The sequence below is a fragment of the Eulemur rufifrons genome, chromosome 7, assembly GCF_041146395.1.
Source record: "Eulemur rufifrons isolate Redbay chromosome 7, OSU_ERuf_1, whole genome shotgun sequence".
NCBI classification, from domain to species: Eukaryota; Metazoa; Chordata; class Mammalia; order Primates; family Lemuridae; genus Eulemur; species Eulemur rufifrons.
In genome coordinates, this window is record NC_090989.1 from 64,623,758 (window position 1) to 64,693,699 (window position 69,942).

At 42.9% G+C, this 69,942-nt stretch overlaps 1 protein-coding gene across 1 annotated transcript; it reads left to right on the top strand.

The window, feature by feature from the left end:
* The first annotated feature begins 33,053 nt into the window (after positions 1-33,053).
* CASR (calcium sensing receptor) lies at positions 33,054-59,028 on the top strand. Its single transcript, XM_069471979.1, has 6 exons — positions 33,054-33,238; positions 35,569-35,875; positions 40,136-41,020; positions 51,245-51,475; positions 55,840-55,963; positions 57,524-59,028. Exons 1-6 carry the CDS (start codon positions 33,054-33,056, stop codon positions 59,026-59,028), a joined length of 3,237 nt encoding a protein of 1,078 aa, XP_069328080.1.
* The last annotated feature ends 10,914 nt before the right edge of the window (positions 59,029-69,942 follow it).

A 69,942-nucleotide genomic window follows, 5' to 3' on the forward strand; every position in this document is an offset into this window, starting at 1 on the left:
TCAACACAAAGAAATGATAAATGATTGAGGTGATGGATATGCTAATTACCCTGATTTGATCACTACACATTGTTTAAATGTATTGAAATACATTGTACCTCATAAATATGTATTATGTATCAATTAGAAATGATAGGCTGGGCACAGTGGCTCACACCTATAATCCCAGCACTTTGGAAGGCTGAGGCAGGAGGATTGCTTGAAGTCAGGAGTTCAAGACCAGCTGGGTAACATAGCAAGATCCCATCTCTACAAAAAATTTTTTAAAAATTTTTTGCGGTGGCACAGTCCTCTCATCTCAGCTACTCAGGAGGCTGAGGGAGGAGAATCACTTGAAACCAGGAGTTCAAGGTTGCAGTGAGCTATGATCATGCCACTGCACTTCAGCCTGGATGACAAAGTGAGACCTTTTCTCAAAAATAAATAAATAAATAAATAAACATATATTATACCAGAAACACTTGTATCCCTAAACAATACATTATTTAATGTTGCAAAGTTTTCAATTTTGTACAAATGGAGTCATACTCTTTGCATTACTGTCAATGTGCTTTTTTAAAAAAATATTCTATTTCTGAGAATAATTCATGTCAATGACTATAGCTGTGGTTTATTCATTTTTTTACTGCTGTATAGAATTTCATTGTATTAGTGTGCCAAGTTTATTTATCTATTCTTCTGTAACTGGAGCAATTGGTATTTGTAGTTTCCTGCTGTTATAAAAAATGTTATGAACATGATTCCTTGGCACATATGAAAGAATCTCTAGGAAATTATACCTAGGGGTAAAAGGAGAAAAATGGATTTCCAAAGTGATTTTGCCAATGTAAACTTCCTCCATTAATATGAGAGAGTGCTCTGTTAAGCACATCCTTGCCAATAGTTGAATTGTTGCCAAATTGCTGTGGTTTTGATTACCAATGAGTATGCGCTTCTTTTCTTTCTTCATTTTTTTGCCTCTATGAAATGCCTGTTGATGTCTTTTGCCCATTGTTTTTCCAGAGAGAGGTTTCTATTTTTCTTTCAATCAGAATGCTATATATTCTGGATATTAATCTTCTTTATTTACATTGCTGCAACTATCCCCTTCCAGTTTGTGGCTTGTCTTTTCACTTTTAGGATCTTTTTATGAACACTAGTTCTTAATTTAATGTAAACAAATTTGTCATTTTTCCCTTTTATTATTTGTGGATTTTTTAACTTAAGAAATTTTTCCATACCAGAGGTTATAAAGACATTCTCATATTATTTTCTTTTAAAGTTTTTAAAATTTTTACCTATTTCAATCTTTAAGCCATTTGCAATTGATTTTTGTGTATGATCTGAGTACAGTTCCAAATTCATTTTTTCCACATGGATAACCAATTGTCCCAATGCTGTTACTGAATAGTCTACCCTCTCTTTCTTCCCCCAGTGCACAGTACCATCTGTCAATTACCAAGGTCCTGTGTACACCTGAGTCTGTTTCTGGGCTCTCTCTTCTATACTGCTTGTCTTCCCTGCCACTATCAACTGTCGTAATTATTACAGGGGAATATTAAGGTCTGGCAACAAGTAGGGTGGGCCTACTTTCTGTGTTCATTTTCTTTAGCAGCATCAGCTATTCTCAGGCCTTTACTTACCCATCTAACTTGGTAAGAATCAGGCCTTTACTTACCCATCTAACTAGTTAGAATCAACTAGTCAAGTTGTGCAACACGCACACACATATACATACACACTTGCTGAGATTCTCTACTACAATTGCAGTGAATCATTGATGAATTTGGGGAGAACTGACATCCCATTGGTGTTGAGTCTTCCTATCTATGAACACAGGAGAGCTCTCCATTTATAGTCATGTTTCACTTAATGCTGGGGATGCATTCTGAGAAATGCATCATTAGGTGATTTTGCAATTGTGCAAACATCATAGAGTGTATTTACGCAAACCTACATGGTACGGCCTAATACACACCTCGGCTAGATGGTACAGCCTGTTGCTCCAGGGCTACAAACGTGTACACCATGTTACTCTACTGAATACTGTAGGCAGTTATAGCACAATAATAAGTATTTGTGTATCTAAACATAGAAAAGGGACAGTAAAACTATGGTATAAAAGATAAAAAATTATACACCTATACAGGGCACTTACCATGAATGGAGCTTGCAGGACTGGAAGTTGCTCTGGGTGAGTGAGTGAGTGAAGGCCTAGGACGTTACTGTACGCTGCTGCAGACTTTATAAACACTGTACACTCAGACCACACTAAATTTATTAAAAATAAAGTAATTGCACTACAATGTTATGATGGCTGTGGCATCACCAGGTTTTAGAAATTTTTCAGCCCCGTCATAATGTTAAGGGACCACCATCGAGCACGCAGTCCATTATTAACTGAAACATTGTTATGTGGTACATGACTGTTTTTAGATTTTCTTTAATGCTTTTCAACAACATTGGAATTTTTCTCCATAAAGTTCTTGCATAGCTTTACTTCATTTTATTCTTGAAAAACTTACTTTTTGTAACTATTATAAGTAGTAGTTATTTACAAAGTACTTATTTCTGTTATTGGTGATTAATAGAAATGCAAATGACTTTTCCATACTTTTTATTAGGCAACTTTGCTAAATTCTCTTATTAATTCTAATTATTTGTAAGTAGATTCTAAAATTATGTCTGTAATTAATGATCTTTCTCTTTTTCTAAACCTTACACATTTGATGTCTTTTTGTTACGTTACTAAGCTGGCTAAAACCTCTGGGAGAATGTTAAAGAGAAGTGATTATGGGGCATCTTTGTCTTGTTCTTGATTTTAAAGGGAAGGCTTTCAACATTTCATCATTAAGTGTGGTGTTTGGCATAGGTTTTTTTTATAGTCACTCTTTATTATTAATACATTAATGATATTCCCTTCAACTCCTGAGGTCTTCCCATGAAAGGATATTGAATTTATCAAATACCTTTCTCCCTTGTGGCAGCAGCCTTCTGAAACTACTGAGTTGGCCTCTGGAGGCCTGGAGTGTGCCGGAAGCATGTTTGGCTTCTTTATTTCCAGCACTGAGTGCCCATGTGTTTTGGAGCACATCTTTCTCAGATTTGATTGGAAAGAGCAAACCTCAAGTTTAGCCTTGGAGAAAGAGGCAGGATTTCATGCCTTATCTGTAGATTACTTAGGCTACCATAGTAGAGAAAAAGGATGCCCCCTGTGGTCCCCCCTCAGTCACTGGAGTTTGACATTGGGGTTCAGGGTCTCAGCTAATATTCCTCTGAACCTGCATTTTCCTATGAACCCTTGAGGGCAAGATTTGGGAAGTTCTGAGGCCCCAGCCAAAAACCACCTCCTAAGGCAGCAGTTCTCACACTCGGGTGTGTATCAGAATCACACATTGTTGGGCCCCGCTCCAGAGTTTATATGACTCAACACTTCTGAAAATTTGTATTTCTAAGAAGTTTCCAGGTGACACTGATGCTGCTGGAGTCTGAGTCACACTTTGAAAAACTCTGTTCTACTGCTGTCTCCTTAAAACAGTGGCTCCTAATAGTGGACAGTTCAGAGATAAGGAAATAAAATGATTAAAGTGTCTGAAAAGGAAGGAGGCAGACTGCAAAGAGTGACCATAAGTACTGCCCCTGGAGGATGACAGATGGCCACCCCAAACATGGGATATTGAAAGGAGAGGGAAACACAAGGGAAAATGGGAGATTTGGGATAGAACAATGGAGGGAACACATGGAAAAGTATGAAGGGGGCCATAAATAAGCAAACACATCAGGTGGGGCTGACTATTCAGTTTGCATCCCACAAGATCATAGAGGGGAAAAATGACAGGGAGACCTGTGCCACTTGTGAGAGGGAAGACAGGCTGCCCATTCAAAGATAAGTTCTTTGTAAAGATTTGTTCCACATAGAGATGGGTCTCTGAGTAAGACAGTAAGTGCTAGACATACAGAAGCCCCAGGAAGTAAGAGGCAATGCAAGTTTCCCATTAAACAGAGAAACTGGAGATATGCTTTAAGTGGAAAAGGGAAGGTACTGTAAGTAGACAAGGCTGAAGGTCATTCACTCACCTCAGTAGCTGTGGTCCCTGCCAGAGATGATTTGATGGGCTCAGGGCCAGCGAGGTGGCAGGGGTGGGGCAGGGAGAGTCATCCAAGGAAGAGGAAGTTGGGGCCATCACCCTGATGGATGGGAATCAATACCAATGAGCCAGGGAGACCCAAAGGCCAGCTCTGCACATGGGACTGGAATCACGTGATGCTTTCTTGGGTTTCCTCTCATCAACAGGGTGACTAACCAACTAATTAACACATTGACTGCCACACACACACACACACACACACACACATGCAGATTTCCTTGGGGCCACAGTGTTTTATTACAAAAATAGAATAAATACTTTGAGTGTAATTTAAAGGTAAATATAAATAGAAAAATGAAATTTATTGACTTCTATTCATTTAATCCATGTTTTTAGAATTAAACTGTCAATATTAATTGTAAACAATAAGAACATCAACAAGTAAGATTTTATATATGCTTCACGAAGCCCCAGGGTCAAAACTAGAGTGAGTTAAATACAATTCTCATGGCAGTTAATGTGTTAAAAAGAGGAAGGTATACGTTCTGCTTTCTGCTCCCTGCCAGGGCTAGCTTGCTCTCTGGGACATCGTGTCCTAAAGCTGCCTCTGGCTTTGGTAGCGAGTGCAGAGCACAGCCGTGCTGGAAGGAACCTCTCAGGTCCAGCTGAGCCCATCCAGTGGGAGGGACTTGGCAGAGGTCAACCAGGGTAACTGCCTTCGTTGACTTGATTTTACATAGTTGTCATTAGGACCACTTGATTCAATTTATTGACTTACATGAAAACATAAATCTGTAACTTCATATTTACTCTATAAAACCTGAAAAGCTTACCTTGGATTTATGTAATATCTTGCCTCTGGATAAACTCAAGTAGGTTCATATGTATAAGTGTATAGAAACCAGTGAAAGTTATATACCTGGGAGGAGTTTTGATCCCAGATTTTCTACAAACAATTTTTGAGTAAGTTAATTCATTGTTCTGTGATTCATTGACTCATGGGAGATTCAGGGTAAAATTACTTTAAGCTCCAAGAAAGAAGGGTGCATTGGGATTTCAAGATAGTTCTTAGAATTGCAGATTCTTCTAGTGGGACATGCATATCTCGTGCCCACAAGTACCCAGGGCCAGATGCACTCTCAGCCTCCCTTACACCTGATCACCCACCCTCTTTTTGAATATGTTTACACCTTTACCTGTATATTTATTGTTGCATAGTCCTAATTTTTAAAACAGGGAAATTTTTCCTGTGCTGTGTTGGAAACCTAATGCATTGTTGTACAGCTCTGATGGTTAGAAAATTCTTCCTTACATCACTCCAAAATCTGTCTCCCTGGAATATGTCTGTCTGCCCAGTGTATGCCTGCCTAGAAAAAAACTGGGACCTCTTTCACCATCCTGAAAACCCCAATCATTTTCTAACTAGAGCTCTTTTCTCCAGGCAAACTCACAGGGAAGGTCAGTTCCCATAGTTGTTTCCTCATCATGGCTTCATTACCAAACCTTCATTGTTCTGTTTTGCCTTCTCTGGACATAGGCCAGCTCGTCTGGGTTCCCTCTCTAAGACTGAAATATACATGCTTGGCACCATACCGCATATAAAGTCTGGGCCAAGGCTGAGTATGATATGGGTCTTAGTCCTCCTGGTCCTTGTTAACAGCCCACTTCTTTAGCAGTCACTTGACCCCGTGGCTCATATATTGCGTATAGACAATCCCGATCCTTCTATGTTTTTTCTTACTATTTGGGTACAGTTGCTAAAACAAGGTCAAAAATACTTATCTGAATTGCCGAAATCAACACTCATTTTTATCTGCCATTCCAGCAACCATACCAAAGAGAAGTCAAGGGTAATCTGGGACGACTTGTGCAAGCTGGCTCCTGACTATTTCAGCTGTGCTTACTGAGAGATACAAGCCCACTGCCTGAGAATATCTTTCTCATTTCTTCTACATGGTTATCCCCTGACCAGGATCTACCCTTTGTTCTGGACCCATATCATACTCAGCCTTGGTGCCCACGCTTGGCTCCTTGACACTTGACCCTGTGTCATGCCCTCTTCTTAAAAACTCCAAGGTGACTTTTGGAAATGCCTGGGATGTGTTGCTGTTGTTGCTATTTCCCTATCCCTTTGTCTCTCTGCTCTCTACCAGATCCTGCCATTTGCTCTTTTAGGTTTGTTGATTCTACTTTATGCCCCTGTTTTCTTTTTTCTAACTGTAGTGTCCATTTGAAGATTCTTTAATGGAGGATATCTATTTTTTCTCATTAAAGCCTTTGATTTGTGCTGTCTTCTAAAAGGAAAAAAAGCCTTCTTCATAACTTCTTTAAAAACATGCCACAGTGACTTTATAGTATCTTAAAGGTTGGGGGGCGGTATGGGGGTGCAGTATGGACAAACAATTGCAGAGCTGGAAGAGAACCCAATTCTTCTAACCCCCAGTCTAGAACCATCATGCTAACTGTGCAGTCTTTCACGTACATGGCTCAGACAGGAGGATGAAGACACAACATTGCTGTTCTCTCTTACTTCACAATGTTCATAAACCTCAGGGAGTGGGTGAGGCAGGTGTGGGTGGGCAGATCATCAAGATTATCTAACACCCCACACCAAACACACCTGAGTCCTAGTTCTGCTCTAACAGGGAGAGGTGTGCTACTATTCAGGTAAACTCAGTTGTCATTCACTTTGTACCTGAACCAGATAGGAACACTTTGCAGTCTACACTCTGATGGCTAGAGTTTAGGCAAATAAAATCTCTCTTGGTTGCCACGGAGTCCTTGGAATGCAAATGACTAAGAAAAGACCATGTCCCATAAATGCACATGTGGCAACAGGGTAGCAAGGCACATTCCTTGTTTGAAAGCACCCACGGCACAATATTTTTTCATTGACTGGACTAAGGGTCACACAAAAGCCCATGATAAATGAATTGCTTTTCTCCAGAGTCATTTATTAACCTCAACAGTGTGGAATGCATCACTGAGGGACTAATCTTTGCCACACACTCAAAGGCATAAACTGGAGTTTTCAGGGTGCTAAGGGGGAAGGTGGAAGAAAGAAAGAAGTGGGTTTATTCTTGCCCTTGCTGCTTTCCCAAACATGCAGCACCTTGAAGGACAGACAGGTAAAGCATCTTCACTGACACATTTGATGAAGCTGGGCCTGCTGTGATTACAGCCCTCTGCCTCCACGAGTGAGCCAAGGGCACAACTCATCAGTTGGACTGTGCACGAGGCATAAAATAATCTGATCTATTTTAAATCAACACGCCGGTGTGTGCACAGCCAAATGAGCGTGGTCACCTTTTAAGCAAAGCCCCTTGAAAAGCTTTCCATGTATCCTTAATGTTTCCATGTTGCTCAAAAGATTCTTAGGGAATTGAGTGAAGGAAAGCACAAAAAAGAAAATGACAGCCATCCATGTCCACAACTCCGAATTAGCTACTGTTAATATTTTAACATACTTGTTTCTAGCATTTTTCTATATTTAAGAAATTTCTTTCTGTTGTTTCTCATTAAAATGAAGCATGGCTAATTATAGAGATTTCAAATATTGCAAAAAAGAACAAAAATTAAAAGGTTTTTAAAATTATTTTTGTTTATTTTTAAGTTGTTTAAATTTTTTTTTATTTCAGTAGATTTAGGGATACAAGTGGTTTTTGGTTACATGGATGAATTGTGTAATAGCGACGTCTGGGCTTTTAGTGTATAAAAGGGTTTTTTTAAGCACATAAAAATCTATCATTAATATTTGGTGAACATTATTGAGGATGTTTCTCTATACATCCCATTGTTTTGAATATCATCAGTTTTGGCAAAGTTTCCACCTTTGAGAAAGGATTTGATTTTTCAAAATAGGTCAACGTTCCCAGGAGCCATTTAAGTAGAGTGAATAAAGTAATAATTAAGCTAGGTAACAAGATTTTAGTGCCAAGTCAGGTATAATTGGTTTTCTTGGACAGCTCAGAAATTGCCATGGGGGGCACCCATGTCAGAAGTGGTCAACAAGAGCTGCCCGGAGAGAGGCTGTCTCTGAAGGACAGGTGAGGGGTTGCAGAAGCACTGGAGAACATAACCTCTGGCCTGAGCCAGGGCTGTGCCCTTTGAGGGCTGTGGACCTCGGTCAAGTCCTTAGCCTCATTGAGCCTCTGTTTGCTCATCTTTAATGGGACGTTCATAATGTCCACTTTTTACTAGCTGTTATGAGAATCAAATTAGTTCAGGGACATGAAAGCTCTTTTGCAAACTATCAAGCTCTATACAAATGTTAGGCACTATTTATTTAAGTATATTTGTCAGATTAATCTTGTTTCTTGATGGGCACATCTCCTATAGATACAGTCAGTCCACAGGCAGCTACATCATCAAAGCCTAACTGGGTGGGGCTGCTCTCCCCACTTCTGCTCTCCTCGGGCTGCAGGTTTGTCCCTTCAAGCCTTCCTTGCCCTTGACTTGATGGTCATTTTACCTATTTTTTCTGATACCTGAGTGTGGGCAAGGGGGACAGAGGAGGCTGGCGGGACACGGTTTCAATCACCACCATCATGGTTTCTAGCTTTCTGTAGCCTGTGCAGTGAATGATTTCAGTCCGGGGTGTCTATTTTGGAATTTTAAAAGGATATAGTAAGTTCCCTAGCTACCTCGAAGTTCTTCTGACTTTCAAAACTCATCAACTCATCTTCACTGAACAGGGGAATCTGAGATCTGGAAGGTTTTTCAGAAGTTCCCATATGCATAATAAAGGGAAGAAACATTAAAAACTACAGTTCCCTCATCTGTAAAAATGAGAGTAAGAACTATGTCATTCTAATAGTGGTTGGAAGGACTAAATTTCAGGCACTTAGTACAGCCTGGCGTAAAAAGTGATTAATAAATGTTACTTATTTTTCATGGTTGTTATTATTAATACTCTATAAGTGCAATTGTCCATTTGCATTACTATAAAGAAAATACCTGAGGCTGGGTAATTTATAAAGAAAGGAGGTTTATTTGGCTCACAGTTCTGCACACTATACAAGAAGCGTGGCTCCAGCATCTGCTTCTGGTGAGGATTTTAGGGAGCCTCCAATCAAGGGGGAAGGTGAAGGGAGAGCAGACCTATCACATGGCAAGAGAGGGAGGAGGTGGTTCCAGGCTCTTTGTTTTTGTTTTTTTGTTGTTGTTGTTGTTGTTGTTGTTGGAATAGATATTTTTTTTTCCAGCATATTATGGGGCTAAAAAGTTTAGGTTACGTATATTGGCCTTGCCCCCCCGCCCCCCGAATCAGAGCTTCAAGCGTGTCTGTTCCCTAGACGGTGCGAATCGCACTCATTATATATGTATACACCCATCCCCTCCCCGCTCCACATCTGCCCGACACCCGATTAATGTTATTCCTAAATGTGCTCTTAGGTGATGATCAGTGGAACCAATTTGATGGTGAGTACATGTGGTGCTTATTTTTCCATTCTTGGGATACTTCACTTAGTAGAATGGGTTCCAGCTCTATCCAGGAAAATACAAGAGGTGCTATATCACCATTGTTTCTTATAGCTGAGTAGTACTCCATGGTATGCATATACCAAATTTATTAATCCACTCATGTATTGATGGGCACTTGGATTGTTTCCACATCTTTGCAATTGTGAATTGTGCTGCTATAAACATTTGGGTGCAGATGTCTTTGTTATAGGTTCCAGTCTCTTTCAAACAACCAGCTCTCACGTGAACTAATAAAGTGAGAATACACTCATTATCTTGGAGAGGACACCAAGCCTTTCATGAGGGATCCACCTCCATGACCCAAACACCTCCCACCAGGCCCTACATTCAACACTGGGGATCAAATTTCAACATGAGATTTGGAGGGACCAAACATGCAAACTATATCAGTAAGTTAAAAAGATGTCAGTGTATATGGCAATAGTGACTTTGGACACATGAAATAGTAGTCATCACCAGGGAGCTGCTGTTACTCATGCATAATTTGCAGGTGTAATTTTGCTATTTGGAATGTCTACTTTTTTATTTGTATTCATTCATTTGACATATATTTATTGAGTGCTTACTATATGCCAGACATTGTGCCGTGCATGGGAAATACAACCTTGAGCCAAACAGACCTCATCCCCGTGGAGCTGACTGTCTAATGAAGGAGACAAGCAGTAAACAAATAATTACAGGAATGAATATTCCATTGGAACTTGTTTTGAGTACAGTGAAGAGAAAGTACAATTCTAGGAGGTCATTAGCTGAGGAGACCCAGGCTCAGGTGGAGGGATGGCAAAGGGGCAAGGAGGATGCAAGGAAAGTTTCTGAAGCTAATTGACATATGACTTAAGATCCAAAGAATGAGTCAGACCAATGTAGCAAAGAGTGAGTAGAAGCAGATCCCCAGTAGAAGGAACAACATGTGCAAAGGCCTTGAGGCTGGGAGGAACAAGACATAGTCACATCTGAAGCAGAGGGAGGGGCTGTGGAGCAGAAAATGAGATTGCGGGCTGCAGAGGTCTAAACCTGGAAGAGCCTCGAAGACCATGATAAGAATTATGGTCTTGACCCTCACAGCACATGGAAGTCATTGAAGTGATTTAAACAAGATGACCAGATTTCTGTATTCAAAGATCATTCCACTGCAAGGGGAAGCATGGATCAGCGGGGGTCCAAGAGGATGCAGTAGTAGTGGGCCTGGAAAGAAGTAGAAAGAACCAAGAGTTAATTAAGAGGCAAAATCTACAGGATCTGCTGATGAACTGGATGTAGGAGGTAAGAGAGGAAGGTGGGAGAATCTATTCATTCATTCAGCAAATATTTATTGAGCCCCTCCTGAATTCCAGACACTCTGTTAAGTATGTACTGAGGATTCAACTGTGATCAAGACAGATGAGTCCCTGCCCTCAAATCAGGGAGCAGTAAACAGACATCAGATGCATTTTGTAGGAAAAACCAACAGGCCTCATGGAAGATCCAAATGACCCCCAAAGAAGTGGTGGCATGATTCAGTTGCAGAAGTTGACAGCCTGGTGTAGCCTCCTAACCACAGCAACAGAATCTATGATTCATCTCATGAGTCATAGGCCAGGCCAGGAATTAGGTGCTGTAGCTGCCCACAGTAAAGGGAGGGGTCTGTTGAGCTGGGTTTCTACAAGTGCTGCCTGCCTGGGGCCCACAAGTGGGAGCCAATTCAAAACCTGGGTCAAGGGAGGGCAGGGCCAACAGTGGAGGTTAAAGTGGCAAAGCTGCCAGTTCAAAGTTAGAGGGGCAGAGATGTGCCACCTGTGACACAGTTGGGTGAGACATGTGGTGAATGATTCAGACATTTGAGATTCATTTGTAGAATAGCAAGCAGTGCAATCCCAGTGTTCTTTAGCTCTTTGTGATTTAGACAAGGGGGATCCCTGTCTTGAAGACTTGGTTTGACCCAGAGCATGAGGCCTTGTGTTAGCCTCACCAGTAAAATACTTGCCTTCTTGATCTCATTCTCCTGTTTCTCTACCATCTTGACATCATTTTGCACAGAAGGTGAAATATTCAGGATTATGTGGTAAGTTTCAGCTCAGTTGCTGCTTTGTGGATATGCCTGCATGCACATACATGTATACAAATGTTGTGTCTACCCTGGTGAGCATGTGTGACAGCTGCATGTGAGTAATGGCTATGTCAGGGCATGTTACCCTGCAGGGCAACAAGCATCTCCACGCTATGAGTAACAGATGTAGTTAAAGAATAAGCAAAATGAATCAAAAGTGATAGAAATCAGAATAGCAGTCGGGGGATGTAATTGACATGGGGTAGCATGAGGGAGTATTCTTGGGTGCTAGAAAAGTTGTATGTCTTGATCTGGATAGTGGTTCCATGGATGTTGTACACATGTAAAAATTCATTGAGGTGTACTCTTAAAAATTGTGAACTTCATCTTACATAAGTTCTGCCTCAAAAATGTTTTTTAAAAAGAGAGAGAAGAGCCACCTGCTCCCAAGACACAGAAGACGAAGAAGGATGATCATTCTGGTGTCAATCACAAAAAGCAGAAGCATGCCCCCTCCTGGAATTGTTTGTGCCTGACCACTCCTTCCTACCCGTCCTCCAATCTCAGTCCCCAGCCAATGCTAATTCCTACCCAGCAACATGTAGTAGTTGGCAACTCATCCTGACAATAAGCCAAAAGCCAGTGGAGAGTCTGGTAGTATTAATTATTTCCAAATATAGGGAATCCAGTGTGACACAGACTGAAAATTTCTAGAGAAATACAAGATAGCATCCCTGTTAGGCATCATCAGCTTCCCCGATGATAACAGTTAACTGCAAATGAATTAAATTAAGTAAATCATAGAACACCAAGGATTTACAGCACTTTGAGCTTGAGATCCAGAAGAAAAGAAAGAAGAACAAGAAAATTAAGAGAATGATATTACTTTTGTTTTCTTGTTAACCTTTGTTGGCAGGATCACTGTTTCTGGAGATTCTACAATGCACATTAGACATTAAAGGCTCTGATAAATCCTGCAGTAAAGAGACATGTTTAGTTTTTTTTAGCCCAACATTTCCATATATATTGGATCAAGAACACTTTGGGAAATGCTACAATAAAGCTGCCATTCATTTTCTTTTCCCCTCACTCCCTTCCTTGAAGAATCATCAATCCTCACTGTTCCAGTTGCCATCTTGATGCTAAAGTCTCTCTTGTCTCAGCCCCAGCCCTCCCTAGGGCTGTAGGGCATCCCTGCCCATAGCAAACCTTCACCCAGATGGTTCACAATGGAGCAGAGTGGGGATGTACAGAAGTTCAGAGGAAATTCTGAATTCATGAATTCTTCATTCAACAAATATGAAGAATGAACCTGAGAGAATGAAAGAGGCTCTATCTCTGTAGTTTTCATTAAGCTACATTGAGAACTGAACCCTAAAGTCAATGAATCTTTGGTTATTAAAGATCTAGAACCTTTCGTGATCTATGGCCACTAGAAAGACAATAAAAATAAAAATTAACAACACAAATCTCTAGGATGACACAATGCAATCCCAAGGAACAATGCAATCTAGTTTTAAATTCTTTCTTCATTGTTTACTACAGCATGATTTGGCCAAGTCACTTCACTTCCCCTAGTCTCACACAGTTCATCCTATGAATAAGGATAATATCTATGTTGGAATGATTTAATGAAGAACTATGGCAAATATAAAATACCTTTTACCTACTGCTAACCTCCCTCTTATTTGTCCATTTAACTCTCATCTTCTCCCATTTCCTTTTTTTTTTCCATTAAGCTAGTGCAGTCTCCACACTAACACCTGAATCCACATCTATGCAAACCCCTTCTTCCTACCCCAGCCAGCACATTAAAAATTCTACCAGAAGGGGATATCTAGCTGGCAGCTTTCTTCCAGGATTGCAGCAGATTTATCCTTTCTAGAATAGCCTCTAAAAAACAAAAATAATAGTATTATTTTAGAGTAGATTCTGCAAAATTAGGTAATGGAGACTGGAAGAGGCCCTATGCCCTTGGGAGGGTCCATTCCTAGCTGGGGGTAAAAACAATTGTCTCTGACCCTTGGTTTTCTCATCTGCCAAATAATTCCTCAGGTACCCACCTGAGGTACACAGGTTGTCTGCATAAAGTGCTTGCCTGTACCACTTTTCCCATGAAATATTCAAGAAGGGGGGAGGATGTCTGCTGAGCACACTACTGCATCATTTCTTAAAGAAAAAAAAAAACTGTTTTTCTGGAGATATCTGAATGACTCTGTTGTCATATCAATGTGGCTGCCTCAAAAAAAGTATATTTTGCCCAGTGCAGTGGCTCACACCTGTTATCCCAGCACTTTGGGAGGCCAAGGCAAGGGAATCACTTGAGGCCAGGAGTTTGAGACCACCCTGGGGAAATAAGTGAGACTTCATCTCTATAAAAAATAAGCCAGTGTGGTGATCAGGCCGCTGCACTCCAGCCTGGGTGACAGAGCAAGACCCAGTCTCTTAAAAAAAAGAAAGAAAAAAAAAAAGCACATCATTCCTGAGATGCATATGCCTGTGAGGGACACTAGCAGTCTGAGAGGAAAGTGAATTAGATTGTCCAGTAGAAGAACATTGAACTGGGAACCTGAGAACTGATTCCAGTTCAGGTTTTGCTAGTTACTGGCTGTATAATATTGGACAAGTCACTTAATTCTCCTGATTCTCAGATAATTTTGTTGTTGCTATTGTTGTCTAAGTATTATGGGATTGACACTAGTAATCTTTTCTTGGTCTGTCTCATAGGAGTGTTAATAATGCTCCATCTTTTCTTCCTATGTCTAGTCATATTTTGAAAACAAATTGGTTTCACTATAAATGCTGTTTTGTAAGTTTGTTTTTTATTTATTTAACAGCGTATCATGAGCATTGTCTCATGTACTTAGGTGGTTTTATGACATATTCTTAAAGACTGCATGGTATTCTGAGACTATACCATCTCTGCCTACCAATCCTCACCTGTTGGACATGGAGTTCCATTATTTTCTGTTAGAAATAGTGTGGCCAGATGCAAAGAAAAGGAAGGAATCTGGGTTCCTCAAATTAAGATCACACCGCTTGTGTTCCGTTTACATAGATCCATCTGTCTCTGGCTGGAATTGGGACCCTAAAAAGAAGAGGGACTGAAACACTGGTCACTTAGAAGAGCAGAAGGGGCCGAGTAGAACAGGGAAGGGTGTGCATCTGTTTATTGGGGACTGAAGTGGCAGACACCCGCATGTGCTTTTACAACAGCCCTGTGAGAAAAGGCTTAACCCTGTCACATTTGTTGCAAGAGCTGACTGAATCCATGCTCACAGCTACCATGTTGAAAGGGGAAACTGACTGAAAAGGGCCCAGAGCCACCACTGTGTCACCTCTCCTAAGCCTTCACCATCCTCTCCTCCCCACCATGACACCTGACCCTGACCTTTGCCTGTTTGCACCTTTCATGCCCAATGCCCCACTCCTCTCAAATACATCCTTCAAATAAACCACTGATTACTCCTTTCTGGACTGCTCAATCATATATTTAGCATCTTATAAATGATCTAATTTTCAGATTCTTAGGGTTAAAACAGTTGATTTACATAGCCTTGCCTGTGTATAGTTAAGTCCCTTCAAGATTAAAAATTCCGTGTTTGAGCTTAAAATTTAATAATCTCACAACATGGACATTCTACACTAAATGTATATTTTATTGCAAACAGTCTGAAATTTAAAAAATATATTTTTTAAGTCTGCTAAAACACTTTTTGCTATCCTCTGTACTCTTCCTGCCCTGCCCACCTCTTAACCCTCAAAATCAGGACAGACTAGTAGCAAAATTTCCTACTTTCTTACTAGAGCGTGTGGAGATCATTTGTATTTCTGTTTAGGTGAGTTTATTTAACAACAGCTATGGCAGTGGGCAGGGCCCACAGGAGTCTATACTCTTCTCTGCTACTACACAGTTACTGATTAGATGAAAGGGTGAGCTAGAAGACTTCCGACATCCTTTCCAAATTTGAAATTCTGTATCACTGGGCCATACCTTAATGTTCCAGTGGAATGGATCTTTCCATTTTGGTTTACTTTCTTTTGTAAAAAGTTTGCACACTAAAAATGAGAAATAAGAAGCCTTCCATTCCATACCAAGTAAACTGAAATGAGAGAGTACGTCCTACTCCTAACACTGCTAACCTCTGGAACCTTGCCTAGCCGCTTCCCCTCTCTGAGCCTCAGTTTACCCATTTGTAAAATGAGAGATTTATACTGAACTTATCCTGAGATGACTTCTGGCCCTGCCATTACAGTAATGGATTCTAATACATTCTCAGAAGTGTCTCTCTGGTCTTATCAATAACCCCTCGAGGAACCGACCGGCTCCTCCAAGCCCAGCCCAGGTGTGTGCTAGGGCGGCTGAGAAGTCGCCCGCGTGGACCAGTAAAGCGCAAAGGCAGCGTCCCCTCGCCGGGGGCTGGAGCCCCGGGCCAGAGAGAGCCACTCCTTTGGCGCCACGCTTTGCAAGTCAAAACAACCTCTCACTGCTGACGCCACAGCCGGCTGGGGCTGCAAATCGAGCTTCTATCTTTCTGCTCCAGCACAGCCCGCCCGGCGGCGGATGCGGGCGCGCAGGGCTGCCAGGGCGGCCGGCCTGGCTGCTGACGGCGGAGAAAGGAGCCTGCTCCCCGGGGGGATCCTCGCCCCGCGCCGCCACCCCGCCAGTGGACAGTCTCTGAGCCCCGCTCTGAGGGTGGGTGGCGCGGTGGGAGGCAGAGGGAGACCCTCTCCCCTGAACAAGGCGAGGAGGGGAGGGGACAGGGACAGAGGCCACTTCCAAGCCCAGCCTTCCCCCAGCCCCTGCTGCCCAACTCGGCGGGACAGAAGCAGCAGCCAAAGCCCAGAGAGGGGCAGCAGTGGGTCCCAACGGGGAGCGGCAGAGCTGGGACTAGAACCACTGTCCTCTGGCCCCTTCTAGTCCTCTGTGCCCTCCTCCACGCTTCTTCAGCAAAGGGCTTTCTCTTCTTTGGGTTTCTTCACAAACCTGCTTCCAAATTGTTGCACTGACCTATCAGAGTGGTACTTAAAGAATAGAGGGTTTGCACATTTGACACCTGAAACCCACCCATCTCTCCACATATTATCTACCACAGACCTTCCTTGCTTGTTCTGCTGTATCAGTTCTGCCTTTTTGCAGGTTTCTGAGTGTCTTCATCCTCCTGCAGTCACTTTAGAGACCTGGGAAAATGTCCCAACCCTGATGCCATTGTAGAGGTGTGTCGCACAGCTGGCCCCATCCCTGTGTGGACAGGATGCTAACTGCTCTCAGCGGGCACCTTTGCTCTGACCCAGCTGTTGGGTGGCTTGCCTGGCTTTCTGTCCCTGTCGTGTCCCTCAGCATCATACACTTGCTGTTTGAAGGTGGCCATCCTGGGCCATCCTGTGGGTGACTTAAACCAGTAGCATTCTAGGACCAGTTAGGAGGTGGCAAGTCGCCATCCTGCTCTATTCAATTAGCAAAAGCACTAGTAGGGGAGAGAGAGAAGCGTCACTATCACTGTCATATGAAGAACTAATGTTTATTGAACATTTAGTGTGTGCTAGGCTTTATGCTTAGTTCTTACAAGGATTATCTTAATATAATCCTTACAGCACCCCTACTATTGATATTCCTGTGTTACAGATGAAGAAACAGAGGCACAGGGATTAAATAATTTTCCCCAAGTCACCAGCTAGTGATTGTCAAAGCAGAGATTTGAACAGCAGGCTCATCCAGAGCCTGTGCTGTCAACTGTCATGCCTGTTGCCTCTCACAGGGGGATAAACATTTTGGTGTAAGGAAAGGATACTAAATGGGGAATAAGGAAACTTGGCTTCCATTCTTGCTCTACCTCTGTGTGATGTTGGGGAAGTCACTGAGCCTTGCTTTCCAGGTACATGAAACACCTGAACTGCATAAAACTATACGCATTATGTGCATTTGTCTGGGACCAGCAGCCACCGTTTTCACCAGCATCCCAGAGAGACCCATCACTCTCCCCCCACACACACGCACACACTTTATGTATAAATATATGTATGAGAACTCTCTGGACTATCTCATCTTTAGAGCCTTTTTCACGATAAAGAGTCTACCCTACATTCTCTTCTAACATTTTAGTTACTAATGGGCTTGAGCAGTAGCAACTTGAAACTACTGCCACCTGTGAACCAGAGCCCCCTCTGCGGCTGAGGGGTGTGGAGGGCCCCTGGCTGCGCGCTGGCCTTTCCAGCGCGCCCGCATGTCCAGATAGCCATCACAGGAAGGACGACATTGGGATGGGATCATCAAATTCACCCTCTACCTACTTGCAACACCTCAGCATTTTTACTTTAGCCTGTTGTATTCTTTGTTTTGAGGCCCCAAGAAAAGATTCAGAATCCTTTTTTCTTTGTACTATAAAAAGAATTCTAGTGATAGACCCTGCAGTAGACGTGGGGTAAAGCAGCTGTTCATTATTGGGCATGTCTGTGTCCTGAGCATATAGCAGTGAATAGGACAGACCAGGTCCCTGACTGCGGAAGGAACAAGAGGGACTGTGGCAGGGAAGTGCCAGGCAGATTCACAGGGCACTACAGGAAGAGTTTGAGCCAGTCCCTAAAGAATGAGGAGGAATGAGGTAAGCAAGAGGTTCAGGTGGTGGAAGAGCATTCCAAGCAGAGTGGGACGGGCCCAAGACCATAAAGAACCTGGCCCAGTGGAGGAACCGAAGGGAGGGCAGGCAGGAGAGCAGAGAGAGGGAGAGTGATGTGGGAGATGACAAGGGAAGGAGACAGGGCCAGTGTGTGCACGGCTCTGGGAGTCACCAGCTGGGACACCATCTGGCTGGGTGACATTAGCAAGGAAGGTAACATCTCTGATCTCCCATTTCCTTAACTTAAACGTGAGAGGCTTGAATTAGATGGCCTTGAAAGTCCTTTCTGACTCTACTATCCTGTGATTTTGTGACTTCAAAGAGAGTGAAATGATCACTGAGAAAGAGAAACGTGGCTCCTGGCAGCCCAGATCTGGGTGCTCCTGTCATCTAGGCCTTGGTGTTCTCCTGTTGAACATTAACAACCTCAGAGAACGTCACCATCAAGCAAGGCCACTCTGGGACTGTTACAAAGACAAAAATAAGACCACCCTACAATCATGCCTGAACACAGACAGAAAACCAAACATCTCCGTATCCTGGCTCAGCTGGGTGACTACTCCTGCTTTACAATTAGTTTCAGTCTCACTTTAGTCTTCCTTCCTTCTAGACAACATTTATTAAGATACCAAATCATAGAACTTACCCCTGCTTCTGACAGCATGCAAAGCCCCGCTTCCCTAAACCCTCCCCCAAATCACCTAACACAAGCCCCAATCCTGTAGGTCCTTTCTAGCACCTTCTCAGTGAGACACCTCACAGTTCTCCTTCTCTGCTGCAGGTAACAAACCCAAATTCTCCAAGCATGCAGTGCGGGGCCGGCCACGAGAAGCAGCGCCCCCTACGCTTTGCACCTGAGCCGCCCCTCTTGTCTCACTGGAGTTGCAGCCCCGTCCTGGTGCTCTGTGGCTGGAAGGCATTGACATCAGCCCCTCCTTTTCTGACTGCCCTCCTCTAGCCCTCCAGCAGCGCCCTGCTCCGGGCCTCAGGGTGTTGATGGACAGCAGCTATGAAGTAGAAGAGGAAAAGAAAATGAGGAAGAGAAACACCAGGGGATGAAACACAAGGGGACGACTTCATGGGGAATTTTCTCTCACCTGATGATAAGGGAGCAGAATAAAAACTATCTCAGGGGAAACATTTCTTTCCTCCTTTTATGTCTCCACCCCACCCAGATTATGCATGAGCTACTTGACTGATAGTGGTATTTCTGTTTCCCAGCCAAACCACACCAATTGTATTCTCCCGTAAAGTCATCCTCACAGCTCCCAGGAACTATTTGGCAGCATCTAATGTTGCTGCTGGTGATTCATCTTTACAGCTTAGACTTCCCACCCTTAGCTAAAAGTTTTTCACTGGGGGGAGTCCCTACCACACGACCCACCCTATTCTGTTCAAGTGAGCAAATGGTAAACAAAATCAGACTTCTGGTGCCTCCTGAGTCAGAGGACAACCAAGGGAAAGAAGTCACTTCTATCTTTGGCCACAAAACAGACTATTGGACTCTTACTCCTCTGAATGAGAAAGCTTGTAAAGTCGGCTCCTGTTAACTTGCAGAAACCATTGCTCACACCAGGCACAGAACTATTTTCCAAGGCTGTCAGTGTCCAGGTCATGGCAAAAGTAGAGCTTTCTTTGTGCTCAGTTTAGTTGTAGGGGTCAATCAACTTTTTCTGGGAAGGGCCAAATAGTAAATATTTGAGGCTTTGTGGGCCAATCTTTGTCATAAATACTCATATCTACTGTTGCGGTACAAAAGCAACCATAGCTATAGTGCAAGTGAGTAAGTATGCCTCTATTTCAACAAAACTTTATTTACAAACACAAGCAGGCCAGATTTGGCCCATGGATTATAGTTGACTGATCCCTAATCTGGTGTAATCAACATGTGGGCACAGCTGAATAAGGAGGGGAATAATAACCTTTGCCCGTGACTTTTAAAAGAGCTTATTTCTCATCACAGAGATTTAGAGAAGACTTAAAAAAAATCAGTTTGGAAACTTCTGGAAGATGAAAGAGAAAGAGGGAGAAAAGAGAGAAGAAAGCAAAAGTGAGAGGATAGAATTTTATTTCAAAAGAGCACTGGAAGAATCAAAGAGGAAAGAGCTCTTTTCCTCTGCGTAGCAGGCTGCCCCTGGGAGTGTCTTCTTACCCTGACCAGCTTGTCAGGAGCCACTCTCTGAGGCTCAGGAGTAGGCAGAGAGACACCAAGAACACACTGGACATTTAAGAATGTCTAGGGCTGTGCCAGCTCCTGAAGAAGAGCCCCACCCAGGGCTCTCAGAAGAGGAAGAGGACCAGGGAGTGTAGGACAGAGGGGATATTTGAAGGTGACTTCTACGTGCCACGGGTACACAGTGTCCCAGACCTTCCCGTCTGGGATTTGGTTATGAAGAATATGTACTTACTTTGCAAATTTGAAAAAGATATTAATAATGAAAGATCTAAGTTTAAGGTAGAGCTCCCAAGACTCTGCTGGGGAAAGAGGTAGAGGCGAATGATAACCAGGCAGGTAAATCCCCTGCATTTCTCTGGGAGAGAGTGTGAGAAGTGGTCTGTCTACGGTCAGAGGCCATCTTTTCTAGTTCACAGACCATGCATACTGATCGTAGACTCAGAAAGTCACCCTAGCTGTAGAGCAATGATTTCTGAACTGCGTTTCCTGAAATACTAGTTTCATAAGACATTAGCAATTATTACATAAGAAAGATTTCAGGGAAAGTAAAGAATGAACTGACATTGACAGGAAACTTGTGTATCTGTTCAAAATACATTTTATGCTTGGAGAAAAGTTACAGTGTTAGAAGAAACAGGTTCATTTTGAAGAATCATTCTTAAGAAACAGGTTTTTCAGAGCCAAGAACAGAATATGACCCTGAGCTAATGTAGATGAAAGATAGTCTAGCAGTGGTTCTCAAACTTGAACATACATCAGATTTGCCCAGAGGCCTTGTTAAAATACAGGTTGCTGGGCCCCAGCCCCAGAGTTTCTGATTCAATAAGTTGGGATAGGACCCGGGAATTTACGTTTCTCAAGTTCCCATGTGATGCTGCTGGCGATGCCGGGTGACCACAGTTTAAGACGCACTGCTCTGCACCCAGCCCAGCTTGACAGATAGGAGGCTCTTTATCCAGTAACATGAAGTTTCTGTCTGAGGGTTACCAGATTCCAGGAAATCAACTGGATGGGTTTCCACCATGCATGAAGATATGTTAGCTAACCCAACTTCAAAGCCACATTTATAGAAATATACATGGGCTTTACTGGGAAAGTTTGAGACAGTCTTCCTCTAGAACAGCTTTGGGTGTCATCAGCAATGGAGAATATTCTTATGTAGGCAACCAGATGTGGCAGGTTCCAGGATTTATTTTTTAAATGCTGGTACATGATTCTCCTGTGCAAAGCTGAAGAGGCCAGCTAATAAGTCAATAAATATTTTCTCACTGGGAGACACGTTTTTTCAAAAATGGGAACAAATTCAAAATGAACTTAACAGTGACATAGTTCTTCAAAAATAAAATAAAATAAAGTTTGAACAATTGCAATGCGATATATTTGGAGATTTAAAAAAAAAAAAAATACAAATACAGGTTCTGAAGGGACTGCCCAGGCAAATGTATGTTACAAAATCAAGGAAAACCTAAATGACCAGCATGTGGATGTGAGTCAGCCAAATTATGATGTTAATGGACAACAGGCAGCAAATACATCTTGAGATGTATTTGTCACATAAGGGCTAGGACACAAATTCTTTCAACTTCAGGTCAGTCTCAAAACATGGTACCAATTTCTGTTAGCATATTCTAAAAAATTACATGAAGAAGTTAGGAAAGGTCCATGGGATATTAACAAATAGCTACAGAAAAATATGAAATAATCCTAAGCAGAAAGGTTTGAAAAGAATTTGGGTTGTTAAGCCTGGAAAAAGTGAAGGTGATTTTATCTTACCTTTAAATGAATGAGAGTTTTCTGTCTCTGGTCTTTCATTGCAGTGGTAAACTAAGCAAGAAAAAAATGGCCTTAATTTAAAAATAGATGTGATTTTAATTAGTTAACTGAGAGATAAAATCTTCTTTAAAAGAGGATGGTGAAACACTGGTACATGTCATTTTGGGCTTTGGAAATTTGTAAGACTCTAATAGCAGTTATCCATTTTAAGTGCCTTAAAGATTCCATAAAGCTCTTCCACGATTCCTGCACCATATGGAAGCCAACTGAAGGAAAGAATTTCCATGCTATTGAAAAAGCCCAAATGCCCACCCATGGGAAAGTGAATGAATACGTTGTTATATATTCACACAGTAGAATATTATATAGCAGTCAAAATCATGGATTATAGTAAAACACAACAGTATAGGTGAATTTTATTAATATAATATTAGGTGGAAAAGTCTTGAAAGATTACATACAGTATGATACCCTTTTATAAAGTTTAAAACAACTAAAATTTTTAAAACATCTTTTAGGAATACAGGTAGATACAATATAACCATATAAATGGAAGGCAAGAGGTCAGGCACAGTGACTCACACCTGTAATTCTAGCACTTTGGGAGGCCAAGGCAGGAGGATCACTTAAGTCCAGGGGTTCAATACCAGCCTGAGCAACATAGCAAGACCCTGTCTCTACAACAAATAGAAAAATTAGCTGAGCATAGTGGCACAAGCCTGTAGTCCCAGCTACTCTGGAAGCTGAGGCAGGAGGATTGCTTATGCCCAGGATTTTGAGGCTGCAGTGAGCTGTGAGGCCACTCACTGTACTCCAGCCTGGGCAACCAACAGAGTGAGGCCCTACTAAAAAAAAAAAAGTGATGACTACAGTGAAAAAGACTAACAGTACCAAGGCTGGGCAAAAATATGGAATAATGGAAACGCTCATAGACTGGTGGGAAGATAAATCGGTCCCACCCCTTGGAAAACATTTTGGTAGTATCTACTGAAGATAAAGATACACAAACTCTATGAGCCAGCAACTTCACTTCTAGGTATATACTCAACATATATTCACCAAAAGACATGTTGAAGAATGTTCATAACAGCACTATTCATTAAAACCCCAAAACTGTTCATTAACTGGAGAATGGATAGACAATGTGTGGTAGAAGCATATGAAAATATAACAGTGACAAACAACAAACTCTGGTTACATGCAATATAGATGGATCTTGCAAATGCCATGTTGGACAAAAGAAGCCAGATACTACATAATTCCATTTGTATTAAGTTCAAAAACTGGGAAAGCTGATCTGTGACAATAGACGTCAGGCTCCTGGTCATCTTTGGGGAGGATGATGATTCAGGGGAGGCAGAAGTGGGGCCTCCAGGGTTCTGGTTCTGGTTCTTGATTTGGATGCTGATTACATGGATGTGTTTACATTGTGGAAATTCACATAGAATTTGTACATATATCTGATGTCTGTTATACTTCAATCATTAAGAGTTTAAGAGCAAGAGAAACATAAAGGAAACAGAAAAAAGGGTAAAAACAAATTTAAAAAGGAAGGAAGATATAAAGAAATAAGTATCCATAAGCATATATATTTTCAAAATATATTTCAAAGGATATACAATATGAATAGGTAGTAAAATCTTAGCATAATCTTTTTTTGCAGTGTTTTTCATGTTTAACATTTATGTTCATTTATAACCATTCTTTTAATAACATTTTTCTGATTTTCTCACTTAAACAGTAATACAGTCATCCCTTGGTATTCACAGAGTATTGGTTCTAGAACCCCCTTGAACACTAAAATCCTCAGATGTTCAAGTCCCTTATATAAAATGCATAGCATTTGCCTATAACTTACCAACATCCTCCTGTATACTTTAAATCATCTCTAGATTACTTGCAATACCTAATACAACATAAATGCTATGTAAATAATTGTTATATTGTATTGTTTAGAAACCAATGACAAGGAAAAAAATCTGTACGTGTTCATGTTCAGTACAGATGCATCCGTTCTTTTTCTCTCTCTTTTTTTTTTTTTTTTTCCCAATCTTCAGTTGGTTGAATCCATAGATATGGAACCCAGGGATACAAAAGGCGAACAGTACATTTTTTTTTTTAATTTCAAAAACAAAAAACAAAACAAAGAAGAAATCCAGAATTCCATCACTGAGATCAAATCGCCCTTAACATTTCGGTGTGCATCCTCCCAGTCTTTCTTATGATTTACAAAGTTGTTTACAAGGCTGGGGTAAGGAGGGAAGCAGAAACGATGAGAATGTGGTTCAGGATGATGTCATCTTTGGTGAGAAGAGGGAGGAGAATGGGACACAAGACAAGAACCTACAGGTTGGTTACTACTGATGTTCTTTGTTTTAGATGGCAGATTCATTATTTAAAATAACTTAATAAAGAATTAAAAGTGCACCATGCCTGGACCCAGGATGAGGATGCATCACCAACAAAGGATTATGATGAATCCAATTTTGTGCACCTGCAGTCCAATTAAAATTAAAGAACTCCAATAATAAATGGATTCCATGCTGTAACTGAAAGTAAGTTTAGTCGTCTGAAGACCTAAACTGCTATTTTTAAGACACACTGTGCACTGACAAATGAGGAGGAAAAAAATGACTTCACTTTTCACTAAAAAGAAAATGCTTTCCCTTTGATCACTAAACTTCACACAGCTCTTTCATTGAGCTGTGAATGATAAAATTGGCCACCATGATTCAAATATTCAGATGTCAGAAGGTTTCAGTATAAGCCAGATAAACTTCCCAGGTCACCTTATACCTCTAAAATTCTATATTTTAAATTAATGACCTGATGTGCCAAGACAGTCTTTAATGAAACAAAAATGATCTTTCCAGACCTCTTCCTTCTAGTTACACAGTTTCACCTGGGGACGTTTCTTCTTGCCCACAGCAAAACTTCAGATTTGTGTATTTGCTTGTTTTTGTGTTTATATCCCCACCAGTGCTTATACAAATGAAAGAGTTAATGTGGTGAGGAAATTGGAGCAAAATAAGAGCAGGAATTAAAAATAATGCCATGAGTAATATTAGAACACTAATGTATTTTTGGTTTCTATTATATCTTAGCTAGAGCTGGGCCACCAGTTCAGCTTGCAGCTTCCTAACCGTCAAAGCAAAGAGGGAAACAGCAGATAGAAGGTTTATAATGCCTCTAAAATAATTTGGGCCAGGTTTGCCAAAGAAAACTAGTATTTCCATGTGCTTAGAGATATGTCCCAGTGATGTGCTAGAGCCCTTGAGAGCCAATGGTTATAAAGCCAGGATTTTTGCAAATTGGTTGTTAAGCCATTGGTAGTTTGAAATTGACCTTGGTGGGAATATTTAGCAATCACTGCAAGTCAGGACTTTTTTTTTTAATTCAAAGAGCCCATTCACCAGCATACCGCTGCATGTCCCCACTAGTCCTCGTACAGCGACACTATGTGAAGTTGGGAGTCGTGGGGGGAAGTGAGTTGCAAGCGAGTGGGGAAAGGCTCGGTGTACAAGTTTGTTATGCACGACAGAAGCATCCCTCAGGGGCAGAAGAGAGCAGGAATATGTGCCTGAGACCAGAGAATGACTTTGAAGTTTGTGTCACAGTCAGCAGTCACCCACCCCACCTCAGTCCTTCTTTCCAATACTACCCTTTGGAATTTCATACCCAGGATTATAAAAAATGCTACGCTCATTGAGAAACAGACATATCTCCCCATTCAAAAATGCACCCAGAGAGATGGGAGAATCTCAGGTTAAGGCTTTTACACTTTCACTCGGTCAGCACTTCCAAGCCCATGTTTCACAGCATTGTAACACGTGTCCTACAGGGGAGGAAAAAAGTGCTCCATGCCGAAATATGCAATTCTCTTTACTGCGGGACTTCTCAGAGCCTTCAGAAGGCATCTGTGCCCTTGTGACACAGAGTGCACATTAGATTCCCAAACTTATTTTATCCCAGAACTTGTGGTAGCACATCTTGGGACACGAGACTGAAAAATTCTACCCTGGGTAGTCAGGCTTCCTTGCAATTTGGAAGGGCAATACCAGGATGTTATTACACAGAAATATTCCTTTCATGTAGGACTTGGGGCTCTGGCTTTTTTTAAAAAATAATAACATGACTTGCATATCTTTGCTTTTCAAAGGAACCCTTTCATTGACCTTGTCGATACATCCATCAACAGAGCTTACTTAATCAGTGAAGGGAAACATTTCAGGACAAGAAATTTCTTAACTATGTCCCTAGCAATTCACTCAGTCCTGTCAGGGAACACCGGATATTGAAAATGTCAAAGCCCAAAGCCAGCATACATTTCAACTCCCAAGATTCTGGAGCAGAGAATGAGCATTTCTCGTCACTTTTTAACCTTGAATTTCCACCACCACCACCGCCCCACTCGCCACCCTCATCTAGCTCTTGTTTCTTTTTCTGTCTTCTTGAGCTAGCACCGTTAACTCCTAACAGAGTTTGTCGTTTGTCGTGTCATAGGCACTCCGCACATGTACGCATCCGCACTGCAATCACTGTGGAGCCTTCCGTCCCAGACCACAGACGGGACAGACATGGGCCTGTCATCAAGGAGCTCAGAATGCAGCATTAATGAATGTCAGCTTTTTCTCCTATTTATCGCCTTCGCTGGCTCTCTCTAGGCTTCTTCGTCCCCGCCTTGCTCCGTGCCCTGTGCTGCTCCTCACCACTCTCGTTCATCCTTTTTCCTCCCTTCCCTGACAGCTTTTTTCCAATGACTAACAGGAACCCAGCTCAGCTGGTTTTTATCACGCTCCTGTCCTTGCATTTTTCCGACTCAATTAAGCCATTACCAGGGCTAAATGAGGCATGGACTCTCCAAAAGTCACACCTGTTGTCAGGGAGCTGGAGGGTAAGACCTTGTGCAGCTGGCCGGCAGACGGCAAGCCAGGCTCACTGGTGGCAGCTGAGTGTGACCGGGCAGTTTGTGTTCCCCCCAGCGCTGAAAGAGGGCCCTCATTTTAAAACAAGATGTGCCTTGCTTTGGCACAGAAGGAATGAAGTCTGACATAGAACCGGGGACGGTCACATTGGGGATGGCAGATAAGATGTCCCTCATTCTTTGGCAAATGTGCACCAGGTGTGTACAGAAACCCACACTGTGGATGTGTCCTCAGCAAGAGGTAAAGAAAGCTGTAACCAGAGCCAGGTACACGGGTTTTGTGATTATTGGTTGAACTTTTTGAGGTTTTTTTCCCTGTTCACCCTCATTAAAACACACACATTTCACCTTTCCGCAACAGTGGCTTCAAACTCTGCTGTTAATATTCTTTGTGATCAGTGTGAGGAAAGAGGGCAAAGATTACAGTAAATAAACCAGAGACACATCAGTGTACTCATCCTATGAAAACAAATGATCTCTACTGGAAATAAAATTTGGTTTCATAAGCATCTTTTTTCTAGGCAACCTAGAATTTTTACTTCAGCAATCTAGCAATTGAGAAATTGTAGTTTTTGAGATTGCCATGCCTTTAATTTACTGAGTGATTTGAAGTTCAGAAGGTCTGGGTCTTGGTTTTCTCCATTTGAAATGTGGGCAAAATCATTCAGCTCTAGAGTTGTACAATTTCCATAAATAGCAGAGCCAAAAGGTGAGAGTGGGGGTGGTTTACACTGTGATGAAAACTGAAATGTTGCAGTGTTGACTCCTAACCTTGCCTTGCTATCCTCTATTAGCTCGGTCTGGACTACAGACTTGGAGGAGACGTGTAACTACTTCTTGGACAAATGCAAGTTCAACAGATATTTTTATAGCATCCACTTGCTACCAGCTTCCTTGTTGAATGCTGGGATGCACCTGTGATAGTGGTGAAGCCCCTGCCCATGAACCTTCAGTCTCGTCGGTGACCCCTCCCATGTTCTGTCCTGGAATTGCCCACCCAGCCTCTGGCCTTTACTGGTCACACTTCATTCATTTATTCAACGAATATCTGTGGAGCATCTACTAAGTTCCAGGTGCCGTGCTTGGCGCTCGGCTATGATGGTGAGGGAAAGGGACAGGCCTCACCCTCACGAAGTTTCTGGTCGCCGCCTTGACTTACTTCTCTCTCCTGGCAATCACCAGCCAGAGGACATCACTCTTCTCTCCGTGCTCCTTCAACACTTAGCTCATGCCTCTTTATAGCATTTGCATCACTGTAATTATAACACATTTTTATGACCCCTTTTAAACCATGGACACTTTGATGGCAAGAATTTCAACTTTCTTTCTCTAGTGTTTTGCACTCCTAGTTTCTAGCACATGCAGAGCTCAATGAATGTTTTTGAATGAATAAATAATTGCACAAATTTATAAGCTCATGAACCCATGAGACCCAAAAATCAGTGTGCCCTCATCTCCCATCATTCCCCACTTCTTGGCTAAAGAACTTAATGAGCACTCATCTGCCGGAACTGAAACACTCTTCATAGATGTTGAGGGCCTGCTACACACAAACCAGCTGGCCCATGGGTCGTTTCTTCTTCCCAGAAGTATCTGCCATTGAGAGAAAGAACAAATATTAGCTTCAGCTTTTTCTGTAGTACTTTTTGCAGGAGGGCAAACATGATTATTTATGATTTAAAGGGTATTCCACTTAGCTTATATTAAGAAGAACAAATGAGTTTATTTGCGACTCATAAATTGATACTGTTAGAGACAGCATCAGTAATAAAAATATATAGATAACAACAGTGGCTCAAACCAGCCAGAGGTTTTTTTCCCTTTTATGTTAAAGTCCAGGAATAGTCCAATAGCGAGGTTCTGTTCCATGAAATCTTTAGCTCATGGAACCGTCATTCCCTAGGATGTGGGTCATGGTCAAGATGGGCTCTAGCGGTCTCATCCCCCTCCACACAGCAGAATGGAGGGAGGGGAGGAGGGACCAACAGCAAACTCTTTCTTAGCAAGGTTCCTGGAAGCTGTCATGAGACTTGTCTGCTTATATCCCATTGGCCAAAATTTAGTCATACAACCATACATAGTCATCAGGGAAGATGGAGAAAATAGTCTTTATTTTGGACAGCCACTCGTCCAACTAAAAACTATTTTACTGTAGCATAAAAGGATACAGGGGGGACAATGAGAAGTCTCTACCACAGATACTAACACTGACATGTTGGTCGTGATTATTCAAGAACGTTTGTATTCTAACGACTGCGAGCTGAAGTCACAATGATGAACTCCACTTGTTAAGCCACTGTGCTAGGATCACACTTTGTGTTGCCCTGCTGTCGATGTCTAGGGCATGGGAGGAGTGAGCTACAGAGAAAAGAAAGCTTTTGCCACAGGAAGGTGGGAGGCAATGGGAGCCTGGACACAGGCACAGGCCACAGGAGCGTGAAGGAAGGCAGAGTGGAGCGCGATGGCAGAATCACAGGATCAGGGGACTGGATGTTGGAGAAAAGGGAGATGGAGGCTCTAGAATGACTCTCAGCTTTGAAAGCAAATTAGACGCTGGTAATTGGACTAAAAAGGGTGGTTTGGAGACTACTTTACACTGGTGGAGTTAACTACTGCAAATTGACCCCAAATCTCTCCTTCTTCTATTACTTCTTGCCATGAATTTTCTTTTTTTTTTTTTTTTTTTTGAGACAGTGTCTCACTCTGTTGCCCAGGCTAGAGTGAGTGCCGTGGCATCATCCTAGCTCACAGCAACCTCAAACTCCTGAGCTCAAGGGATCCTCCTGTCTCAGCCTCCCGAGTAGCTGGGACTACAGACATGCACCACCATGCCCGGCTAATTTTTTCTATATATATTTTTTAGCTGTCCATATAATTTCTTTCTATTTTTAGTAGAGATGGGGTCTCGCTCTTGCTCAGGCTGGTCTCGAACTCCTGAGCTCAAAGGATCCGCCCACCTCGGCCTCCCAGAGTGCTAGGATTACAGGCGTGAGCCACCGCGCCCAGCCCATGAATTTTCTGTTGAATAGACTAATGAAGTTAATGAACTTCTCCAAATAGTTAATCTTTCACAGGAAAAATTTAACAGATCCTAGTGACTTAACCTAGCTAGGTTATAATGTTCCCTCTCCTACCCCTAACATGGGACTCCTTAAAATTCTGAATTCTTGAGGCATTCTTGAGTCAAGTGCCAGAATTTCTCACTTGAGTAAGCTGAATGTACAGAGAAGCTATTTCCCCACCTAGAAAGTGGAGTTGGTATTACTCTTTACAAAACTGTTGTAAAGTTTAAAATACATTGGGTGTTTAAAGGGCCTGGCACAATACCTGGGTCAATAAATGCTAATTTCTGTCTCTTTCCAAATTACTTTCTTTTTTATGCATTCATTCAACAAACAATTATTCAGCATTTACTATTTCAGGCACTATCCTAAGTGTGGAGGGCAAAGTTTAATTTAGTCAGAGAAAACAAAGTTACTTTTTTTTTTTTTTTTTCACTTCTGAGTGTTGTAAATTCTGATAATCTACATGCCTGCCCACTGGACTGGGAGCTCCTGAGGACAGAAACAAGCATGTGTTTGTCACCTTTATATTCCTAGGCCTCAGCACATATACCTGTTAAATGTATGAATGAAAATATGACCAAGGTCCAAAGAATGAAGCCAAAAATCTAAAAGTGGGACTGGAGTCAGAAAACAGGGATGGTCATGGATACTCAGACATTACCGGAGGCAACCCCACAAAGCTGTGTCTGCTGGGGTGCTCCTTCCATAAGAGGCCAGTGCCCTGTGCTAGGATGGCTGCTGGAGGAGGAGGTGGGATTCCTAAGGGGCAAGAGGCAGCATATGAAATGGTTAAGAGCTTGGGCTCTGGAATGAGACATTTATGCAGGTAACTATAATAAAGTGTGATGAATCTTCCAAGATGGAAGCTCTAAGATCCAAGATGTAAGAGACTGTTCTTACAGGTGGACCTTCCTAGCCTGAAGGGTCAGGGGAGGCCTCCTTAAAGAGTCTTATAAGTTGCTCACTGCACAACTGAGGGCTTAATATGGGCTGAAATCAAACTCATGCTCCACTGAAGCTACGCACCTCAACAAAAGGCTGTGTCTGCCCCAGAAAGAGCTCTTTTCTTTGTTCACACAAAGGCCTACACTTCAGCAAGTCATGCCCTCACAATTATGGACATCTGAAGGATGAACGATAAGTTGATGTTTTCCAGGCCTAGTTTAGTCCAGAGGGACCAAGAAGGGGAAACAGCATGTTCAAGGTCTGGGCATTGAAAAAGCCTGGTGTACTTGAGGAACTAAAAGAAGTTCAGTAAAGTGGAGTGTGAAGTTCAAGGGAAGACTAGCAAGAGTGAGGCTGGACGGGTATTTATTACAGCTAGCATTTTCTATGAGTTTACTAGTTACATGGTGCTAATGGCCCTCCATGCATTATTTTATTAAGGTTACAGAGGCTCAGTGATTTGCCCAAAGCCATGTTAGGAAGTAGTGGAACTATGACTCCAAGCCAGGTTTAACTCCAGAGCCTGTGCTCCAAACCACTTGTTCTGCAGCATCCAAAGAGTTGCAAAGGGGCAAAATTGGGGGCAGGAAGGCCAGTTAGGAAATAGTTGCAGAAATCCAGGTAAGAAATAATGACAGACTTAAGATGGCCTTTGGAATGGCAAAGAGCACATGGATTCCAGAGATTTAAGAGGCAGAATCTATACGGCTTGGTGGTGGTTTGAATATGGAGAGCAGTGACGGGCAGTGAGAGGAGGCAAGGATGACTCCTTATTTGTGTCTTTGTGGACAGCACATAATCTTCTTAGATAGAAAACAGTGAAGGAGGAGAGATTTTGGGAGGGAGGTGAGTTTAAAGCCTGTTAAGTTGGAAGAAGTTATGGGACATCCAGGTGGAGGTGTCCAGCTGAAAATTGAGTGCTTAGCCCTGAACCTCAAGACAGGTTTATCTTTAGCCGACACCAGTGATTGACCCTCGGGGTAGGTGAGATAGGACTCAGAGTGAGAAGAACAGAGAGCTCCTACTAGGCTAATCATGCTGGAGCAGAAAGTCTTTTCCCTAGATCCAGCTGTTAATCTTTGTAAAACATAATCTGACCCATGATTTTTCTGAGTCCTGTGCAGGAACTATTCCTAAAAAGCTTATAGAGTGCCATATTACAAACTGGAACCAGACACCCGTACACAAAAGGAGGGCTGTCATAATAAAGAAAGAATAAGTGACCTTTTCTGACACTTTTCTTTGGTTCACAGTCAGATTTAAACTTAAAAATGACTCATTCTGTATTTCCTGTAACCACTTATGTGCTGAATAAAATATCATTACTATTTATAATACAAGGAGCTGCTGCTACTGGACCAATTTTACCCCCCACTCACACAGAAGAATGAATGGATCAAAATCCAGCAACAACATCAGCAGAGGCCTTAACTTATCAGTGGCCACTTGAAAATGTGGCTTCTCTCAGACAGATAATCTATCCCAACAACAACAATAATTATTTTTTAATTTTAAAAATGTAGCCTCTCATAACTGAACACAGTTCTTCTCTAATATGGGCAACTGAATTTTCCTATATCTTATATGAAGTGCTATAAAAATGGGACTCTAAGCCGTACCTTCTCAATCTGCCTCTCTTAAACCCCTCTAAATGGAAATTCTGAGCCACCTTTGTTTCAATCATCATAACAAGATGGGATTTAGGTTTAGTTGAATCCATTTTGTCTCTCTTTTCTTTTAGAAAGCATCACAGACAGTGTCTACATGATGTGGCTTCCAAACACTCAAGGACTGCCTACCTTACAAGTCTGCAACAGAGAAGGCAGGAATGGAGATTCAAACACCACGGCTTCCATTCTGTTCTTAATCACGCTGTAGACATGTGTCCCCACTACAGAGAGTGAACTGCGCCAAAGAGGAAAGTTCTCAGGGCCCCCAAACCACCTTGTCTCTCGCGCCGGGGAGCTGGCAGAATTATGGCGTTTTATAGCTGCTGTGGGATCCTCTTGGCTCTCGCCTGGCACACCTCTGCCTACGGTCCTGACCAGCGGGCCCAGAAGAAAGGGGACATTATCCTCGGGGGGCTCTTTCCTATTCATTTTGGAGTAGCAGCCAAAGATCAAGATCTAAAATCAAGGCCCGAGTCTGTGGAATGTATCAGGTAAGAGAAGGAGCTAAAATTCTCAGAGTGTCTTCTCTTCTGAGTGGTTGGAGAAGAGCTGCATCAAACCCAAAAGGATTCAGACTTGATTCTCTCCTTTCAAAAATGGCAATTGATAATCATACTGAAGCTTGTTGCCCCCTTCCAACTTTTTTTCTAAAGAATTTTTTCCAAGCATAAAATGTCAAGGGAATTGAGTAGAAAAACCCGTGGCCTGTTAAAACATCTGCCTGGTCCTTTGGTGACCAAGTCATCATTGTTACCTGGCAGCAGCATTGCTTAATGGAAGACTAAGTACCTAGAAGGAAATTGAGGTCTTGCAAACCTGAGTAGTAACATCCCTCACTGGCCTTGCGTGTCCAGTGGTCAGTAACACCTGAGTGCTAGCTGCCTCACTTCTTTTTCCAGGAATTTAGAGTTGAAAGAAACCTCAGTATTTAGCATGACCCAGGCACCTTCAAAATTCAGTTCATAGCATTTTGGAGCTGCAACCATTAGCAAGTCTTTCTCTCATAGGAATCTGAACCCCACACCCTCCCTAGCCCCCTAACACAGAATACACCGTACTCTCTCGGTGAACTCTCTCTGCAGCCATTTGAAGACAGCTAGTATGTCTCATTAAATCTTTCCTTTTCCAGGCCAGATAGTCTCGGTTTTCTCATCAATTCCTCCATGACATGCATTCCAGACCCCTCACTGTCCTGGTTGTCCTCCGTCCAATGCTCCCTAATTCATCACGACCCTTTTACTATATGGTGTCTAGGACTAGGCACAACTCTTTCAAATAGAATCTGATTTCTGTAGAATACAGTGGGACTGTGAATCACCTCCCCTAACCTAGACCTCAGAGACCATGACTGCACTCCAAGTCTCAACCCATCTTCTCAGAGAGACTCACAACTTCCAGAAGGGATCCAGCACTTTTTCTTGATCTTCCTGATAGCTGGAAAATGAAAATGAAAACTAGGACTGTTCGAACAAAACTGTATTTCTGTTCATGCTCTATTGAGAGCTAATAAATTAGATAACATTTTCATATTTTATTAGGAATGCAGGAAAACTAAGTGCAGAATTTTACTGATACTGGTTTTATCATTCATATAACCCATGTGGACAAATACTCTCTTTGTTGTACTCCACTGGACAGATTTGTGTCTGTCCCACATGTATACAAACCTAAGATCAGGCAAGAAGCTTGCCCTGAAATTATTATATATATATTTTTAATTACATTAAAGAAAGATAGTAAAATCAGTTTAGCAGCATGATGTTTAACATAAAGAAAAATTCTGTAATATTTCTTAATAAGTTTGCAGATTTAAAACAAATAATTAAACAGATAAATGAAGGAAACATAAAGAAAATGAAGGGAAATTGTTACATTGAAAGTTAGACCAGGAACTTCGGGAACCTGAACAATACAATGGAGTATAAGAGATCGTATTTCTCACCTCCTATCACTGAGTTCAAGTAATGAAACCCACAATATGAAGGGAGAACCTGCCAAATTGTTATGTTCTTTCCTTTGGACGCAGAAACACTAATTCAGCACAATTTATTGAGCCCTCACTCTGAGCCAAGTGCTGGGGGAGTGAAAACTACGTCACTGCCCCTATTTCTCTTATTAACGTGCTTGATTTTTATTTAAAATAATATCCTTCTTTGAAAAACAATGCATGTTCATTTTTTTAAAATACAAAGTATAAATAAGCCCAAAGCACACAATTTTTAAATAATCATTCCACCACCAGAAATAACCAGTTGTATACCCCAAAATAACCACTGTTCATGTACAGCCTTCATATATTTGTTGTTTGTTTGTTTATTAATGAAATGAGATCATCCATCACCCTTTCCCCTTTGATCTCCAGGAATGTCACAGTCTAAATTTGTGACTCTGCAAATCTGAGGTTATTTTTAGGCACGCACATATTAATAACCTAATCTATTTATATTTTCCCTGGTCCTCTTTGTTTTTAAATATATATATTTTATTAAAATACCTCACATCAATTACTTCAAATTTGTATCTGCCTCTAGAGGAGGCAGATACAAATTATTCAATGAATTACAAATAAGAGTCTTTCTTATTATTGCTCCCTGACTCTGTGTGAGGCACCATGCTGAGTATTTTGCATAATTATCTCATATAATCATTTTCACAGCTACCCTAGGAGCCAAGGATTATCTCCATTTTACAGAAAGGACTTTGTAAAGAAAACCCACAAAAAGTGACAGAGCCAGGATTCAAACCTAGCTTTGCCCAGTTCTTACTCTAAAGTAGTTGACCAGCAAGCCTCCCATTTTCTTCCACTTCTTCTTTCTTCCAGGTATAATTTCCGTGGGTTTCGCTGGCTACAAGCTATGATATTTGCCATAGAGGAGATAAACAGCAGCCCGGCCCTGCTTCCCAACATGACGCTGGGATACAGGATATTCGACACTTGCAACACCGTTTCTAAGGCCTTGGAGGCCACCCTGAGTTTTGTTGCCCAGAACAAAATCGATTCTTTGAACCTTGATGAGTTCTGCAACTGCTCAGAGCACATCCCCTCTACTATTGCTGTGGTGGGAGCAACTGGCTCGGGTGTCTCCACGGCGGTGGCAAACCTGCTGGGGCTCTTCTACATTCCCCAGGTACCCGCGCCTTCTTAGATGGGGTACTGGGAGCAGAGTCAGGACAAGCAGACTTGGAGGGTGCCAGGCCCAGTGCCCGTGCGGTTTGCTATTTTCCTAATTCTGGTGCAAAAGACCTTTTATTTAGTTAGTGTGCTGGATCATGACCATTTGGGATTTCTGAGACCCCCAATATCAACAATTTCAACAATCCCTTCACTAGCCTTCCAAAATTCTTTTAAACATAACTTGCATAAAACTTGGTCTTTTTAAAAAAAAAAAAACATTGTTATTTATTTCCCACTCCTTTGCTTTAGTAAATGGCCTTTCTTCTGCTTTTCTAAAAGGAATGAGACCATACGATGTAAATCCCATCTTTCGAACCCAAAATATCTGTCCCTATTTCCATTCCCTTTAGAGTTTCTGCTTCTCTACTGTCTGGTTGAAAATTTAGCTCAGAGGGAAACAGCATGTTTTCTCACAAAACAGGGACTTACTCATTGTCTTGCACATTCCAGAAATGGAGAATATTCTAATTCATTTGACAAATATTTATAGAGTGTATATGAATAAGCATTCACAACCCTGGAGGAACTCAGCCTAGGTGGGGAGATGGTTTGCATTTTCAAACACTACTGTTTTCAAATAATACTGTTTCAAAAACAGTTCACTGAAACAAGTGTTTTAATAAACATTTATTCAAAGTTGCATTTTTTTCACCAAAAAAAGTACAGCAAACACTAGCTGCCATTTTATAACCTGATTTTTTTACCCTTAACACTATATAGCAAACCTTTTTCCAATTTAATATTTATAGATTTATGACATCATTTTATAATAGTGAAAAATTGGAAACAACCTAAAATGTCCGTGGATGGGCAAATCAGCTCAATTGTGATGCATCCCTTATGTCGAGTTTTAGATTAAATTATAAATCACACTTTAAATTTATTTTTTCAATGTTTAACATACAAAATTAATGAGAGTACCTTTGATAAATTTACATTTCTCTATTGGGAAGGCTCCATTTCCTTGGTGATAGCCATTATCCCTTTAAATACGTATGATAACAGAAAGTCTGTCATCATTTACCGAATCCTCACTTCAGGGAATTAAAGGTGTTTTCCCTTGGGGAAGCCCTGGCTTTGTAACTTTTGTGCCACAGTGACCTGGCAAAGCCCATATCAGTAAATGCGGTGGGCATATTTAAATTTGGCATATTGTGCAGTATTATTTTAGATACATAGTTAAAGTAAGTTGTTGTTACCCCACGGCCAACAGGCATAAGAGGTAATTCCCATCAAGTAAAGAAACAATATGAAGGGAAAGTTTTAATGCTTTGTGGTTTGGATGAAAGATAAAGTTAAGTTGAATTTTGATTATGAAAGTGCTGAGAAGACCATAATGATCATCGGTCAAACCAATATAAGTTTATCTACAGCAGTGGTTCTCTGCCGTGGCTGCATGATAGAATCACTTGGGGGGGCTGTAAGAATACTGATGTCTGGGTCCCCCCCCACCACCACCAAAGATGGAGGTTTAATTGAGCTGAGATGCAGCCTGGGCTGCAGGAGTTTAGAACACTTTCCAGGCAGGTCTGATGTGCAGCAGGGCTGGGAATCACTGCTCTGCAGGGTTAGGTCAGGGACCCAGTGCTATTTCTTATGTCAGCCACGCCACCAAGTGGATGGAACAAGCAGACCAGCTAGAACAAATTGTGGTTAGCACGGTTTTCTAAATCATTCATGAGATTCTCCCCTCTTATGATATAAAGAAGTTTTGTGTGTTTTTAAGGGTTTTTTGCGGGGGAGAGGAGATGCAAAGTGATATTTACCTCACTTTACAGTTTGCTTTTTTAAAAATGGACAAACATTAGAAATATATTCCTTAAGAACATACCCATGAGGGATATTTTTGTTTGTAATTTCGATCCCTTTAAACTCCTTTTTGGCCCATTTTTCAAAAGAAAATCAAGCAGCAAGCAATAATGGATGGATTTACAAAATGGTAGGTTTTGCATTTGTAAAAACCTGATTTAAAGCCTATTGTTTGAGTCTGCAAACTTCTACGGTAGTGCAAGAGTGGCTTATTCTGATAAAAGAAAAAAATTGTCAATTTCAGATTGTAACTTCTAAAATCAAAGCTTTTGTCAGAAAAATCATACTTTTCCTTTAGCAAAGTTGGCTTGGCTTTTTCACAGACCCATGCCTTTTATGTTTTAATGTAGGAACTACTCATTAACAAGAAGGAACATATTGGAAAGCTTCATTTAAAAACATTGAACATAGAAAACTAATTGTTTCAAATGGCGAGAAATATTTAAAAGGCATTTCCCCAAATTTCTTCAACTTGTTTTCTTAAGTTAAAATCTCTCTAGAAAACTAGAGAACATGAGAGATTAAACACTACTTCATTTCCTAGATTCTATTAAGTGTACTTAATGGAATTCTATTAATTGTACTTAATAGAATCCTATTATGTATACTTACACTAAGTACAAAAATGTTTTGTTTTTTAGAAGAAATGGTCCAGTAACTTGGAACTTCCTAACTGGTGAGCCACAGGGACACACAAAAGACTGCAAATGGGCCAAAGCCTGCCCAAAGATACTGCTCCCCTCAAGCCCTGGGATGGCGAGGTGGGCCTGGGTGGACACAGCACTCCCCACCACGTTTTGTCAGCCTCCTCCACTGACCCCATCTTCTGTATTTCCATAACGTGGGGGAAAAGTTGGGAAGCTTTACCCTGGCAAATGCTTTACATGGTATTTGGCTACTTCTTCAGGCAGTGATCTCTTACCATCAAAGGCGAGGCTTTCTTCTGGTGGTCCACACTCACACTCAGATACAGAAGTGGCTATGTCTTAGAGAATGGGAACATATCAAGGCAGCTTCCCCGGGGTTCCTTTTCAGCCCCTCTAAGGTTTGGAGACCCACATCAAAAGCCTGCCAAATGGGCTCAGGCATCATCTGCAACTGCACAAAAGAAAGGGCTCAGAGCCAGGTGCAGTGGCTCACTGCTGTAGTCCCAGCTACTTGGGAGGCTGAGGTGAGAGGATCGAATGAGGCCAGGAATTCAGAAAGAATTCCTTAAAGAGAACTCTCTTTTTTTTTTTTTTTTTTTTGTTGAGACAGAGTCTCACTTTGTTGCCCAGGCTAGAGTGAGTGCCGTGGCGTCAGCTTAGCTCACAGCAACCTCAGACTCCTCGGCTTAAGCGATCCTACTGCCTCAGCCTCCCGAGTAGCTGGGACTACAGGCATGCGCCACTATGCCCGGCTAATTTTTTCTATATAGATTTTTAGTTGTCCATATAATGTCTTTCTATTTTTAGTAGAGACGGGGTCTCACTCTTGCTCAGGCTGGTCTCGAACTCCTGACCTTGAGCAATCCACCCGCCTCGGCCTCCCAGAGTGCTAGGATTACAGGCGTGAGCCACCGCGCCCGGCCGAGAACTCTCTTAAAAAGAAAAAAAGAAAAAGGAAAAGACTCTGGATGGTGATTGAATCACTGAAAAGTCAGGAGTGGAAAGGATGTTTTTCTGATATTTAACGATATACATCACTGTTATTGTGGTCCAGCGGAATTGAGCCTAATGAGCCTAAATGGCTAATTGAGCCCAAAAGATAAACAGTTCTCAAAAATGACTGCAATTGAGGTTTTGAGCTTACTTTTATCTACAGTACCGGGAGTGGGAGAGAGTAGGAGAGAGAAGATGGGAAGAGGGAAATTAGGCAAAATAGGAAAAAGGAACTCCCTGGGACTCTTCTGAATAACCTTAAATTTATAATCTGTAGAGAACCTGAATCCTTCCAGAGGTGGGTTATGACCAAAGTGTTCATCACGATAAGGGGAAGTTAAACTGTTCAGATCAGAAATTAGGCCCAACAGACTGAAGATGTGTACATGGATAATTATAAGCAATGAGGCAGCACAGGGGAGGTTAGAAGAAATATGAAACAGTGCACAAAGACTCTTCTTGAAAGGATAAGTACATCCCTCTGTTGCTGGGTTGCTTTTTATGGCCATTTTTGAAGGTAGCATTGTGAAGAATCACCATTGGGAATGAAGGTGCTCCCCCACAGACTGACAGGTGCTTGGGCATACTGGAAGGGAACAGATTCTGGTTGTCCTCACTCCTTCATCCTGTCCACAGTGAACACCTATGTTTGATAAATGATCCTAAGCTATACCCAAGCAGCCACCTCCATAATAGCATTGAAGATCACCCAGCACCTCACTCACTCACTCATTCGTTCGTTCTGTGTCCCTGGTTCTTTCCAGGTCAGCTATGCCTCCTCCAGCAGGCTCCTCAGCAACAAGAATCAGTTCAAGTCCTTCCTCCGTACCATCCCCAATGATGAACACCAGGCCACCGCTATGGCAGACATCATTGAGTATTTCCGCTGGAACTGGGTGGGCACAATCGCAGCTGATGATGACTATGGGCGGCCAGGGATTGAGAAGTTCCGAGAGGAAGCCGAGGAGCGGGACATCTGCATTGACTTCAGCGAGCTCATCTCCCAGTACTCTGATGAGGAAGAAATCCAGCAGGTTGTAGAGGTGATCCAGAATTCCACGGCCAAAGTCATTGTCGTTTTCTCCAGCGGCCCGGACCTTGAACCCCTCATCAAGGAGATCGTTCGGCGCAACATCACGGGCAGGATCTGGCTGGCCAGTGAGGCCTGGGCCAGCTCCTCCTTGATCGCCATGCCTGAGTACTTCCATGTGGTTGGAGGCACCATTGGATTCGCTCTGAAGGCCGGGCAGATCCCAGGGTTCCGGGAATTCCTGAAGAAAGTCCATCCCAGGAAGTCTGTCCACAATGGTTTTGCCAAGGAGTTTTGGGAAGAAACCTTTAACTGCCACCTCCAAGAAGGTGGTAAAGGACCTTTACCCTCAGACACCTTCCTGAGAGGTCAGGAAGACAGTGGTGGCAGGTTTAGCAACAGCTCCACTGCCTTCCGACCTCTCTGTACAGGGGATGAGAACATCAGCACTGTCGAGACTCCTTACATGGATTACACACATTTACGGATATCCTACAACGTGTACTTAGCAGTCTACTCCATTGCTCATGCCCTGCAAGATATATATACCTGCCTACCGGGGAGAGGGCTCTTCACCAATGGTTCCTGTGCAGACATCAAGAAGGTTGAGGCTTGGCAGGTACGTCTTTCATGTGGATAGCAGTTTGCTGTACAATAAAGCAGAGTTGGGCTGATCCAGGCAAGAAAAATAGTGGTTATTTGAAAAAAGGCAGTTTCTAAAGGAGGCCACTAAATAGAACTTTGGATTCAAATTGCCTTTTTAAACATTATGAGCAACTGACTTCTGAAAAATTTAGTAATTTGATTTGATTATCTATTTAAAGCCTTGACTCAACGGTTCTTTACCAGTGGTCCAGAATACCCAAAGTATGTTCCCTAAAAGTTTTCAAATTGGTAGAACTGAGTATTTTTCTAACATCTAAATTAAAGACATTGTTCCCTTGTGAGTAACAAGTATTTGTTGGGTGCCTATTATATTCCATACACTAAGGGGCATAAAACCAGTGTTCTTATGTTCAGCCACCACTTTTGCCATTATATTATTCACAGCCTGTGCTGAGCCACCAGCAGGCCAACTAAGCACAAGCTTAGGACACAAGCAAGTCAAAGGCACAGAAAAAAACTCTTCTTAAAAGGATTTGATATTGAATGGCTCAAAAAGAAGCACTGAAGTTGTTATCATAGGAAAAAAACAGAACTTCAGTGGAGTTCCTACACTCAGTTTAGTCTTGTTTCATATTTTTTAATTACACACAGGAGAGACATCATACTCTTTTTCATTTGTAGACTCATATCCTACAAAGCTGTTCACATCTTGCACATGTGCCTTGTTTTTCAATCAGACCATATTTTACACTCCTTTTTTATTTTCCTCAGTTCCAAACTGACCTATCAGAGAGAGTACTTGATAGTGGGAAGGAAATCCCTGAATTTGAATTGAATGACCCAGCCCTTCAACTCCCCCATTTCCAAGCTGTGTGATCTTAGGCAAGCCACTGTTCTAAGTCGCAGTGTCTTCATCTGTAAGATGGACCTAATGTCTAGTCTACTTTCCACCCAATGTTCTTTTGACAATTAAATGAGATGACATATGTGAAAGCAATTTATAAACTTTCAAGCTATAAAAAGATGTGTAATTATTATAGTAGGATTTCAGTTCACATCTAATTAATTAATTGGGCAAAAAATGATCCCTAGAGCAGCTTTGTGTACAGAACCCAACCACCATAGGCCCTTTAGGAAAGATACTAAGAGGCAAAGAGTGTACAACTTATATCAGTCATTGCAGAGATTCTCCTGAGAGGGAGGGAGTGACTGTCTAGGCTGGGAGAGTGAATCAGGACCTGCAAGTTCTCAGCCCTTCTGGTATGGGAAAATCTCACTCAACCATGATTGTTGGCTAAAATTTCTAACCTCTATGGGTGCTCACAGCTTCTTTCCTCACACTGAACTTCCACCCTGCAAAGACGGAAGAGCTCTCTAATGAGGGTCAAAGACTTTAAAGACTTCAGAAGCCATGATGCTAAGGTGTGGGGTTTTAAGTAGGGGGAATAAACGTACAATCTTTACGTGGTAAACACTATTGTTTTTCCTCTCTTCCCTTCCATGTCCCCTGCAAAGAGGACCCCAGCTCTTGAAAAGCCTGCAAGACCAGGATGGGGTTGAAGGGAAAAGAGACTTTCAGTGGGAAACTTGGCAGTTCTACTCTTTAATGACTTCTTTCCCATACATGGAAGTAAGATTCAGATGGTCGGGACCAGAGCTTGGGCCTATGAGAAGAAAGCTATGCACGCATTAGGCTATAGTCATGATCGGGACTTTTAGTTGTATAATAGAAAACCCAAACCAAATTGGCATAAACAAAAAGAAAGGAAATTTAGTGGTTCATGTTACTGAAAACCTCAGACATATTCCGGGTACCACTAAATATGTTCATCTCTACCTCTTTGTTCTTTATTCCCCAGGCAGGGTTAGTGGTTTTCATCTTCTGAAGTAGCATCAAGCTCAAAAAAATCCTTGCTTCTGGGATCTCCTTACTTCCCATAATTTCCTGTAAAAGTCCCAGAAATCATGTGTATTGACCAGTCCTAAGTCACGGATCCATCCTTGATGCTAGGAGTCCACCCAAGCTACATAGACCGAGAGTAAGGGGAGAGTATATCCCCATGGGAAATCAGGATGCTATTCCCAAAAGGAGGAGGAAATAGAAGCAAAGCAGCAAAAAATTTAAAATGCCCACTGCACAGACAGCTCACCTGTCCCTAGTCCAGGTAAAGATGTGTCCTCCTGACGCAATTCATGCAGGAGAGGGCACCTTAGGAAATGGGATCAGACTCTAGGGAGGAAGAGTGTGTAAATGTTGGCCAGAACGTCCTGCGTGCTTGCTATAGGTCTCCTTTGAGCCTTAGGAATCCAAGCTGTTGGGAGGGCATTCCAGAATTTACGATCTTTGCCATGTCTCTATCAAGAGATGAACCAGCAATTATTCACTGTCATTCCACCTATATGGAAACTTGTCCCTATGCAATCTAATCCAAGTATCTCTGCCTGGAACTCCACACCTGCCTTCTCTCAATCCTTCCCTTGCAAGCCAACCTCCCACAAATCACTTATTAGTTCTTGGCACAGGACCTTTGCTTAGGCCACATCTCACAGCGGAAGGGCCATCAGTTTTTGTCTTCACTATCACTGTCTACCAAGAACTTTTAAATCTTTTTCAAAATTCACTTTCTCCTGGAAGTCTTTTCAAATCATATTTCCACAAACGTTCGTTTTCTGATCATTCTTTCTTCCTCATTTTTGCTGTTTAAGTTTCCACAGCTCTTCAACTGGCTGAAATAGATTCTTACTAGTTAAACTTCTGGTTAAATAAGGTTCAATCACAATTTTTTTCTTTTGTGGATCTTTTTTCCCCCGAAAATATATCAATCAACTCATATGCCTTAAAAGTAGCCCTAATAGGTAATTTATGAGCACACAACCCGAACTTGCTTCCTGACCTCCATGGAGACCCCAAGCCCTCCTCACACCCCTCCTCAGCTCTCTCTTCACTGTAGTCCTCTGCTGTACTCTAAGCTTCCTAAGAGCAGGAACCATGCCTGTGTTGTTCAGAATGTGTCCAGAATGCCTAACACCAGAATACTCGTAGAATGAATGAGCAAATGAGTTGATTTGACACCACCTAGAGTCCTTTGCAGGGAACTGTTTGACCCAACAACCCATACCTGGATCAATCACTGTGGCCAAGGCATTCTAGGCTCTGATTGGACAAGCTTGGGTCACGTGCCCACCATCGAGTTTGAACAGAACATCACAAAACTAAGTATGGAACCACCTTCCTTCTTCTCTCAGGATGACTGTACACAAGGCATGCTTCCTGCTTCTCTCCCCCTGACAGCAACCACTCAACAAACATGCCTGGTGACAGAACTGTGATGACAGACGTCACATGGAGTTGATCTTTCCAGAAATTGCTGGTACTCTTAGGACTTGGGGAAGGGGAAGATAAATTAGGGTGAGAGAGAAGATGGAGGGTAGATAATAAAGTATGGCTAAGGCCAGAGAAGGGAATAGGGCCTGGACCTCCCTTACACTCTTAGCACAGGAAGTGGGCAAGAAGCAATATGCTCATTATCTGTGTGAGAGCTGGAAGGCCTTGACCACAGTGGGAGATTTCTAGTCTTTGGCTTAATTCAGTTGATGCTTAGAGTGTGGCAAGAGGTGATTCCCATTTATGCTTGTAATGAGCAACAGTTTGACTCGAAAATCCTCTAGGGGAAACACCCTAAAAGGCCACAAGATGGGAATATTATTGCATAAAAGAATATGTGACCTTCTAAATGTGTGCATGTCCTACGTATTTGCCCCTCCTTTAGATCTGTCTTTCTCAGTGTTTAGTTTTCTTTGTGAGCCTGTTAGTCTCTTTGTGTCTATATATTATTTTCTATGTTTAGGTCTTTCTACATGCTTTTCCTTGTTTCTCTTCCCCTTCATTTATTCTTTCTTTTTCCCCAAATAAAATAATGTGGAAGCATGTTATATTGAATTATAATCTCAAGTAAAATTTTATATTTTCTTTTTTAATGGAACTATCAGTTCCTTCTTTTAAAATTCTAAAAGCAGAAGAGTGTTCTCTCTGGGGAAAATATCTAAATTATTTTTTTACTTACATCAACATTGTTTTTTATGGGTCAATGATTATCAACTTAAAGGTTCCTGGCCAGGCTGGGCGTAGTGGCTGACGCCTGTAATCCTAGCACTTAGGGAGGCCGAGGCGGGAGGAGCATGTGAGACCAGGAGTTCAAGACCAGCCTGGCCACATAGTGAGACTCCCTCTCTATAAAATATTAATATAGGCTGGGTGTGGTGGTTCACACCTGTAATCCTAGCACTCTGGGAGGCCAAGGCAGGTGGATCGCTCGAGGTCAGGAGTTCAAGACCAGCCTGAGCAAGAGCGAGACCCCCATCTCTACTAAAAATAGAAAGAAATTATCTGGCCAACTAAAAAAATATATAGAAAAAACTAGCTGGGCATGGTGCCGCATGCCTGTAGTCCCAGCTACTTGGGAAGCTGAGGCAGTAAGATCGCTTAAACCCAGGAGTTTGAGGTTGCTGTGAGCTACGCTGATGCCACGGCACTCACTCTAGCCCAGACAACAAAACAAGACTCTGTCTCAAAATAAATAAATAAATAAATATTAATATAAAAAAATTAGCCGGGTATGGTGGCACATGCCTGTGGTCCCAGCTACTGGGGAGGCTGAGGCAGGAGGATCACCTGAGCCTAGGCATTCAAGTTCGCAGTGAGATATGATCGAGCCACTGCACACCAGCCTGGACAACAGAACAAGACCCTGTCTCAAAAAAAAAAAAAAAAAAAACGAAAAGATTCCCTATCACTGATTGCTCTTAAGGGTGAGAAATATCATGCTGACTGAAAGAATACAGACTAAAAATAAAGAGTACATGCTGTATGATTCCATTTATGTGATATTCTGTCTCTGGTGATAGAATGCAGATCAATGGTGGCTGAAAGCTGTGAGCAGAGTCGGGGGTGACTTGGAGGGGCACCAAGGCACCTTTCAGGGTGGAGGCAGTGGTGGTTACATGGGCATATACATTTGTCAAAACTCAGAACTGTACACTTAAAATGGGTGCACTTTATCTATGTAAAGCACTCACCAGACGTAGTATGTGTAGCCACTGAAATCCAGGCTCTCTATAAACCACTGGGGATACATAAAGAGATAAAACAGTGCCTTCTTTAGAGGGCTTTGGCCTAATAAAGTGTGGGTATAAAATTTCTAGCCACAGAGATTCCAGGATGCTTCCTTTTCTGGATAAGATGTCTATATCGCTACCTCTTCCCTTCTCATCCTTTATCTCCCTGCCACATCTGAAGCTAGATTTGCTATGTCTTCTTAGTCAACTCTCTGCACCAGGCATCCTACAGATTCCCTGCCTGCCACTGAATGTCAGCTCCACCGGTGAAGTCATATTTGGATTTTTAAAGTTCTTTCTATACCTTCTTTTTTTGTAACAGCCTTATTGAGACATAATTCATATACCATACGAGTGTGCAATTCACTTTAAATATACTGAAGTGGATTTTAGTATAGTAACAGTTGTGCAACCGTAACTACAATCAGTTTTAGAGCATTTTCACCACATCGGAAAGAAATCCCACACCCTTTGACTATCACTCCCTAGGCCTCCCAACCCCTCATCCCTGGACAACCAATAATCTACTTTCTGCCTCTATACATCTGGACATTCCATATAAATGGAATTATAAAAATGTGGTCTTTTGTGACTGGCTTCATCCACTTGGCATAATATTTTCAAGGTTCAGCTGCGTTGTAGCATGTATCAGTACTTCATTCGTTTTTATGGCCAAATAGTATCCCATTGTATGGGTATACCACATTTTATTCATCGTTTACCCAGTTGATGAACATTTGGGTTGTTTCCACTTTGGGTTATTATGAATAATGTTGCTCTAAACATTTGTATATAACTTTTTTGTGTGGACATACATTTTCCTTTCTCTTGGGTATGTTATATGCATGAGTGGAATTGCTGGGTCAAATGGGAACTCTGTGTTTAACTTTTAGAGGAATTGCCAGACTTATTTCCCAAGTGACTGTACCATTTCACATCCCCAGCAGCGGTATATGGAGGACTCTGAGTTCTCTATGTTCCTATCAACACTTTTCATTATCTGATCCATACCATTTTGCTATGAAATCTAGCCTCTCTTTGCCTTGGCTCCTCCTTACTTATCTACTGCATTTCCCCTTGTTCTCTATCACATACACAATTTTTGAGAAATTGGTCTCTTTGCTGCCCCCATAACACACTGTGTTTATTCCTGACACGCTGTCTTTGCCCATGCTGCTCCCACTTTCTTTAACACACCTTTTTCCCTCTGCCTTTGCCAGCCCAACTCTCTACCATGCTTCAAGCCTGCATTGACCATTTTGACCCTTTTAGTCTCTATTTCTTCTGAATTTCTCTGTACTTAGAGTTGATACCCCATAAGTTAGCCTTTCACTATATTTTATCTTGCACTGTTTACTATTTCACTGAATATTTTTATGTCTTATATTTCACCCCCAAATCCAGATCTAAACTCCACGAGGTCTGCATGACCCTGTCTGGTATTTCTGTAGCCCAGTGCAGAACACACAGTGGACATTCTATAAATATTTTCTGGTTGATTGATTCTAATAGTATAAAAATACAATCTTGTTAGGATTATGGTGGAAATCTCTAGCCCATGCCAACAGCAATGCAGAAGACTTGTAGCCAGGAATGATCTTTGAGTCATTGTCCAGTCTGACCAGTGTGAAAAATGACCATCTAGTTATGAAAAGATCTTGTCCAGCTTCCCTCCCTGCATCTGCTCTGGTGCCTAAAGAGGTGCCACTGCAGAAAACTAGGAGAAAGGGAAAAGGAGAGAAGCAGCTTGTTGTCTGGCATGTGCAGAACCAAGGAATTGAAACCTGAATAGGAGGAAGGAAATTTATGCTAACTTCTCTATGCTAACTACTCATTATTGCTATATATTCATTTTAAAGTATTCTTCAAATAAGAATGATGCTTTTAAAAATATATTTAATGAGGAAATATTACTACTGACTGCTGACAAATATGGACACTCTAATCAATTTCTGTTAGAGGCAGGATGGTATAGCAGAAAGGCCATGTTTAACTCCCAAATCCAGCACTCACTAGCTATGTGACTTTTGCAAGTTTCTTTCTTTCTTTTTTTTTTTTTTTTTGAGACAGAGTCTTACTCTGTTGCCCAGGCTACAGTGAGTGCCGTGGCATCAGCCTAGCTCACGGCAACCTCATACTCCTGGACTCAAGCGATCCTCCTGCCTCAGCCTCCCGAGTGGCTGGGACTATAGGCATGCGTCACCATGCCCGGCTAATTTTTTCTATATATATTTTTAGCTGTCCATATAATTTCTTTCTATTTTTTAGTAGAGATGGGGTCTCATTCTTGCTCAGGCTGGTCTCGAACTCCTGAACTCAAACAATCAGCCTGCCTCGGCCTCCCAGAGTGGTAGGATTACAGGTGTGAGCCACCGCGCCCGGCCCTGCCAGTTTCTTGAGCTCTCTATGCCTCAGTTTCATCATCTATAAAGTGAAGACAATAATAGTTCTTATCCATAGAGTTGTTGTGAGGATTACATGAGGTAGCGTGTGTCAGGTATTAGAACAGTGCCTACCTACCACATGGGAAGTACAAATAAGAGGTAGTTTCCTACCTTTCCACTCTTCTCAACTCCTTTTATATGTTAGGGCAAAGATAGAGTGAGCATGGAATGTGGAAAGGAGACTGGGAACTGTATGATTAGAATAAAACATTTGCACTGACAAGTCATGGTCGATAGGTGAAATCAAAGTATGAAGGGCTATGGAAGCTACCTAGAGAGGTTTGAAGCCTATTTCATCTGAGCCATGGGAGGTCCCCAGCAGGAAGTGAGAGGGACATGTTATGGCATGAAGGAGGGTGGCTTGGCCACGTGGTAAAGGTCTCGGGGTGGGTGGGAGGAATGAGGCTCCAAGTGCTGCAGGAGGGAGTAGCGTTAAAGAGCAGAGGGGCTGTGTGTTCCTCTAAGGGAAGGAAGGGTGTGTCAGGACAGGGATGTGTCAGAGTAGAGACAAAAGGACATACACCACTCTGGGCAGCAGGAGGTCAGGTCATCCCAAGAGCAAGGAGGGAAAGGAAGAGGAGGTGGAGGTAAAAGACAGGAGCACATCTGGGACACCTCCTCTCCACAGACTGCTTTAAGGACTCCGCAAAAGTGAAAGCAAAAATAAGATTGAAGACCATTGGGGAAGGCGGGAAGGCTTGGGAGAACATGGGTGGCACAAATCCTTAATAGGATTCATTCTCCATCTTTTTTAGAATGGCTCAGCAGCTCTGGTTGCAGAACCAGGTAGTAGGGAGTAAGAGGTTCCCTCCCACCCCATAGGCCTGGGACAGGAGTCAAACCTGCCAGGGAGGAGGTTAGGTGACACACCGGGGTGGTGTGCCTGTGAGCACACATGCTCTGCCCGAGACTCTGCTCCCAAACACATCCCAGAGCTGCTCATGAGCAACTCAGGTGACTCCTTTTCTCTATTTAATCTTTGTTACCATAAGTGTTCATTTAAAAATAAAGTTAATGTGGATATAAATTGTGAAGAAGTGGTATCATCTCTGGAGTGGAGGGAACAGGAGAGGTGCTCCCAGGGTGCTGGCTAGGTCAGTCTGTCACACACGTCAGATTAATGTGGATAACGAGTGCTGGGCTGGGTCTCAGAAAGGCCTAGGAGGGCCATCCATTAGATAGACTTGGCCCAAACTTTGCCCCATTGTCGGATTAGATGTTTTTTAGGACCTTAAAAATGATAAAAGAAGCAGAGCCCAATGGCTCACGCCTGTAATCCTAGCACTCTGGGAGGCCGAGGCGGGTGGATGGCTCAAGGTCAGGAGTTCGAGACCAGCCTGAGCAAGAGCGACCCCATCTCTACAAAAAATAGAAAAATTAGCGGGACATCATGGTACACACCTGTAGTCCCACCTACTCGGGAGGCTGAGGCAGGATCCTTGAGCCCAGGAGTTTGAGGCCACAGTGAGCTATAATGACACCACTGTACTCTAGCTGGGGTGACAGAGCAAGACTCTGTCTCAAAAAAAATGATAAAAGAGAGAGGTGCTTCTAAATGTACTCCTGGGACCACCAAACCACAGAACAAAGAGACGTCCAGACTAGAGCTTGGAGAGACCCTGCAGCCTCTCTGGCCCAGCCCTCTCATTACACAGTGAGGAAATGGGCTCAGAGCACGAGCGTGACAAAGACTCATGAGGTGCAATGGAAGTGAGTGCCCCTGTCTTACTCTCACTTGGTGCCTCAGTGGCGCAGGGCAGGTCCCACATGAGCTGCTGAGTTCCCGCTGCCTCCTCCTGGCCAACGTCAGGGCCACAGCAGGAAGCAGGGCCCGGAGCCCATCAACGTTGCAATAGAGCGTAATAGTTAAGAGTGCAGGCTTGTGACCCTGAACAAGACATTTGTTTTCTCGCCTCAGTTTCCCCATCAATAAAATGAGGGTAATCATACTATTTACTCTGATGGTTAGATTAAATAATGAATATAAAGTATTTAGGATCATGCCTCAAAGTTAGTGAAAATAACTAGTATCTAAAATTTTTAAATGACTAGTATATGTTAGTAATTATGATTTGTGTGTGTGTGTGTGTGTGTGTGCACGCAAAGGCTTTGTGACCCATAAAACCTGTAAAAATTCAAGGATTCACCATGACTGTGACAACAGTGATGGCCAGGCCTCCACCCACAGCCTCATTTCTTTCTTCTTTCCATCCCACTCTGTGATTTTTGGCAGCAAAGCACTTCCACAAGAACAGAACCGCAGGGAAAGAGGGTGGGGAGAGGCAGAGCACTTAGCCATCCCTCCTCTCCTCCCCCCATGCCCATCTCAGAAGACCCCAGGAATGGGTTCTGGCTTGCAAGCCCTGCGCTTCCTGAGATGCCACAAGGTGAAGGTGCACCTGTAGCTTTCACCTGGCCAGTGGCCAGGTAAGATGTATCCTCTTTCCCTTTCCCACTTTCAAGACAGTGTTTCCTACCCACTTACAATTTGAGCAGTACGTAAAGCCCATGGCTTACCAGGGCTACATGCAAGTACCTTGGTGTAAATTAGAATGAGGTGCCTCTTCCTCAAGTCACCTTTCTCCCACTTTGTTGGAACAAGATAGTTTACTGTCCACATAACTGGTTATATGTGGCAGCCCCGTGGCTTTTACTCATTCATTTCTGTTCCTCTTTAGGTCCTGAAGCACCTACGGCACCTAAATTTTACCAACAATATGGGGGAGCAGGTGACTTTTGATGAGTGTGGTGACCTGGTGGGGAACTATTCCATCATCAACTGGCACCTCTCCCCAGAGGACGGCTCTATCGTGTTTAAGGAAGTCGGGTATTACAACGTCTACGCAAAGAAGGGAGAAAGACTCTTCATCAACGAGGAGAAAATCCTGTGGAGTGGGTTCTCCAGGGAGGTACGTGCCGTCCATCAGAACCCCAGACGCCTCCACCATGGGCAGGAGGCTGTGCTGGGCTGTGGGAGGACCTTTGGCTTCACTAGTGGACTTCCAAAATCAGTGGATGTGCACTTCAGGAAAAGACATGATGTGCTGAAATGATGACCATTCCATGATGGATGTGTCCTAGAATTAGTACCCTGCTGAGGACTCAGATCCTCTGTAGGAACACACTCTGGACTGGGCACCCTCTTTAACTCTCCTAGGAGCCTATATTAGACCCACCACATTTCTCTTTGAATTTGCCTTTTTATTATCACCTTTGAGCATCTTGGACCACTTTTCATAACATGGCCAAAGATTCAACTTCATCTTTTTACCAAACGCTTCTTAGATTAATGGGTTTCTAATGAGATGCTACAATATGCAGGATGGGTTATCCATGTGAGTGTCTCTTATACATAGTGTCCTCATCCACAGCATGCAAGTCTGTATTAGCTTCTACTTCAGAGAGTGGATTCTCAATGACAAACATGTCATGACCTTTTCAAGGTGGAGATTTTGAGGTTCCAGAGTTATACTCCTCTGTCCACTAATTATACAATTATCTAAATCATTACAAGTGTCAACTGCCTGGAATCTAAATTGATCAGCTATCCTATCACCTGTTCATCCCTGTTGGATCATCCAGGTTATCTTTCATCCTCATTAATGCACATCTTTGTCTCTAATCAGTGAATGTCTCATTTCCCCTCCTGCATGGAAACTATTTTCTGAACAGTTCTCTATAATCCTATTGTCCTCTACCAGACTACATTCATCATGGGCTTAAACATTGGTAAATGAGTAACACGGAATTCTCATAAATTCAGTTCCTTATGTTCCTGGGGTAGTTAACAGAGTTATGAATTAAATAGAATTTTTCTATAGAAATGCTACCTCCAACCTACCACACAGTTGACATTCAACACATCTTAGAGTCTAGTCTATTCTTTTCTTTATTTTTTTGTAGAAATGACCCCAAGAGTACCATCTACATTTAACTATAAATTGTATATTAATAACTTCCCTACATATACCAAAAAGTTGTTATTAAGATCAAATGAGATCAAGGACATAAAAGCATATTATAAACTGAATTATACTACATAACTGCATAGTGTTACTAATATAGCATTATATCTTAATCAGTGTTCTCAATTTACTTACAAATGAAGCACTTTAGAGCTAGATGGGTCTTTAAAGATCCTTGTATCCAACCCTCCAATTTGAAGTTAAGGACATTGAGGTTTAGGAATGCAAAGGTGACTTCCCAGGCCAGACAGATGGACAGTGTAAAAGCTGAGACTAGACTCCCAGGGCCCTAACTCTGACCTCAGTGCTCCATCCTTTACTGCTGATAATTCTTTCCCTGTTTTGCTACAACTAGTACAATGTCAAAGAGATATATTAATTAGGAGCTTGGAATTCAGATGAGCTTCATTGGCCAGAATTTCATAAGCAACTTTAATAAAGTTGTTGGGGAGACTTGGAGATATTTAATGGCTTTTTACAAAATGGATCTTTCTGGTGGCTGCCTCAGCCCACTCCTGTGATGATAGGATTTCTCTTTAGCTGATGAATGCTGAAGGATGCAGTAAGAGAACTCAGAGGGTGACATTTTCCTAAGCCTTGACTGGTTTAAAGCAGAATTTGGTACAGTGAAAAGTGCAGACTTTGTAGGCTGACCTGGGTGTGAATCTCAGCTCTCCATCTGGGTCATTGTGTGCCCTTGAACCTGTTCCTTAACCATTATGAAGACGAGAACAAGAGGCATGGCAGAGACTGCCAAAGGCCCCCAATGTTTGTACTCTCCTTTTTCGTTATTAATAGAACTCTATTTTAACTGGACACGTGACCAGCCAGAATAAAGATGACATTTTCCAGCCTCCTTTTCTTCTAAGTGTGGCCCCATGACTAAACCCTGAAGAATGGGTTGTAAACGGCAGTGTTGTATGATGGTTTCTGGGAACCTTCTTTAAGAAAGTGCATGCAAGTATACTTTGCCCTCTTATTCATCTCTTCCTCTATCTTGCTTCCTGGAAACCAGATGACACCATCAAGGACTATGAGGCAAAGACCAAACATGTTAGAACCACAGGGTAGAAAGAGTCTAGGTCTCCAACACTGTGGAGTGCTGTATCACGATGGGCCATATTCCTAGGCATTTATATGAGAGAGAAATACTTCTCAGTCTTATTGGAAGCATTCTTATACTGAGATTTTTGGCACTCACAACCTAACATAAACCAATAAGGAAAGCTACTAAGCTCATTTTATGAGGCTAATATAATCTTGATACCAAGAATAGAACAGTACAAGCAAAGATCATTATAGACCAATGTTGTTTATACACATAAATGTTCAAATTCTAAATAAAACATCAGCAAACCTAGACCAGCAATGTATAAAATATATAATATATCATGACCCAGTAGAGTTAGCAGCGAATCTACAGGAATGTCATGATAGCCAAACAGGACAAAGTTCATAAATGTAGCTTATCACATTAACAGAATAAAAGACAAAAATCCTACTACGATGTCAACATATACAGAGAAAGTATTCAGTGACGTTCAACACCCTTTCAGATTAAAAACAAAAATTTCATAAACCTAGGAGTAGATGGGATCCTTACTTTACTGTACTTTGATAAAGGATACAGCAACCATTCTTTAATAGGGAAAATTTAGAAACATTCCTAGTGTGGATTTGGGAAAAACAAGGTCCATCACTTTCACTCCCTGAGTGAATGGGTCGATACCTCAAGAAAGATTGCAAGAATGTTTCTGAGGATGCCTTGTCACCATAGTTGAACATGCTAATATGAATTGTCCTTCACTCTTCCCTTCCCATCCTTCCCCTTCTAAGTTCACGAGAGTCTTAGCAATCATCAGGTCCAATACTGCCATTCCACTCCTACACCTCTTTGGTGAGAAGATAATGTCAGTCATCTTCTGTTCAAGTTTTTAAACTCCTTTGTCAAGCTGATTATTTCTTTTCTGCTAGAAGCAATGACAATTATTTTATTGCTTTCCATTGTTTTAACTTTATAAGATATCTTACAAAGTAGATAGGTAGAGGGCAGACTTATTAAAGAAACCTTGTGGAAATAGTGTGAGCCATACTATGTATTAAGTATTATTCAAAGCTTTGTAACTGGGGTTACAAAGATGAGTGAGAATTGCTCCCCACCTTTAAGAAACATATATGCTGTTCCAAGATAGACTTCATTCTTATGACATATTCATTGTCTCTGAAACATATGGACTGTTAGGTGGTAAGTAACTAATAAATTTTTAGAGTAAATACTCAATTGCCTGGCATGATCAAAGAATGAGATAGAAGCAGGACTTCTGAAACAGTGGAGCAATGATAAAATTGGACAGAACTGTGCAAAACAGCGATTTAAGGGCCTGGAAATCAACCAAAAGCAAATAACAAAAGGCAGTTTTGTTTTTTTTCCCTAGAAAAACTAGTGAAACTCTGATAAGAACAGTGGCAGCCTGGTATTTTAGCCTGGAGCTTTTCTCCAATTACTTCTAATAATCTAGTAGTTCTTTTGAGTTTTCTGTAAAGCAATCATATCTTCTGAAAATAACAGTTTTATTTGGTTCTTTCTGATATTTATGCCTTTATTTTTCTTGTGTTATTCCACTAGCTGGGACCTCCAGGGCAATGTTAACTATTAGTGCTGATGGTGGGCATTCTTGTTTTAAAGGAAATGCTTTTAATATTTTCTCATACAGAATGATGTTCACTGTAAGGTTCTTTTTTTATGTTACCCTCTTTCAAGCTAAAGATATTTCTTCCTACTCCTTTTCACTAAGTTTTTATCACTAGTTTGTGTTAATTTCATCAGCATTTTTTCTTCATCTATTGATGATCACAGGATTTCTCTCCATCAATTTGTTGATGCAGTGAATGATACTTAAAGATTTTCTAATATTAAACTTCTTTGCACTCCTGGCATAAACCCAATATGGTCATGTTGTATTTTCCTTCTCTTATTCTTTGAGTTTGTTTGCTAGTTGTTTTAATATTTTTCATATGTTTTCAAGCAGTGGAAAGTAGTGGTGTTCTTCCCAGATCATCACAGAATCCCATGGATATGTGTGTATGTGTATGTGTGCATGTGTACACACTCACCCATAGGTATCTGTCCCTTTCACAGAGAACAGGACCAAGGACCTCTGGACCTCCCCTGCCTGGAATGGGCCCAGAGTCTGCCACACTGGTCCTTGTGCCCAAGCTCCTCCCCCTTGCATGTGTCAAAGGAGCTGTAGGACTGGCCCCTGACGCCAGGGCTGTAGCCACTCACCTTTGTATTCTGTGTCCTCCAGGTTCCCTTCTCCAACTGCAGCCGAGACTGCCTCGCAGGGACCAGGAAAGGGATAATTGAGGGGGAGCCCACCTGCTGCTTTGAGTGTGTGGAGTGTCCTGATGGAGAGTACAGTGATGAGACAGGTAAAGTGACAGCTCCTCTTGGGCACTGTGCACAGCTCAGTCCACTTCAGGGGTCTGGGGCCCGTGAAGCCCACAGAAGGGCTGGGCTGAGATGGCGCTTAGCACAGTTCCTCATTACCAGGGTATGTCTGAGCATTGCACCATGTTGGGCATGGAGGGGGAACAGAAAAGCAACGTTAGATGTCATTTTAATGCCATAAAAGCTAACAAACACACTCACTACACACCTTCCTCTTATTCTGATACTGCTTGCAATATTGTTTTCCTTTTCTTAGAGCCCAGTGGCCCTGAGTGGACAAAGTGCTGTCTGCTCCAAGCTTCAGAGTTAATAGGCCACGATAGATTTCGCGCTGGGTGCCTGACACTTACTGAATTTGCTGTCTTATACTTGTGTTTTTCCTGTGCCTCACGTTCTTTCAAAGTGAGAATAATAATTAGGCCTATCTTACAGAGTTTTGAAAATTAAATTAACATTGGTAATGCACATGGTAAGTTCTAGACAAATATTTTTTAAAACTTTGGCACATGGGAAGCACTCTGTAAATACTAATTATAATTGTTATTTTTGTTATTTCATCCTCACCACAATAACGGGGTTATTGCTGCTTCCATTTTAAAAATGAAGAAACTGAGGCTCAGAGAGATTAAGCAGCCTTACTAATCACATGACCAGGATCCCATCCAGATCTCTAACTGCAAAACCCATGCTCCTTTCACTGCTCCAAAGTGCACACTGCCCGGCACATGCAGAGACTTAGCAAACGTGTGGTCATTGAATGAGTCTGCAGCTTCCCTCATCGAAAAGCCGTGGATGTGGAGTGAAGAAAGCACAGGTCATACGCATGGGATACTCTGCTTTGATCTAGAGGCAGCACCATTAGTGCACAGGGAAGCCACCTGTCCAGCAAGGTTGCTCATTCTCTGCTATAAACCATCAGCAGGTAGTGTTATAGGAAACAGTGCCCCCCACTTGTGTGCAAAGGAAAAACAAACAGTAGAACCATCAAAGGTATATGAAATTAGGTATGTTATTAAATATATTTTTGATATATTGAAAAATATATTCAATATATATTTGTTTTGTTTGAGACAGAGTCTCACTCTGTTGCCCGGGCTAGAGTGTCATGGCATCAGCCTAGCTCACAGCAACCTCAAACTCTTGTGATCAAGCAATCCTACTGCCTCAGCCTCCCGAGTAGCTGGGACTACAGGCATGTGCCGCCATGCCCGGCTAATTTTTTCTATATTTTTAGTTGTCCGGTTAATTTCTTTCTATTTTTTAGTAGAGATGGGGGTCTCGCTCTTGCTCAGGCTGGTCTCGAACTCCTGACCTCGAGCGATCCACCCGCCTCGGCCTCCCAGAGTGCTAGGATTACAGGTGTGAGCCACTGCACCTGGCCTCAATATATTTTTGATAGTGTAAAAAAATCACAATTTCATCAATAAAGAAAATATAAAGTGACCAGGTCCAATAACCTATGCACCCCCACTACCAAATGCACGCTCACAAATTTTAGTCTGTGCCACACAGTAACTAACTCTTCTGGGGACATTTTACAGACGCAAGTGCCTGTGACAAGTGCCCAGATGACTTCTGGTCCAATGAGAACCACACTTCCTGCATTGCCAAGGAGATTGAGTTTCTGTCGTGGACAGAGCCCTTTGGGATCGCACTCACCCTCTTCGCGGTGCTGGGCATTTTGCTGACAGCCTTCGTGCTGGGTGTGTTCATCAAGTTTCGCAACACGCCCATCGTCAAGGCCACCAACCGCGAGCTCTCCTACCTCCTCCTCTTCTCCCTGCTCTGCTGCTTCTCCAGCTCCCTGTTCTTCATCGGCGAGCCCCAGGACTGGACGTGCCGCCTGCGCCAGCCGGCCTTTGGCATCAGCTTCGTGCTCTGCATCTCTTGCATCCTGGTGAAAACCAACCGCGTCCTCCTGGTCTTTGAGGCCAAGATCCCCACCAGCTTCCACCGCAAGTGGTGGGGGCTCAACCTGCAGTTCCTGCTGGTCTTCCTCTGCACCTTCATGCAGATCGTCATCTGTGTGATCTGGCTCTACACCGCGCCCCCCTCGAGCTACCGCAACCACGAGCTGGAGGATGAGATCATCTTCATCACGTGCCACGAGGGCTCGCTCATGGCCCTGGGCTTCCTGATCGGCTACACCTGCCTGCTGGCTGCCATCTGCTTCTTCTTCGCCTTCAAGTCCCGGAAGCTGCCTGAGAACTTCAACGAAGCCAAGTTCATCACCTTCAGCATGCTCATCTTCTTCATCGTCTGGATCTCCTTCATCCCTGCCTACGCCAGCACCTACGGCAAGTTCGTCTCCGCCGTGGAGGTGATCGCCATCCTGGCAGCCAGCTTTGGCTTGCTGGCCTGCATCTTCTTCAACAAGATCTACATCATTCTCTTCAAGCCGTCCCGGAACACCATCGAGGAGGTGCGCTGCAGCACCGCGGCTCACGCGTTCAAGGTGGCGGCCCGCGCCACGCTGCGCCGCAGCAACGTGTCCCGCAAGAGGTCCAGCAGCCTCGGGGGCTCCACGGGATCCACCCCCTCCTCGTCCATCAGCAGCAAGAGCAACAGCGAAGACCCTTTCCCGCAGCCCGAGAGGCAGAAGCGGCAGCAGCCGCCTGCGCTGACCCAGCGAGAGCAGCAGCAGCAGCCCTTGACCCTACAGCCGCAGCCGCAGCCGCAGCCGCAGCCCAGATGCAAGCAGAAGGTCATCTTCGGCAGTGGCACGGTCACCTTCTCGCTGAGCTTCGACGAGCCGCAGAAGAACGCCGCGGCTCACAGGAATTCTACGCCCCAGCACTCCCTGGAGGCCCAGAAGAGCAGCGACACGCAGAGCAGACACCAGGCGCTGCTCCCTCTGCAGTGCGGGGAGACAGACTCCGAACTGACCGCCCCGGACACCGGCCTGCAAGGGCCTGGGGGTGAGGACCACCCGCCAGAGACGGAGGACCCTGAGGAGATGTCCCCAGCACTCGTAGTGTCCAATTCACGGAGCTTTGTCATCAGCGGCGGAGGCAGCACTGTCACAGAAAACGTCCTGCGTTTGTAAAACGGAAGAAGGCCAGTCCAGGGCGCACACAGAGAGGTTTCTTGGGCTCACAGGGAAGTAGAGTCCCCCCGACTCCTTTCCTCTGAGGAAAGAGGGATAATGGACACATCAAATGCCCTGAACTTAGTTGCCCTGTCTTAAGTGACAGAGAATTGACTAATGTTCCTTTTAAAATTAAAAAAAGAAGAGCCGTGTGTTTCTGTGGTGGTATTTGTTTTCTGTGGTCGTACTTGTCAAAGCATTGAGATTCACTGTTCACCCACATCCAACGTCTCTTATCTGTTCTCTGCCACCCAGCAGCTCAGAGATGAAATCACAGCTTTAAGATACCCACCTACTCCCGCCTTCCTTTTTTTTTTTTTTTTTTTTATATTGAAATGCCCTGAAAATGTGGACAGCCTGGTCCAGAGACAGAAGTGTGCCGACTGACAGGACATCAGATTTGCCACCACTAGAGTTAAGAGTCTGAAAGACAGAATGGCACCAGTGCTGCCCAACGCCTTGGCAGTGGAGAGAACTTTAAATGTTCAAAACGTAAGGGGAATGTGTCCCCTCCTATTTATGAAAACCCTGAGATATTTGGTCTCCTACCTGCTGCTGCTATCGTCTGAAATCAGAAGGTTTGCATCCCTCCTATACCGTGTGTCTGGTTTTGTCCAGGACGTGATAGTGATACCATGTTTAGATTCCAGGATCACAAGAATCACCTCAAATTGTTGGGAAGGAACTGCATACACCAATGAGTTGTATCTGTAATTAATATTGCTATATGTAGCTTCATCCTTAAGAAAATGCTTCTGTTGTGATAGTCCATGGACAACATAAACTGAAAAAAAATGTCACAGTCTGGTTTATATAAGGCAGTATTATTGAGCTCCAATTTCCTTCCCATCCCGCCACCCTCTCCCCCATAAGCTGAGCCTCACGTGAGCCCTTTCAGGGTCTGAAGGGTCCTGAAGATCCCTCCACTCCTGGCCCAAAGGATTTCTGAAGCCAGATCTGTGCCTGTCCCTGTGGAGAATGAGCTCCCACTTGGTGGCCCCCTCACAGTTGCTGGGGCAAGGCAGTACGGTCCCAAGAGAGCACCACCCCCAAATGCCAGAGCCATGTTCCCTCCAGCAATGGTTTTACGGGCATATTGCAGGGAAGTCAGGCTGTGGAGCCAGAGAGAGTGGGGTTCAAGCCCTGGCTTGGTCACCTGCAAACTGGCTTGGTCACCTGCAAGCCCTGGCCTGGTCACCTGTGAGCTAGATTCAAGCCCTGGCTGGGTCACCTGCAAGCTGGGTCACCTGAAAGCTGAGGGAACTTTAGCCTCCTTAAGCCCCAGCTTCTTTGTCTCTAAAATGGGGGTCATATTCATTCTTTTCTCTCAGAGCTCTTATGTGGATTAAATGAGATAATGTATGTAAAGTGCTTTAGCGCAGTGCCCAGCACATAATGAGCACTCAATAAATATTAGTTAACATTATTACTTATATGATACCACAATGATTGTTTTTTCACGTGCTTAGAATACAAAATAAAACTTATTTATTAACCATTTAGATTTTAATGACTAGCCCACTGATCACAATAGCTCTGTCCATAGTAACCCCAGTACAAGGGTCAGCCCTGGTAATACTGGCTCACGGTGAGGAAGCCAGAACATCAGTCAGCATCCCGGGGGGCCCCGATGTCCCACCTCTGCGGTGCCAGGGCCCAGACCTCCAGAGTCGAGGGAAGGCCACCATCAGTCTGGCAGGAGTGTCTCAGATCACTCTAAATGCTACGTACACTGAGGCCAGACCACAAGAATTAAATCTGTCTGAGGCCTCAAACTGCACAGCTTTGGTGACTTCTTCCCCTGGCCACTTTCTTCCAAAGGGCTGCCCTTCAGTGATTTTTTGGGTGACCTGCTGATGTGGTAGTTAAGATTACGATGAAAAACCATTAGAGCACACCATGTGGGAGTGTGACTGTCAGACAGTGGGTGGCCACCCAGGATGACCCTGGTGAGGAGCCCACCCCCCTCAAAAGGACACCAGCCCCCAGCCCCACCCTCTGCCCCCACTGGGCACGCCTCTGAGCAAGGCACAGTGCTTGAGAGGATTTATATTGAACATTTTACGTGGTCTTGGAAAAAAAAAGGTGAAAGTGTGATGGCTTCAAAGTAGCTATGGGGAAACAGCCTCAACAAAATGTCACCTGCTCATCCTTCCAGTGTGATGTCAATGTACATGTCACCGAAGTAGCTGATGTGAAGGAGGATGAGCCTCTGCGAGGACGACAGGAAGACACGCAGCATTTACACTGAGCTTTCATCTCACGAAGGTGCTTGCAAATACAGTAATCCCTCCAGTGTTCTGTCAGAAAGGTAGACATGACACCATTGTCCCCATTTATATGCAGCAGGCACAACTCCCAGACAAAGTCAGAGGTGTAAAATATGAACTATCATTTTTCTACAAGAACTTAATTTCTATCTCAGAGTCCCATCCAGCTTAGTGACAGAAACTTCATCTTAGTCAAATTGGGGTTTTCTCAGTAACTTCAGATTTTTCTGAACCACTGAGACGTTTGGGAATCAGTTCAGAGGTTTTGTCCCTCCCCCTTCCAGGAGGGTGTTGGGTGGCGGAGTGGGTGGGGCTCCTCTGTCCTCAGCAGCTCCCACTGACACTGCTGAGAGTGACCTTGTCTGGCCCTCGGTATCTGTGCCTCTGCACGGGCGTGCTCCGAGGCATCCTGTCTTCATCTGGTCCCCTGTCCTGGGTCTGCAGTGGTCTTCATGGATGCATCACTGTCTCAACCCCTCGGCCGCTCCCCAGCCTGCCAGCTCTTGCAGCCACCTCCAGGCCCTTCCCTGAGGCCTGGGAACTACTGGCAGGTCTCACTGCCCCGTCCACCCAACCGCCATCTCCCCATGACAGGACAGAGAATCCATGGAGGCTAAGTTTCCAGGGCACCAGAGAAGAAACAGCGTGCAATCTCCAACCCTACACAGACTTTTGAGGGGGCAGAATAGTCACCCCAAAATGGCCACATCCTAATCTCTAGAACCTATGACTATGTTGTCACATGGCAAGGGTGAATTAAAGTGGCCAATGGAGCTAAGAGTGCCAGTCATCTGACCTTGAGATAGGAGGACTATCCTGAATTATCCAGATGGGCCCCATGTAATCACGGGGTCCTGCCATGTGGAAGAGGGACACAGAAGAGCCTGTCAGAGTGACAGTGTGAGAAAGACTCCGCCACCCACTGCTGCCTTTCATACGGGAGGGGGCTGAGAGCGGAGGACTGTAAGCATCTTCTAGAAGCCGGAAAAAGCAAGAAAGCCAGTTCTCCCCTAAAACTTCCAGAAGGGAATGCAGCCCTGTCAACACCCTGAGTTTAGCCAGTGAGTTTAGCCCTTTTTGAACTTTGACTTCTGTAACTGTAACGTAATAAATTTGGGTTGTTTGAAGCCACTAAGTTTGTGGTAATTTGTTTCAGCAGCAACAGGAAATGAAGACATTTTCACTGTCATGTCCTTCCCGAGCTCTGGCAGCTCGGGCCACAGGCCAGGACGTCTCTCCCGCTCTCACTGTGGTGCTCTTCCCAAAGAAAGTTCTGACCACTGCTCTCTTCCTCCACATCTGCTGGGGAAAGTGTGAGCCTCATGTTCTGTCTTTCCCGGCTTTGGCTCATGGAAAATTATCAGCCATGTTGTCTCAATCTATTATCTGTTAGTAGCAGAAACCTGAAAAACAGTGGCTTCAACAAACTAGTGTTTGCTTTTCTCTTGTATTAATATAAAGGAAGTCGGGAGGTAAGCATATAATCACCTTTCACTTGCTTTTTTTTTTTTTTTTTTAAGATTCCTTAGGGTTCATTGACAATGGGAAACTGCTTATATTTCTTTTGAAAGTAAAAGTGAGTCACATAGTTAAAATACTTTTCATTCAAATGAAAGTTTCCTAGAAGATTTTAAGAATTTATGTTGGAACTTCAGAGGTGACAATCAGCATGTAACATTATCATCCTGGAAGTCCCTATGGTTGTCACAAGTTGTATAATTGCATTAGTTTAGATTTTGGGGAAGTTGGGGCTGTTCTACCTCTGTCTCCAAAAGTCACACTTGAGGGCAATCTTGTCTGTCCTTTTGATCTGGCTGAAGTCACCTAGCTTTGGAGGCCAAAGTTTCCCTTTGCTCATCTCCTGCATTTGAAATCATTAGTGCTGGAAAAACAATGAAACATCACAAAGGGGTGCTGGTTAATCCCTGGAGGAGGTAGCCCTCATTGGTAGCCTGGCTGGTCAATTTAAGAGTCCATTGGAGACAAAGGCACCCCCCCCCAAAGGTGGGTGGAATTGGGGTCAGTGGGAGGAAGTGGTGAGATCACAGGTCTCTGGGAGACACTGGATTTTCCAGCTCAGATCATGGAAAAATACTAAGGGTTGGATGCGAGCTGAATGCACCTGGCTATTTTACAAGGAGAGAGGTAAGGATCAGGGATATCAGTACAGGGTAGGACCACTCACAGGAACAAAGGTGCTTTCCAAGGATAGGAAGAGTTTAGCCTTGAGGGGAACTGCTCAGCAAGTGGTACGAGAAATGGAGAACTACCGATGATGGCCAAAGGGGGCGGGAAACGGGGCAGAACCAGCATGAAGGTGCATCTGGGAACTGGAGAGACAATTGCAACTCGAGCACCAAGTGGGGCCAGGAGACATTGTCCTCTGCTGGGGTGACCACCACATCCCTCCCCTCCCCTGAACCCTGCACGAGAGTACAGGACACGTGGAGTGGAGGCAAACAGAGGTGCGTGTTTATATCAAGAGCTGGGTTGGAAGATGGGGGTGGGGGAGTCACCAAGATGCATCGCAGGCTGCCTGCCCCGAGATCTGAGCATCAGGCACCCGGATAACTGGCAGTGAACTCTAGGGCTGAAGTCCCAGCACATGGAGGGCTAACATGTCGAATTTAGTGAAAATCAGTAAGAGATCAAAGCTCAAGAACAACCCTTGGCATCAGTACAGGATTTGATCCCTGACAAAAGCATCAGGAAGTGTTTTTGGAAGAATGTGGTTGTCTTCCTTGCCATCAACCCAAAGATGTGGTTATCGCTCAAAACATCCTGATTTCTTTACATGTTTTGTTTCTATCTGACTGCAGACAACACTCACATTATAAGCAGAAATTGCTTCTTGGTGGTGGATTAATGGATGATCTTTTCCGCTTCTTTATAATTTTCTAAATTCTTCCCAAATTTTGTACATAAGGCACAAAATTATGTCAGGAAAATAAAGAATGGAATTTAAAATAAGCACGTAACCAAATTTTAAACAGATAAGCATACCATATTAGATGAGAATCACCATATTAGGTCAGTTGTCTCTCCTGAGTTTTTCTAGAGCTCTACTTAGCCCCCAGACTTACGGAACTTTTAAAATTTCTTTCGTTTACTCATAAACATATTGAGTATATAGAATAGTGGAAAACCAGAAGCAGAATTCTATGTAGGATAACAGATAAGTTATAATATATGTCCTTGGATGAGGCACTTAATCTTTCTTTGTCTCAGTTTCCTATGTAAAATAGATACACTGTTAACCTGCCATAATTGCCAACTGGTAACTTGGTTATTTGCCAAATGAAATAATTGAGGTAAAAGTATCACCTTCAGGAATATGGGCAAGATATATATAATCATTAAAACCACAGGTGACTGAAGTTTAGAGGGTTTGCTTTTGAATACTCAGGAAGGGCCATGGAATTCAAAGACTTCTGTCAGGCTTCTTAGCTGGAAACCATAGAATCCACTCTCACTAGTTGAGCAGAAGGGGATTTGTTATAGGGTGTGAGGAAGCTTAGAAAATGTGGGAGGCCCAGTGATCCAAACTTGGATGCTGCACAATCAGGATCACTTCGTCCGGGAGAAATACCTCATCCCTCCATGGGGTTGTTTAGCAAAAGCCCCCTATCTACCCTGCCTTCTACTACCAAGACACAGAGAACCAGACACTGGAACCTGCATTGCCGCTGGAGGAACCAAACCCCTCAGCATGTGCTTGGCCTCACTCACATCCACTTTCCAAAACTCACATCAGCCACCTGCTGAGCCCTCGCTGCCAGGGAGTCTGGAAATATAGCTTTTGCTTCCCATGCTGGAAGAAGGTCACAGCGGCTGATGAATGAGCCAGTCTGCCGTACCCACCACCCAAAAACACAAAATGACAAGCACACTCTCCTGAGAAATCCCAAGCAAAATAATTCCTTTTCATCTTAACAGCTGTGACAGATCCATAAAATACCATTCTAAAGACTGAGCTGTAGCTGGCACTTTGCCATGAGGGACAGCCTGCTGGCAGTGAGGACAGAGAGCAAGCCGGGGAGGGCACTACAGGGGAGGGTGGAAGCGTGGGACCAGGGTGTTTTGCTACAAGGCCTTTAGTCCTATTTGACTTTTTCAATAACATGCATTTGTTTGTGTGTATATGTCTCTTTGTGTGAGTTTCAATATCTATTTAATAGTCTAGAGAAAAATATGTAATTGTTTAATAGTGATTATGTCTGGGTGTTAGAATTATGACTGATTTTTATTTTCTTTTTGATATTTTTCTAGATTTTTTTCCCTTAATTTCTTCCCATGAGCATGGTTTATAGTAAAACAAGAAAAAAAAAATCTGTCACTTGGTTCTCAGATGTGATGATATTATGATCATGATTTTTGTTTGTTCATTTTTTTTTTTTTTAGTTTTTATTTGGGAATAATTTCAGACTTACAGAAAATTTGCAAAAGTAAAAATAGTACAAAGAACATGTGAGCCACCTTCTACCCAGATTCACTCATCATTAACACTTTGCTTTGTCTTTGTGCCATGATCACTTAACAAAATATGAAGCACGCCGAAGTATTTATGGGTGAAATCATATAATTGTTATCGAAATGCAAGCGGCTTTGGCCTAGGTCCAGTTACTCGTCACACAAAGATTCAACGACTCAATTGTTGAGACAACAAGGATTGACAAGGAAGAAGGGAATTTTTAATACGAAAGACAGCTTGTCAGGGTACTGGAACAGGGAGAAGCTGCCTCAAGTCATCTCTCCAGCTAACTGAGATCATGAGCAGCTTTTTAAGGATGGACCACGTGCTTGGGGCAGGTCCAGAGGGATGGTGAGTCCTGTCCAGGACACCTGCCCTAAGGCCTTCAGAATCTCAACTCCTTTATCTTGCAAAAAATCCACCATTTCTGGGAAATAACTCTAAAGCTTAAGTTGTTAGTTAAGGGAGAGGATAATAAAAAAACATACAGGGGTCATTGAAATTTGCTCATGGAGCTGGTTACATAATATCTGGGATTTGCCTTAAAATATTACAAAGGGGAAGAAATTAAGTGTGCAAGGGGAAAGATAAGAACAGCAGAAAGTCATGGTTGTTGAAGCTTCATTTTCCTATACCCTCTATTTTTGTGAGTTTTAATATTTTTCCATGGTAAACAATTAATATTATGTCAACAGACAAGAACTCAAACTCTGTAAATTAATTTAAAGAGGTTTATTCTGAACTGATATGTGTTAACATGGCCAGGAGAGCCATGCCCAGGAAGCCTTGACCAAGTGGTCTCACCGCAGTTGGGTTACAGTTTGGTTTTATACACTTTAGGGAGACAGGAATTACATGTAAAGTTATAAATCAATATGTGGAAGGAATCCACTGGTCTGGCCCAAAATGGTAGGACTTCTCAAAGCAGGGGATTACAAGTTATAGGTGGGTTTAAAGATTCTTTGATTTGCAATTGGCTAAAGATATGAAGCTTTGTCTAAAGGTTTGGGACATTTCAAGTCAACATAAGGAAGTCTGTTAATCAGACACAAGCCACCAGACATGTACCCAGACTCAAGTGTTCTGTTAAGTAAATTGATGACCTGCAGGAGTTGTGTTTAACCTTTGTCTTACATGGTCTTAGGCTTGTTAATGATTTTTTTATCTTATTGTTACAAAAAATAACTCCAAAAGGGACAGGGCATAACTAGGCATGTCTGACTTCCCTTCTCCTCAGGCCAGCAACTCAGTAAGGGTTTTTTTTTAGGGATGGCAGAGGGTGAGGGAAGGGAGGGGCCCCCTTGGCCAAAAGAGGGTCCATTCTGTTGGCTTGGGGGGGGCTTAAGATTTTGTTTTAGTTCACAGATAAAAAGCAGCCAAAGGGTAAAAAAAAATTATCAGCCAAAAAAAATCACACAAAAGAATTTCACTGATTAGACTGGTTCTTATCAGTCAGGAGGCAAGTCAATCACTCACTCACTCATAAAAAAGAGTCTGGAAGTCTGCCAAGCCGGGAAGTCTGCCAAGCAGCTAAAATTTCAGTTGAAAAGTAAAAAAAAAAAAAATTGAACTAAAATTAAGATCTTTACAAGAAGGTTCAAAAAGTGAATCTTTGGAACACATCAGAAAGGCCTTCCTGAAGCTTGTTGAAAGACAAGTCTCCCTGGATCTTCGATCCAATTATGATCTTATCCTCAGATGAATCAACTGTTGGCTGGTTCAATTTTTTTGATTGTCCTCTGGAAAAATGTTGAAAAGTTCTTGACAGATCCTTCTTAGCCTCTGTGCCAGTAATTTCTCTTTTATGTACATATAATCTCAAGGAAATAATCCAATAGGCAGCAAAATGAATTACTACCAACGTGTTCAGGCTAAAAGGGAACCTGCCTGGGCTGTGCTGTGGGGCGGTCTGCACCCAGGGAGCACTGGCAACAGCTGAGATCCTGTGAGCAAAACAGGAGACAAACCAGATGCCCAACACCCAGGCAGCAGCTAAGGAAACTGTGCTGCAGTCTCATTGTGGGAGAGCCCGCAGACATTAATACGCAAATGTGTGGACTATGTCAAAACATGTAATCAAGTTTTAGAACTAATGTTAAGGAAGAGGGCTGGACACAGAATAGGATGTCCACGCAGGATAACATGGATGAAATTTCACTGAAAAGGAAGAAGAGGGAATATGAAAGAGGAAAATAGAGTTTACTGCTCATTTGCTTTTTTTTTTTTAAAGTTATATAACTTCATTGAAAAAAGAAAGGAGAGAAAAAGGGAGAGAGGAAGAAACATAGCCTCATCTGAGGTATTTTAACTGGGACTGAAGGACTCACAAAGCCAAGATTCTACTGGACAGGAGATGAGATGAAGTCACTTGCAGTCTCTTGAGCTAAATCCAGCAGAATTCTTACTGGATGGTCTATGGAGAGTGCTAATCCATTTCCCCACATCCTGACCAATACTGAGTGACCTGTGACAAAGGTGGAAGGTAAAACATTCAAAGAATAATTTTTCAAATCACCTTCTTTGTTATGCAGATGTGGTAAGTAAACTTTAAAACCAAATATAAAACAGACAAGACTCAATTAGCACTGCTTAATGTCTCCTTTTCCCTGACCACCCTCCTCCCCACTCCCGCCATGTTAATTACAGGTGCCAGACATCCCCAACCTGGACAGTCAAGCCATGTTAATTACAGGTGCCAGACATCCCCAACCTGGACAGTCAAAACCGGAACAATCATATTGAGCAAGCAAAGCTCAGGGGATATAATCCTAAAGCAGCTTCGTTTCTTTCTCTCACTCTCCATCTACTTCTGTTTCATGAGGCTGGTTTTCCTGCCCCTTAAAGGAAAAACTTGACATGACTGTTCTGGTAACTCTTAGGTGGTACAAGTTCCTAATCAGTAATTAAAATGCAGAGTTTCATGTGATAGTCAGAACCCTGACCATGGTGTCATTGGGGCCTCCTCCCCTTGCTCAGCTCAGGCCTCCCGCAGAGGGACAAGTCTGTAGTCAGGGAAGAGGGTGCGGTCAGCTATTTCCCTCTTTACCCCGTGTGTGCTGTGCGCTTTACTCTCTACACGTATGGTTAACCGCTCCAAAGTTGGGACACAGGGCAGAAGAGACGTAAGTTGGGCAGGAAAGTCGCCATAATGACTGGCGCCCAGCAGGGGTTGGAGCTGACTGTTTTGCTTGTGGATTCTCTCATGTGCTCTTTGCAGATCCTCCCCCCACTCCCCTATTGCTGGGGAACACTCTCCTGCAGGTTCCTTAATGGGGGTGAGGGACTCTCCTCACTTCTAAGCATGGCCCAATACATCTAGTTTCTGTTTGCCCCTCCAGGCAGCCCTCTTGAACAGAACCTAAGAACATGCAGAGGAATAAACTCTAAATACCCATTGCCCAGGGATTCTTTCCCAGATAGCAGCGGCCCCTGGTAGAATCAGTGACGCAGTGTGGTCACACACAGACACTCAGTTTAGTGGGGGATCAACACAGCCAGAGAGCCAAGATGTTCTTGCGCTCATAGGCTTGTTCAATTAATCACTGGGACAAAAACTCCCCTTTGACCAAAAGTTTAGGCAGGCTCCTCTGAGTTCTCGGCTCAACTAGGCCAAACCTTGGGCTTCCCTCTCTGTTCTTGTTAAATCTAGTTTGAGCAAGAGTCCTGTTAAGTCATTTTAGGGAAAACCCCTCACCCTAGGTGTCTGACCACCCAAAATATCTTACCACCCTGCCTGCCTGCAGCAATAATCCTGGCAAGTCAGTTGGCCAGAAACCCCTCATCTCTCTGTTTCCTCTCAGTGATTTTGCACCCACTGCCCCCTCCCTGTCCTTGGGTTATAATTTCCCGCTTGTCCTTGTCTGAGTCAGAGTTGCGTCTGATTGGCAAGACCCTGTCGCAGTGGTCCCTACACCTGTCGCTATGGCCCCCCTTCAATAAAGTCTGCCTGACCATCTTAACTAGTGTTTGGATAAAGTTTTTCTTCAATAACTATTATTTCTAATTCAAGACCATGCCCTCAAGATCACTTCCTTGGTCCACTGCACAAGCCTCTCCCAAACTCCTTCCAGACCTTCCCCCAGGGTGAGGGCTGTGGCCTTTCCCATGATAATATCCTTCCAGAGTAGGCCT

Bases quoted from the DNA above. Each gene is read 5' to 3' on its own strand.
- CASR (XM_069471979.1), top strand. From the start codon at position 33,054: ATGGCGTTTTATAGCTGCTGTGGGATCCTCTTGGCTCTCGCCTGGCAC. The intron at 35,876-40,135 runs GTACCCGCGCCT...GGTTCTTTCCAG, and splicing joins GGCTCTTCTACATTCCCCAG to GTCAGCTATGCCTCCTCCAG. The intron at 41,021-51,244 runs GTACGTCTTTCA...GTTCCTCTTTAG, and splicing joins AGAAGGTTGAGGCTTGGCAG to GTCCTGAAGCACCTACGGCA.